Source organism: Elephas maximus, chromosome 16, assembly GCF_024166365.1.
Source record: "Elephas maximus indicus isolate mEleMax1 chromosome 16, mEleMax1 primary haplotype, whole genome shotgun sequence".
Taxonomy (NCBI): domain Eukaryota; kingdom Metazoa; phylum Chordata; class Mammalia; order Proboscidea; family Elephantidae; genus Elephas; species Elephas maximus.
Window position 1 is genome coordinate 69252052 of NC_064834.1, and position 72089 is coordinate 69324140.

Consider the following 72089-nt stretch of genomic DNA (forward strand, 5'->3'; position numbering starts at 1 on the left):
GGCTACCAGAAGCTGAGAGAGGAGAAAGCATCTTCCCCTAGAGACTGGAGGGAGCGTGGCCCCTGACATGTTGGTTTGGACTTCTAGCCTCTGGAGCTGAGACAATAAATTTCTGTTGTTTAAAGCCACCACTTTGTGGTACTTCGTTACAGTGGCCCTAGGAGACGAATACAGGTGGCAAAAAAACCTTCCTCCACGTTTTGCCTCTTCTCTCCCCTCCTCCTCCTCTTTCTTTTTAGTCACCAATAACACTTGCTCTCATTATTGAGGAAACACTGGTGGCATAGTGGTTAAGAGCTATGGCTGCTAACCAAAAAGTCTGCAGTTCAAATCCACCAGGCGCTCCTTGGAAACCCTGTGGAGCAGTTGTACTCTGTCCTATAGGGTCACTATGAGTCAGAATCAACTTGATGACAATGAGTTTTTTTTCTTGTTATTGAGGAGATGGTTCTAGTTATACTTTTATTGCACCTTCTTGATCTATTATTTTTTCCTTTTTCTTAACCCCCAGAAACCAGTTCTAATTATTTTCAGTAACTGGTACCTCACAAGTGAGACCCAACAGCCCCACAGTGCTCCATGAGCTAATAAAAATAAAAAATTCCAATGCAAGATTTTAAATGTCATCAGCAGTGGGGCCATTCAGTGTCAAGGCAAAGAGATCTTAAATGCCTCAAAAATCTCTGAATATGTTACTGTAACACTATTTACTCAAGTGGAGTCCCTGAGTGGTACAAACCGTTAAAGCACTTGGCTGCTAACCACAAGTTTGGAGATGCAAGTCCACCCAGAGGTACCTCAGAAGAAGGGCCTGGTGATCTGCTTCTGAAAAATCAGCAGCTGAAAACTCCGTGGCGCACAGTTCTACTCTCACACACATGAGGCCACCATGTGTCAGAATCGATTTGAAGGGTACTGGGTTTTTTTTTTACTTGTTTTTTGTTTTTTTATTATTTACTATTATTAACTCCTACTACTATTAATGCTTGCTTTACATACAAAAAAAGGTAACATGATGTTCATCACTTTTTGTATTCTCTAGAATGGTTTGAATAAAAGAAAGTGAGTGATGACATATTCCTATCCAAAAAAAAAGTTAGAATGATCAACATCTTTGCCCTTCAAGAACCAAGATTGAGTTGTTCAGAAGATTTACACACATCAGACTGTCCATTCCCAGTGACTATTAGACAACAGAAGTGTCACTGTACTGATTTTAACTAACAGGATGCAAAAGTGTTACTATTTCCCTGGGGTCATTACAGGTTCTTGTTATTAGCGCCTTTCAGAAAATTAAAAAATTTATGAAACTCAGTAATACATAATGAATATTTTAAGACATTTCCCCATTCTGCTAAGCTTCTCCTTTGCCAAGAGTGAAACTGAGTCAGTCAGGTTACAAAAAAGATGGCAGTGTATCTTTTTACTCTTGACATTGGGAGAATGTTTCGTAGGGGCCTATTTATTCAAAACAAACAAAGTTGAGACTGCTAGGCTGCACAATAATTGCCTCCAAGGGTTAGAGCAGATTACTTGGTGGCATACACTGTAAACCTAAGGATGGAAAACAAAGGAATCCGTTTGATTTTTAACTATTTAAAGTAGAAGGGCTTTTGAAACACCCATCACAAAACATTTTCTTTTTATTTCAAACACTTGTACAGTCCTTACCATATGCCAGTCATTAATCTAAGCTAAAGATTTCAGCCTAGGAAACCCTATGGGGCAGTTCTACTCTGTCGTAGAGGCTCGCTATGAATCAAAACAGATTCCACGGCATCTAACAACAACACGGTACATGGAGCCCCTGAGTGGTACATGCTCGGCTGCTAACCGAAAGGTCAAAGGTTTGAGTCCACCCAGGGGTAACTTGGAAGAAAGCCCTGACATCAACTTCTAAAAAATCAGCCATTGAAAACCCTATGGGGCACAGTTCTACTATGACACACACAAGGTCTCTATGAATCACAATCAACTTAACATAAAAAAAAAAAATTGTGTGTGTACAACCAAAACCTGTTGCCGTTGAGTCAATTCTGACTCGTAAGAACCCTACAGGACGGAGTAGAACTGCCCCATAGAGTTTCCAAGGAGCAGCTGGTGGATTTGAACTGCTGAGCTTTTGGTTAGCAGCCATAGCTCTTAACCACTGTACCACCAGGGCTCCGTATATATAAAAAACACATATATGTTACACATATCACCTATTTAATCCTCGTGACAACCCTTTGATGCTAGTTTTATTATCCTCATTTTATAAATGAGAAAATGAAGGCACAGAAAGGTTAAGAAATTTGCCTCAAATTCACATAACGGGCAAGTGGCAGAGCCAGGATTCAAACCCAGGCAGTCTGGCCACAGAGTTTGTGTTCCCACTGCCTCACACGTGATGGATGCCTGGCACAGTATGTGACTCGTATCTGGGATTTACCAAAAGCTAGGGGCCTTTTCCTCCTAGGTCCCACTGACTGTCCTAGATGAAAAGTGAGGAACGCGAGGTCAACACTGAGACCCAGGAGAAAAGACCCATATCCTTGCTTTACAGCAATTTGGGAACCCAGATAGAATACGAAATATGTACAGTTCATCCTTTCTACTGAAATCCTATCCAAAGGAAAAAGAGATGACAGAAAAGAACAGTTGATGAGTGAAAAGACATTTCACAGATCTTGTGATGTCCTCATCGGGTGGCATGTGAACATCAGTCCTCATGGGTCAATGACTCTCAAATACCTTAATTGGAGAACTTTAGATAAGCATTGTTTACTATTTAAAATGTGTGAACCTGTTGCATTGTGTTTATCAGTCTATTGTAAGTATTTTAAGAGAAACAGCTGCTATAAATGTATGTGCTTGCCCAAACAGGGTCCTATTTGGGGTAGCTCAGTGGTTAATTAACCATCTGTCCCCCAAAGTGCCGTGCATACAAAATTTCTCCTCATTGTCCAGTTGCAGAGAAAAGTCTAATCACAAGCATTTGTGATTAATTAACCAAGAGATATCTATTGAGTACCTGCTATACCTAAGGAATTTAGTCTAAGGCAGAAGCAGCCAAAAAAAAAAGAAAGACCCAAGGAATTTAAAGAGACTTGAATCTTAGAGAGATGATGAAAAAAAGGTATATTCAAAGATCACCAATGAAATTAGGAGGGAAGTTTATTACCAAGGGCAGAATATATCCTGTGACTACTTAGAGAGTGCAGAGAGGGGCAAGACCACAGTGGGCTGGGCAGGACTGGACAGGAGGAATTGGGACCGTGGCTGGGCTCCCGGGACTTATGCAGATCACACAGGAGGCAAAGGATTCCGCTCCTGAGGAAGCGAGAGGGCAGTCCAGGCTGGTCTGCTCATTATCACTCCGATGCACATTGCTATGAGCGCTCGGTGTGATTCATGTTGCTTCTGTTTAAGCAGAATAATCCAGATGTAATTTTTCTGCCTGTAATCCTCTGCTCTTTTGCTGTGTTTCGTGGCTGAGTTTCTCTTTGTGTGCTCCATCCATCTTGTAAGTGGCTTGTTTACTTTGCTCTCTTACAGCCTTTATGTCTCATGAATGACAAAATTATGGAAACAGATCGAACATCCTAGAAATAATTCATGTCATGGTGGACCTTTTGGGTTGACTGTCTCACAGGCATTATCCCTTTATCTTTCTCCTTTCTCCTTTTCCCACTGAGCCTCTAAACGTCAACGGTTAATAGGCAGTTACAAACTAGCTTTTCCTCTCCAAAGAAATGCCACAAGAAAGAGCTCAAAAGAAAGCTTTAATATATGTTTCATTGTACCATCTGGGTGTTGGGGTGTTTAAAAAAAGATCTGTGTTTTTTTTAGTATTCTGTCTCATCTGGGCATATCAGAAATACATAGTTGGGTTAATTCTCCCAACTCTGGATGGGGGTAGGGAGGAGAGTGGGCAGGGGGATGACCTCACCAACTCGAAAAGGCTGAGGCCAGTAGATAACGTGAACTGATCCACCTGTAGGGCTGCCTCTCGTGAGCCCAAAAGTCCAGTATATGGGATTATAAGGGCCTGTCAGTAATCCGGTGGGAAGGGGGCATTCAGACAGGATAGTCAACAAGAGGCTCCAGGCAATGGTGTTCTCATAGGCAGGTCACACTGACATGATTCCGGAAGGTCTGATACCCCATGACTGGAAGTGTGGGAATTGGGGTTCAGGCACCTGGGCAAAAGGTGCTGGCAAAAGAAAGGCATGGTTTCGGTGTCCCCAGCAGCAGACTTGGGTTTGAGGCAAAGCTCAGGCCCACCGGGAATCTGCTCACAGAAAAATATGAGCTGAAGAAGCCATGGGCATCAAGGTGCCAAGAATGAGCTGCAGGCACCCCAGATACTGTATCCCTAGCTGTGTGACTCATTCCATACATTCCTGATAGATCAAGACCACCCACTGGGCCTGACCTGACTCAGAATTATGTAGTGGGGAGGTTCTGCAAGGGACAACCTGAGAGACCTTGAGTCAATTGGCAAGGGCCAACATCAATTCCAAACAACTCCCTGCCATTGAGTGGATTTTATTTATTTGGAAGTATGACATGCAGTAAAGTGTACAAATCTGAGGTGATACATGTTTGCATGTCTGTATGCACTTGTAGCCACCACACAGATCAAAATACAGAACATTCCCAACACCCAGCATACCCACCAATCAATGCCCACCATTTTGACTTCTATCACCATGCATTAGTTTGATCTGGTTTTGAACTCTATGTAAGTGGCATCATGCAGTATGTACTCTTTAGTGTCTACTTTTATTCAACATTATGTCTGTGAGACACTTCCATGCTGGTGCATGTAGCATTTTTCACTATTGCATAGTATTCCATTGTATGACCCTCACATAGTTTGTTCTTATCAATAGACATTTGGGTTGTTTCCAGATTTTGGCTCTTATCCTCTGAACATTCTTGTACATGTCTTGTGGTGGACATAAGCACTTACTTCTGTTGGGCATATTCAGGAGTGAGTTGCTGAGTCATAGGGTATATGTCTGTTAGCTTTAGTCCCTCGAGTACTTTTTTTTTTTTAATTAAAAGACTTTATTTTTAGAACACCGTTGGAAAGAGTTCCCGTATACTCCCTCTCTCTCCCACATACAGCTTCCCCTATTGTTAACATCTTGCATTGGTGTGGTGCATTTGTTACCACTGACGAACCAATGTTGATATGTTATTATTAACTAAAGTCCATAATTTACATTAGGGTTCACTCTGTGCTATACTGCTAACCAAAAGTTTGGAAACCACCAGTGGCTCCACTGGAGAAAGATGTGGCAGTCTGCTTCTGTAAAGATTTATAGCCTTGGGAACCCTATAGGGCCACTACGAGTCAGAACCAACTTGACAAAAGTGGATATGGTTTTGGTTTTTAGTGTGTCCACTATTACAGTATCATATGGAATAGTTTCACTGTTCATCCCTCCTCCACTTTCCCCCTTGGCAACCACTGATCTTTTTACTGTCACTATAGTTTTGCCTTTTCCAGAATGTCATATAGTCAGAATCATACAGCAAGCAGCCTTTCAGACTAGCTTGTTTCACTTAGAAAAATACACTGAAAATTCCTTCATTTTTTTTCATGGCTTAATAGCTCATTTCTTTTTATCATCAAATAATACTCCATTGTAGAGATGTACCACAGTTTGTTTATCCATTCACTTATTGAAAGACACCTTGGTTGCTTTCAACTTGGGCCATTGTGAATAAAGATGCTATAAGCTTTGTGTTCAGGTTATTGTGTAGACATAAGTTTTCAACTCACTTGGGTAAATACCTAGGAGCGTGATTGCGGTCTGTGTAAGAAACCGCCAAAACGTCCTCCAAAATGGCGACACCATCTTGCATTCCCACCAGCCAAGAATGACGGTGCCTGTCGTTCCACACCCTCACCAGTATTTCCTGTTGTCAGTGTTTTGGATTTTAGCCATTCTTAACTAACAATGACAACAGGTACGGAGTGGTACCTCGTTGTTTTAATTTGCAATCCCCTAATGGCATACACTGTTGGGCACACCTTTTCATATGCTTATCTGCCATCAGTATATCTGCTTTAGTGAGGTGTCTGTTCAGATCTTTCGCCCACTTTTTAATTGGGTTGTTTTCCTATTATTGAGTTTTAAGAGTTCTTATGCAAGAAGTCCCTTATCAGATATGTGTTTTGCAAATATTTTTGCCCAGTCTGTTAATTGTCTTTTCGTTCTCTTAACAGTGACTTTCACAGAGCAGAATTTTTTAATTTTAATAAGCCCAACTTATCCTTTTTTTTTTTTCTCTTTCTTTCACAGAAAGTGCTTTTGGAATAGTGTTTTTGAAAATAATTTCCCCACCAGCCAGTTGAGGAAAGAGATAAGAACCCAATAAAGCTAACCCACAAAGTTTGCCTTTCTGCTTGCAATATACTATGTTGTTGTTGTTTACGCCATCAAGTAAATTTTTGACTCATAGTGACCCAATGTGACAAAGTAGAACTGCTCCATAGGGTTTTCTAGGCTGTAATCTACAGAAACAGGTTGCCTGGTCTTTTCTCCCACAGAGCCGCTGGGTGGATTCAAACCACCAACCTTTCAGTTAGCAGCTGAGTGCTCAACCACTGACCACTAGGGCTCCTTCCAAAGTACTGCAGAGGTTAGGAATTGGACTAGGAGTCAGAACTGGGTCCCCATCCTGGCTCTACCTATTCTCACTTGACCTTTCCAAGCCCATCTGTAAAATGAGGATATTTATTGCTATCTTGCTTGGATATTGTGAGGATCAAATAAGATAATATCTACAAAGTATTAGCCACAGTTCTTGGCACATAATAAGCCCTTAAACAGTAATATTAATATCAATAATATTTTTATAAATCATTTATTAATAAAATAAAATAGTGATAATTTTGTGAGCCTCAATAATGGTGATTTTTATAACAAATAAAAAATTGACTCAGACTCCTGGCACCTTTGAACTAAAGGGTACATAGAGATCATCTTGTCTACCTCACATGTTGTACAAGTGAGGAAACCAAGACACAAAGAGGTTAAATGACATTGTCTGGGTCACAAGTGAATTCCTGCAGGGTCAGCACTGTCCCCTCTGCACAGCCCATATCACTGTGCAGTTCTAGTCACCAGCAAGGCCTGTGGTTGGCTTTGTTAGTTCCAGGTTAAAATCCTCTTTCTTTGAGAGGTAGAACCCACTCTGTGGCCATCTGAGCCAGGTGGGTATTGGGTCACCAGCCAGGTGCCTGATCAAGCCAAACTGCTAGGAAGTTCCTGAGAGATGCTCTGTGTAATCCGAAAAGTCCTCTAAAAATGATCACGGGTATTAAGCTCTTAATCACAGGCAAGGTCCTTTCATAATTGTTTAAAGTTGTCTTGCGAAAACATAACTCGAGGCTCCGTTCAGCCCGGTTCTCTTACCCATGAACTGGTGGGTGAACTCCTCAGTGACCGTGTAGAGCCACCTGCCCCACTCACCTGGAGAGCTCACTCCCCTCCTCCCACAGCCTGTCCAGCAGGACAACTGCCTATCCGCCCCTGAGCCAGATGTAGGGTGTGTTTTCATATATTCTCGGGTCCACTGTCAAATGGTCCCCTGTGTGCAGGGCCCAAGAGTCACAAGGCTGAACTGAGATGAGTTTGTCTTTCAACATTGTCAATTTTCAACCTCACTGGCATATCTGTACTGGGGATTTTTTTATGTTAAAATGTCATTCCCTGTTTTTAGACTTTAGGATAGAAAGGAAATTTAGAAAATTTTAATCCATGTTTATTCTTTAATGAATGGGAAACTGAGGACTTGTTCACATCTTGCAGCTATTTAGTTGCAGATAAAAGACTAGAACCCTGGCGTCCTGACTCCCCAAGCAATGCCCTGGTCACAGCAAACTGTCCACCATTCCCCCAGCTTCCTCTTTGTTACCCACCCATTGCCGTCGAGTCGATTCCAACTCATAGCGACCCTATAGGACAGAACGGCCCCATAGGGTTTCCAGTGAGCACCTGGTGGATTTGAACTGCTGACCATTTGGTTAGCAGCCGTAGCTCTTAACCACTACGTCATCAGGGTTTCCATTTTAAAAGTCTTTGGTCACAATAAAAGTAACAGCTAATGTTCACTGAGAACCTACCGGGTGGTCCATTCTTTGCCTGTTGTTGTTGTTAGCTACCATTGAGTCAACCGTAACTTATGGCAACCCCACACACAGAGGAAGGAAACACTGCTCATGATCGGACCATTGTGACCGATAAGGTTTCCACAGGCTGATTTTTGGAAGTTGGTCACCAGGCCTTTCTTCCTAGCCCATCTTCATCTGGAAGCTCCACTGAAATGTGTTCAGCATCATGGTCACACGCAGGCCTTCACTGACAAATGGGTGGTGACTGTACATGAGGTACACTGGCCAGAAATTGAACCTGAGTGTCCTGCATGGAAGGTGAGAATTCTACCACTAACTTCATGACAATCCTATGTAATAGATACTATCATTACACTCATTTTGCAAAAGTGGAAAACTACATCTTCACAAGATGGAAAAACTGGCCCAAGGTCGCCTATATAGAGTGGCAGAGTCAGGAATAACTCTAGACCATTCTATATAATACTGCACTTAATAGAAGAAATACATTATCATGAAGACAATGAAATATAACCACCTTTCTAAATAAGTCTGTGGATTTCACCATGCCATGAGATGGGAATGTGTCAAGACAGAACTCAAATACGTCATTTCCATCGTTCGTGCCTGCTTTGGCTAAAATGTTTAGAAGGAAGAGAAGACTCAAACTTTCTTCTCTGGGTACTCTTGAATTGTAGCTCTGAACCTGTTGTGACACATGAGATAGAAGGAACGATTCTGAACGGATATGACGAAAGACCCATCACCTTGGGCTGACACCGAATCTAAAAGCTTGACTAAACCCCTTCGAAAGAAGTGTTTGAGGATGGGAAGAACGGGGAATCCTGGTGAAGACTTGTGGTCAGTTCTGGGCTCGGTCCAGTCTCGTTAGCTCCAGATGTTCCAACATGGGTGTCTTGCCAGAGTCAACCCCCCTCAGGATGCCAGTCTCACCACAGGGACCCCACTTGAGCAATACCTGAGGTCCCATCAGGAATTCAGAGTGGGGGAAGTGCCCATCAAAGCGATGTTGCCACTGCCTTCAAGTTAGCATGTGACTAATGGTGACCCCATGCACATCGGGATCAGACCGTTGTGAGCCGTTGGGTTTCCATCAGCTGATTTCCAGAAGTAGATCACCAGGCCCTTGGTCCTAGTCTGTCTTAAGTCTGGAGGCTCCACTGAAACCTGTTCAGCATCATAGTAACACACAAGCCTCAGTGACAGATGGGGGAACCTGAAGGAAGAGAACTTCAAAATGGCTTTTCAAATGTTCTCGAGCGTCCAACTGCTCCTGTGTCTAATTTCCTACAAATGAATTACACCCACAAGAATTAACTTTCCCTCAGGGAGAAAAACAAATTATAGAAGACTTTATATATAGGGTTTTGCTAAGGTAAAAAGAGAAGGGAAGACAAGGACGAGAAGGAGAAAAGGAACAATGCTGGCAGAATGTTCATTAGCCTCGGCAGGGCCTTTGTGTGGCTCTGAAACAGGTGCCCCAGGCCAGGACATGCATTTGGGCAAGCGGAACGTGGATTTCAGCTGCAGCACCCCCCCGCCCCCAACACACACATTGTAAAGTGCACAGTCTGTACAGCTGTCCACGGCAGCCCTAGATGCTGGCTTTCCTTCCTTCCTTTCTTGTTTTCTGAGCTCAAGCATTAGAAAAAGCTTACCTGAAAAAAACATAACAGCATTTGTCATGGTCAATTCTGGCCAGAGAGAGGAGGGTAGAAGGAAAGACACAGCCTTTCAAAGGGCATTCTTCCTGCAGCCGCCATGAAAGATTAAACATGCTTCTCCAGACAGGGCGCTTGACTGGTTCTTTACTAATTCATGACTTTGAGTGGATCAAGGGATGTGATTTAGCTAGGGAAATACAGGGCAAAGGGAGGGTCTGGGTCTGGATGAAGCTAATAGAGAATGACCAGTCTACCCTGCAAATGTCATGTGCAGTCTGAGCTCTCTGAAAGGAGTGAATGTCAGTAAACTCCAGCAGGTCTACACTGCCTGCCTCCATATTGTTTTTTTTTTTTTTTTTTCCCCAATCAAATGCATTCATATCATCAATGACACTGCCTTTGGCTCTCAGAAAGTGTTTATGCCATTTGAACATAATCTAGTAATTCCAGGTGGCCTGGTCTATAAATTGACCCACTTGGAAGAATTTTAATGGATCCATTTTATATGGGTTGCCCTGTGCCATAAAGCTTTATTTGTAGAAAAATGCGGCAGGAGAAAGTTAAAGGGGAACTCAGACTCTTCCCCTAGGAAAGGAGAAGGTGGCTGTAAAGTAACAAGGCAGGTTTTTTTCAGACATTGTCTTCAATCAATGTTATTTCTAGCCACATCTTTTAGTATGACTTCCCTTGAAAAGAAGCTAGTGGACATTTCTTACAGGAAGCTTAAAAGGAACATACTGTTTTGAAGCCATAGTATTTCCAAGGTGGCTCACTCACATGGCTTTTGGCAGGAGGCCTCTGTTCCTCATCACATGGACCTGTCCATAGGACAGCTTGAATGTCTTCATGATGTGGCAGCTTCTTCCCCCAGGGTGAATCATCAAAGAGAGAGCATGGTTGAAGCCGCATGTCTTCTATGACCTAATTTCAAAAGTCACACTCTGTCATTCCCACAATATCCTATTGGTTACTCAGGCCATTCCCACTGATGTGAGAGGGGATCACACAAGGGCATGGATACCAGGAGATAAGATCAATGGGGCCACCTTGGAGGCTCCTGGCACACCTTCTTATTGCCAGAACCAATGGATGTTTGTCAATCCTTGTCTTCCCAGGAGCTACACTCTGCTAATTCCCCTCCTTCTTTAGACTCTTCCTTCTCCTGCTTCCATGGTTCCTCCTCTTCTGCCCACTGACTCTATAATGGGAGTTCCCAAGGCATGAGCCTGTCCCATGAATATACACGTATACCCATATGCAAGAATGACTCTCCATATTTATCTAGATTTCTCTCTAGCTCCAAGCCTCTGTTAACATCTCCTTCCTGGGTTAGAAAGGCCAGTGGAGTGTATTTCACCCAGCCTGAGAAGAGAAAGGCTAAGCTCATGACCTTTGTCATCTCTATATGACACAACTTTAGCTGTGAGGGAAAGCATGGAAAATAAAGATCACAGCTGTGCCTTATGTCTTGGGGTACCATATATCCCAGTTTGCTGGGAACACTCCAGGTTTATGTCCCTTGCCCCAGTGTAATTATTAATATCTCTTCCTTCTTTTCTCTAAAGTGATAAATTATATGGTCACTCTATAGCTCTTTTGCAACGATGGACCATTAATCGTTGTTTTATAACATGTAAATGTTAAAAAGCCATCTACAGGCTGGATCTAGACTGGAGTAGGGTGTCAGCCAGCGACACCAATCATTATAAGCAATTAGAGGAAGTGTTATGGAATGTTATTCTCCAAATGTTTCCATGGTACTTAACATTCTCTGGCATTTCAATGACCTTTTATGAGGCATAGCACAAGTTGAAGGACTCATTGATTCCATGATCATCATATTGCATCCAAGAGAAAATGAGAGACTCAAAGCAGGTGTCCTGAGCTGAGTCGCAGATCGCATTTCAGAACCTACTGACTGCATGCTAATTTCTGCCGTTTGCATGGAGGCCCCGTGCTATCATTCCTATCACAGTATCCATGTCGGCTCAATTTTCAGAGCAGTTGTAGCTGAAATATTGACCCGCCAGCATTACGGTGGTGTAATGAAATGCGACGGGCTGGTAATTATGCTACATTACCCTGATCGAGTAACATACGGCCCTGTGTTACCACAATGAGATCCCAGTGCTTGGTCAGAATGAAAAAAAAAAAAAAAACAGAGAAAGAAAATAAAGGCCATGAAAGCTGGTTTAAAGGGTGTCATCAGAATGAGTTGGCAAGGCCCCAGTCCTAAGATGCTATCTGGCACGCCTATCTCATAAAACGCCTCCCAGTTTGTGCATGCAGGCCTCTTCTCATAAACTCGTTTGGAGTAACTTAATGAAAAGTTATATTTAAAAAGAAAAAAAAAAAGCCACCTGTAAATTAAGAATGGTATTTTGGTAGAGAAGAGGTCTAGGGAGAGGATGGAGGGAGGGGAGGAAACTCTATTAATGAAATTTCAAGAACTTGACATTCAAAACATTTTAGCCCAGTTGCCTCAGGGAATTGTATTATTGCCCTGATGGGTGCCCCCAAACTAAGGAAACCAGAGGGATGGCCTTAAGGTCCTCCTATGTGTGAGTGCCAGACAGAGCACAGCTGAGGTCCAAACTTGCTTTTAGGTGGATGTGATAATCCGCAAACAATAAAGCAAACTCCAGTAATTGGTCCAGACTTGTCTCAGGAAAGCTGCCTGGGTTGACGATTTAACAATTGCCACCTCGTTACAGAAAGGCATTCCACAATTTGGTTGCCCTTAAAGCATAGGGTTGGTACAGGAGATGGCTGCAATTTGGTTTTGCAGCCTGTTAAAAAAATGTGGACCAACAAAATTGCAAAAATAAATTGCAAAGAAAGGAAGAGCTACCCTACCTCATGCATTTCAACCACAAACATAGCCATTTGCCCACACACTTAAAGGCCACACATGCAGGTAGGGGTATACACGTGCCTGCATGTGTGTGACGGTATATACACACATACACACAAAGCTCACACCCTCACAGGCGCATAAGAAGCAACTTGGGTCCTGCATATCACACTGGGTCAGCTTCATGATCCATGTCGTCCATCACTCTGTGGCCAACATTCTGCCTCTTGGCTGCCCCCCTTCCCATGCCCTCACTCTCTCCTCCTTCCTCTTCACCCACTTGTCTTCCTTCTCCCCTTCCTCCCACTGCCCCAAAGGGCTGTGTCCTGTGGAGGTACATCACAGCCTGTCTTTGTAGGGAAGAGAGAGACTACATAACAGCTGAAATCATGAGCTCTGGTCAGACTTTTATAAAGCTTTAAAACAAAAATTCCATTGCCATCAAGTCAATTCCAACTCACAGCAACCCCATGAGTTATAAGGCTTTAAAAAAAAAAAAAAAAAGGCTTTAGACATGCTTAATTGTAGAGGGTCCACCCCACACTATGTCAACCATTTTTAATTGCACCCACATCCTATACTAAATATTTGTGCTATGTTTAGGAAGGTTCTTCTAATGTCACTGGTGAAACTATTTGATGAAATGTAACTCACTTGATTTAGAATTGCCTATAATTTCACAACAATCACTGCACACATCCAGGAATTCTTGCAGAATGAGAAATTTCAATTGTTTTAAAATAATAACATATTTAGGAATCCTAAGCTTTGAAGGATGTTTACCTGTGTTTTATTAACTATGCAAAGGCATTCGACTGTGTGGATCATAACAAATTATGGATAACACTGCGAAGAATGGGAATCCCAGGACACTTAATTATGCTCATGAGGAATCTTTACACAGATCGAGAGGCAGTTGTTCAGACAGAACAAGGGAATACTGACTGGTTTAAAGTCAGGAAAGGTGTGCATCAGGGTTGTCTTCTTTTACCATACGTTTTTTATTCAATAAGCATGCTGAGCAAATAATCTGAGAAGCTGGACTACATGAAGAAGAGAGGGGCATCAGGATTGGAGGAAGACTCATTAACAACCTGCGTTATGCAGATGACACAACCTTGCTTGCTGAAAGTGAAGAGGACTTGAAGCACTTACTGATGAAGATCAAAGACCACAGCCTTCAGTATGGATTACACCTCAACATAAAGAAAACAAAAATCCTCACAACTGGACCAATGAGCAACATCATGTTAAACAGAGAAAAGATTGAAGTTGCCAAGGATTTCATTTTACTTGGATCCACAATCAACAGCCATGGAAGCAGCAGTCAAGAAATCAAAAGATGCATTCATTGCATTGGGTAAATCTGCTGCAAAGGACCTCTTCAAAGTGTTGAAGAGCAAAGATGTCACCTTGAAGACTAAGGTGTGCCTGACCCAAGCCATGGTATTTTCAATCGCATCATATGCATGTGAAAGATGGACAATGAATAAGGAAGACCGAAGAAGAATTGACACCTTTGAATTGTGGTGCTGGACTAAGAATATTGAATATACCCTGGACTGCCAAAAGAATGAACAGATCTGTCTTGGAAGAAGTACAACCAGAATGCTCCTTAGAAGCAAGGACGGCGAGACTGCGTATAACATACTTTGGATATGTTGTCAGGAGGAATCAGTCCCTCGAGAAGGACATCATGCTTGGCAGAGTACAGGGTCAGCGGAAAAAAGGAAGACCCTCAACAAGGTGGATCAACACAGTGGCTGTGACAATGAGCTCAAGCATGACGATTTTAAGGATGGCGTAGGACCGGGCAGTGTTTCGTTTTGTTGTGCGTAGGATCGCCATGAGTCAGAACCGACTCAATGGCACCTAACAACAACAAGCTTTGTTGCCTTCGATTCCAACTCATGGCGACCCCATGTGTTACAGAGTAGAGTTACTCAGTAGGGTTTTCTTGGCTGGTGGTACAGTAGGTAAGAGCTCAGTTGCTAACCAGGAGGTTGGTGGTTCAAACCCACCAGTCACTCTGCAGGAGAAAGATGTGGTAGTCTGCTTCCATAAAGATTACAGCCTTGGAAACCCTATGAGGCAGTTCTACTGTATCCTATAGGGTTGTTATGAGTCGGAATTGACTTGATGGCAACAGGTAATCTCAACAGAAGCAGATTGCCAGGTGTTTTCTTCTGAGGTGCCACTTGGTGGGTTTGAACTGCCAACCTTTTGGTTAGCAGTCAATCACAAATTGTTTGCACCATCTAGGAATCTTAAACTTAATTAATTTAATATAATGTCATATTCTATGGCCATCTCATTCTATATTTACCAAGTCTGTGTTTGTATTTTGGACTGAAGAAGATGAGGTTTTTTTCAAGGTTTTAAATTTTTCACAAGCCTTTGAAGAACTTATAGGTTCCACGTACTCTGCCCCCAGTGCAAGTAGACTAAAACAGCCCCAGGTCTAGAATCAGGCATCCTGGGTTCAAACCCTTCATTTGATGGAGCAAGCTATTTAACCTCTCAGAGCCTCAGTTTCTTTGTCTGCAAATTAAAGCTGATGGCAGAGACCACCCTGTTCAAAGGCACAGAAAGCATTTAGCTGGGGCGGGGGCGAGGGGGGGAGTTAGTGAGCATTCAAATAACATCAGTTATTCTTCATCATTTATTTTTAACTTTACTTTTTTTGCATAATAAACATTATAATAACAATACAGGCGTTTAAAGAAAAAATTTGCCCTTACTCCAATAATCATTTTCCGTGTTCCATTCCACGCGTATATAATTTTACAAAGTTTTACCCCATCATATTAATTTTTGGTATTCCGTTGGTCTTTCCTCCCACCCCTGCCTTACTACTTTGGACCAAAAACACTTTCCTACCTTGCTTTAATCTTCATATGATCACTCTTTAAAGCTGTGTAACATTCAGTGATGTTAATTTGCCATAATTCGTTTAACTATTCCCATATTGTTAATCATTGGGATTACTTTCATAGACATAATTTACGACTGTGTCATTTATACTTTTTAATCCATTTATATTCCTAGCTCTCATTGCTTTCAGAGTGGAGCATTCTGTGAGGTTACTTTCTACTCTGCAAAGTAGCATTTCCTTTAATTTGTCTAACATGTAACTGGATCCGATTTCAAAGCATGCCTTCCCTCTAGCTCTCCTCTTCTCTCTGGGCCTCAGATAAAGACTGTGAGCAAGGCAGGGAGAAGAAAGAAAATCTCTTTGCCTCTTCTAGGCTTTGGCAGAATGTCCTATGCCTTCTATGTGCATCCGGCATGACCCGGCCACAGGCCGATGTTGCTGGGCCTGGCCCCATTTGACTTTGTGTAAAAAGGAGCCAGTCTTTGTCTGAGCCAGTCATGTTGCACTATGTAGGTCCATCTCTGGACAAGGCTGGTTGACCCAGAGAAGTGGCTGAGCTGGATGATGTAGCCAGGTACACAGGAATAAGCTGAGCCAGTTATTTCTTCTTTCTGAAAACTGAATAAATACTAAGAAAATGAGTCAATGGCAATGGGAGTCTAGGCTGAAAATGTTGGTGTGGAAGATCGACTCTAGGGTGGCCCATGACCTTGCCTTCTGGTGTTCATGCCTTTGAGTATAGGTGGGATCTGTGACTTCTTCTAATCAATAGAACACAGCAAAGGTGACAGGATGTATGTGATTATGTGGGCACGGTTGCATGATGACACTACATAAGACTGAACTGCCTATTTTGGGAAGAGACTCTCTCCCTTGCTGGCTTGGAAGAAGCATACAGCCATGTGGGAAGTTGATGAAGATGGCTTTCAGCCAACAGCCAGCAAGAAACTGAGGCTCGCAGTCCAGCAGTGGCCAGCAAAGAACTGAACTTTGCCAACAACCACATGAGTTTAGGAGTGGATCTTTCCCCAGTCAAGCTCCAGATGAGCCTGCACCCATAGCCAACAACCTGATTGTAGCTTTGTGAGACCCTGAAGCAAAGGACCTAGCTGTGCCTGCCCGGTGGACTCCTGACACATGGAAACTGAGATCATGAATGTGTGCTGTTTTAAGCTGCTAAATTTTGGGTGATATTGTTGCACAGCCATAGAAAACCAATACTGTTGATGTACAGAGAAAACGGAGAGGTTGTAATGGTCCACATACAAGTCAGAATCACAAAGATACGTGTTATGGGTTGAACTGTGTTCCCCCAAAAAATATGTGTTGAATTTCTAGCCCTTATACCCGTGGATGTGATCCTGTTTGGAAATAGGATTTTCCTTTGTTGTTAATGAGGCCGTGGCAGTGTTGGGTGGATCCTAAACCTAATCACCTCTAAGTTATAAAAAAAAAGACCAGAATAGACACACACACACACACACACACACACACACACGGAGGGAGACAGATGCCATGTGAGGATCACCAAAGACACCCGGGGCTAACAACAAAGAAGGAATCAATACAACCAAGATCCTGATTTAAACTTTTAGCCTCCAGAACACTGAGAAAATAAACTTCTGTCCTTTAAAGCCACCCGTTTGTGGGATTTGTCTTAGGTAACTAAGACTGTGCAGAAAATAGGAGTAGGCAGAAACTAAGGAAGAAAAGAATCAGAGTAGAGGGTGAAGAAGCCAGCTGTCAGAGAGAAAAGAAAGAAATCTGTAGAGCTGAGTTCCATTAGTGGTAGAGCACTTGAGTCAAGATCAAAGAGCTTCTTCTCAGGTACCCAGCTTTCAGAGCTATGTTGCTTAATTTGGTAACCACTAGACATATGTGGCTTTTAAACTTAAATTTTTTAAATAAAATAAAAAATTCTGTTCATCAACCACACTAGTTGCATTCCAAGTACTCAATAACCACATGTGGCTAGTGGCTACTAGACTAGTTTAGAATAGATTTCCATCATTCCAGAAAGTTCTACTGGACAGCACTTCTCTAGAGGTTCCTGGGGCTGCTTGGGTCAGTTAGGGCTTCTGAGAGACTCTGCTCTGCCACCATTTCTGCTTCCCCATGCCTGCCTGGCACTTCCTAATTCTGGTCCCCAAGTACCTAAATACAATACTTTAATAGCTCTTCTTCTAACTATCTGTATGGGATCAAATTGACAACAGCAATTCAAAAGATCAGATGGGAAGCTTAGGGGACAGTGAGTTTATGTTAATAGTAGAGGAAGAATTCAGAAAAGGAACACGAGAATGGTTGCACCACTTGAAGAATGTAACGCATTCCACTGGATTGTACATGTAGAAATTGTTCGAATTGGTGTATAGTTTGCCGTGTGTATTTTCAACAACAAAAATAAATTATATATTTTTAAATAGCTCTTCTTTTGCCCAGATGACTAAGATGACCTCCCACATCACACTTCGTCAGTGACAAAAATCACCATTCCTTGTCATCTAACACACCCCTACTGGTGAGATGCCCTTTCTTGCCATCTTGTCACCCAGGTTACTCTTACCTTTCCCCACCTGCCCTCTGTGTTTTGGGGCAAATCAAGAGACATTCTAGACGTAAACTAGTTTTTTTCTTTGCTAGTTTTTTGGGAATGAACTTGAATAAAACCGTTGCATTGTCTGATGGGCAGCATTTCTCCCTCCACGTGGCTCCGTGGCTTCGCTTGAGTTACTGGGTTTGCCTCCCCCATTGACATTTGCCCTACCAAGCATGGTTAGCTCGTTAACCATTTTGCTATTACTATACCTTTAAATCAGTCACCAGAAAGCATATTCCCTTGCCCATTGTAGGTGTCTGGTGTAAAACTTTATCTCTCCCTCAGCTCAGGTAACAGGATATTAAAATATTTGTATCAAGTACGCTGAAAAGTTCAACTGTCAAAAATAGTCATTTTGGGTCAAGTTCAAAATGAAATAGGCAGTCCCACAAGGACCATTTTGAAGAATCCGCTTTTGTCAAACCTGGGAGGGAGGGGAAGGGGGAAGGCAATGAATAAGAGCAGTGGAGTGAAAGCGGTGAGGGGAAGTGACCAGGGGAAGGTCTGCTTCTGAGAGGGCTGGATTCTCACATCCAGCTCGTATGTAATTCACACGTAGTAACTCACAGAAAGCAAAACAGCAGGTGACGGATCGAGTGACACGGAAGCCAAGGGGATTTACTGTCTAACTGTCCACTGCTAAGGGTTCCATTTCCAGCTTAGCTCCAGTCAGGAAGAGAAATAAGATGTAAGAAATGAGAAATAAGGGGTGATGAAGAGGAGGGTGAAATGGGCTGGAAGGGTGAAGAAGGAGCCATGACTGCACGTGTGGGTTGCACGTGAGTCCGATTGTTTGTGTTAGCTCCAGATGGTGAGGAGTCAGGCCCTGGGCAGGGCTTGGGTCTTGTACACCTTTGTATTTCAGTGGCAGACATGTGCCAGGAGCCCATTAGTGTTTTGTGTTAACAAAAGTGTCTTGGTTATCTAGTGCTGCTATAACAGAAATACCACAAGTGGGTGGCTTTAAAAAAACAGAAATGTATTTTCTCACAGTTTAGGAGGCTAGAAGTCTGAATTCAGGGCACCAGCTCTAGGTGAAGACTGTCTCTTTCTGTCAGCTCTGGGGAAGGTCCTCGTTCCTCGGTTCCTTGGTGATCTTCATGTGCTAAGGCATCTATCTTCCCCAATTCTGCTTCCTTCTCTGTCCTCATCTGCTCTTTTTATATCTCAAAGTTAATTGGCTTAAAACACTCCCTACACTGATATGACCTCTTAACATAACAAAGAAAACCCATTCCCAAATGAGGTTATAACCATAGGTATTTTTTTATAAGGGTTAGGACTTACAACACATGTTTAGGGGGGACACAATTCAATCCATAGTAAGATGCATACTACGATATTAGTGTTGGAGTAAGCCCCACTGCATTCCCAGATTTCCCTTTTAACTTCTCTGGTGGAAAATTTCTGGATTGTACCCCCCATCTGAAATACGACTCCTCTCTTTGCTGGCAACACACTGTGGAAACTAAAGCACATGGGCTTTGGAGCCAGGTTTTGGTTCAAGCCTGACTGTGCAATTTACCAGCGAGGACCCTTGGGCAAGTTGCTTCATTGTGCCTGTCCTCTTTTCCTCATTTGTAAACCACAGGTAGAATAATTCCTATCTCACAGGATTTGTGGAAATTAAATGAGATAGTTTAAGATTCATTGACACTGAGTCAATAAATATAGCTGTTGTAGTCGTTGAGGCCGTGGTTGTCTTGGTCGTCAAGATCAGTATCATTATTATTATTCCCATAATTCAAAATCCAACATAAGTGACACCTCCTGTGATAAACCATTCTTGTCCTTCCTGGACCACACTTAAATAATTTCCCTCTCCTCATGCTTGCAAAAGCTGGACAATGAATAAGGAAGGCTGAAGAAGAATTGATGCCTCTGAATTGTGGTGTTGACAGAGAATATTGAATATACCATGGACTGCCAGAAGACTGAGCAAATCTCTCCTGGAAGAAGTACAGCCAGAATGCTCCTTAGAATGTTCACTTACTTTGGACAGGTCATCAGGAGAAGGACATCATACTTGGTAGAGGGTCAGCAAAAAAGAGGGAGACTCTCAATGAGATGGATTAACACGGTGGCTACAACAATGGACTCAAACATGGCAATGACTGTGAAGATAGCAGAGGACTGGGCACCATGAGTCAGAGCTGACTCAACAGCACCTAACAAGAACCACCACCTCATCATAGCACTTTGGTCTGAATCATACCTTTGTCCCTGTGTTTACCTTCATAATACATGTCACAGTTGCCAGCCTTTTGGTTAGCAGCCAAGTGCTTAGCCACAGAGCCACCAGGGTGGTCTCTCTCTCTCTATATATATGAAATTTATATTTTCTTTTAGTGGTTTATTGTCTAGCTCACCTCTCTTCGCTAGATCATGAGCTCCATAAGAGCAGGAGCCCTGTCTGTCTTGTTTATCTCTTGAATTACTCAAATTGCATTAAATTTTAGAAAAGGGCCTATATTATCTCAGATGACCAGGAAGTCCAAGGTGGCATTACTGGATCCAGAGCAGGGTTTTGAATCAGTTCATCCTGGTTTGAACCTCTGCTGAGAATCTGCATTTCCACTGCAGATGTACTGAATCAGAATCTACGTTTTAACAAGATCCCCAGATGATTCTTACGTATAATAAATTTTGAGAACCAGTGTCTACGAATGGTTCTCAGAATTGGTTCCTAACCAGCAGCATCTGCATCTCCTGGGAACTTGTTAGAAATGCAGGTTCTCAGCAGGGATGCCAACTGAGGGAACCAGTTTTAAGCCCTGATCCAGAGATCCAGTGAAGCCGTCTGGGCTCTTGCACTCTTTATCTCTCAGCTGTACTTCTTTATCTTGCCTCTCCTGTTAGAGGTTTTCGCCCCAAGGAAAGAAGTAAATATTTTTGCTGGTTTAAAAAAAAAAAAAAAAGGCTAGAGCAGGCTCTGATTGGCCCATATAAAGTCACATGCTGATGCCTGAACCAGTCACAAGTGGCTATGGGTGTGTGGCATATTCTAAGTGGCTAGTCAGGGACAGACTCCACCCCTAGTAGCAGGAGGGTAGGTTAGTCCTGCCCAGATCCTTAGAGGGAACAGAAATATCACATAATGGGAGAGGGACTGTTTCCCAAAAATATTCACTAGGTAAAATAAATAATAATTAGTACTACTGTACATGATGCCTAGGACAGAGCAATCACAACACAGGTGTTCAATGTTTTTAGAATGAATGACTATGTGATGTTTGTGTTCATTTCTTGTCTCCCTGATATCTAAAGAGACAACGGCATGAAAATTGAGGCCAGGTCTTTCCCAAGATTCAAGGGCTTGCTCCAAGTCACTTTCTTTCCTCGAAACATCTGTTGTTTCCTATAAAACAAAGTATGAAATACTCCCTCCGTCTATATCTCTCAGGATTGCATGAGGATTAAATCAGATAGCACATATATACCAAAAAACTAAACCAGTTGCCATTGAGTCCATTCTGATACATGGCGACCCCATGTGTTTCAGAGTAGAACTGCTCCATAGGATTTTCAAAGGTGGTGATCTTTCAGAAAGATTGCCAGGCCTTTCTTCCTTAACCATTTGCAACACCCATGGACTTCTTAACACATGTAAAACCAAAACCAAACTCACTGCTGTCAAGTCAATTCCGATTCATAGCAACCCCATAGAGTTTCCAAGGCCATAAATCTCTGTGGAACCAGACTGCCACATCTTCGTCCCACAGAGCCACTGGTAGTTTCGAACTGCCGACATTTTGGTTAGCAGTCGATCGCTTTAACCACTGTGCCATCAGGCTCCTATAACATATATAAAAGACCTCTTAAATATAAAATAGCACACAAATGGATGATGGTAATAATAATGAGATGGCAGACAACTGAGGATTAAAGCCATCGTCCTCTATGTCTAGAAAGTTCCTTTGATACCTGGCACACGACTAGGCACAAACAATGTGTGGCAACAGAACCCACTCACTGTTCTATTTCCCTTAATATCTGTGTAGTGCTTATATGCACACTCGGCAAAAGAAAACGAATAAGGTGTGAACGCATGCATGGTGTGTGCGTATGTGTGTGTGTTTTCAACCAAGATTTAACTAAACCTCAGGAGTTTTCAATCTGTTTTCCTAATAAAGTTTACTCAGAAACATTGGATCGGCAGGGGCTGTGGAGAGACCCCAGGGCTCTTTGTGTAAATTGAAAAGATTCCCGTGCTTGCTCCTGTTTTTATTATGGGAATCACACTAAATGTGATAATTTTTGTGAAGCATGTTTGCTGTCAACTTCTAATTGTGCTTGTTCATAAGCAGCTGAATGGGAGTGAGTCGTCTCAACCCATCTGTGATTACAGTCACCAAACACTGAAATCTTCCCATCAGACCTAAAATAGAAAAACCTTCCCTTTAATACTTTCACGTCGAGCAAGTGCAGGGTTCGCAGGCTCTCAGAGGACAAGGGGTGTCTGAACTCCCCGCAGCTTCCCCTCACAATGCGAAGCTCTGTGTGATTTAAAGTTTGATCGGGTGCTACATTTTCTCCAGCCAGAATCTGAAAATTCTTTCCCCATGCCAGTGACGCAGGTGTATTTTGTGACCAGAATTGCAACTCAGAATTAAGGTGATTATTAGCGCTACACACATACTTGGTTATATTTTGTTTTGTATAATTTTTCTCATAGTGTAAGTAAGGAGTCCTGGTGGCACAGTGGCTTAAAAGCTAGACTGAAAACCAAAAGGTCAGTAGTTCAAATCCACCAGTCACTCCTTGGAAACCCTGTAGGGCAGTTCTACTCTGTCCTATAGGGTCACTATGAGCTGGAATTGACATGACAGCAACAGTTTTGTTTTGTTTAGTGTAAGTAAAAATTTTCCTCCCAGCAAAACTCTTAGCTCCTTGAGGACTTTGTAATTTTAGACCTAGAAAAAAACTTCAGGCTACCTAAACCAGTTGCCCTCAAGTCGATTTTGACGCATGGCGACCCCATGTGTGTCAGAGTAGAACTGTGCCTCATAAGGTTTTCCATGGCTAATTTTCTGAAAGTGGATTGCCAGGCCTTTCTTACCAGGTGCTTCTGGGTGGACTCAAACCAACCTTTCAGCTAGCAGCCAGGCACTTAACTGTTCCACCCAGGGACTCTAAAGCCATTTAGTTCAAGCTTAATTTATTAGATGAGTAAACTGAGGCATGGATGAATTAAGTGTGTCCATCAGTCTAAGGCACGGTACTAAGCACAGAAACCCCCTGCCATTGAGTGGATTCCAACTCATAGTGACCATACGGGACAGAGTAGAACTGCCCCCATAGGGTTTCCAAGTCTGTAAATCTTTATGGAAACAGACTGCCACATCTTTCTCCCATGGAGCAGCTACTGGGTTTGAACCCCAACCTGTTGGTTAGCAGCTGAGCCCTTAACCTCTGCATCATCAGGGCTCCTTGTACTAGGTGCTTAACAAGCTCTTACTGGTGTGAACTGAGCTGAATTTTATCCTGTTATTACTTTTTAGCAGTCGGTGATTTGCCGTGAAAAGAACACAGGCATCAAACTTGGCATGGTATCTGTCAACATCTCCGTAAAGAGAAAGTGGCTGGCAACAGTGTGCCCCTGCATGAAACGTACAAGGCTGGAATGAGATAGCCCACCATCTAGTCTAGCCCTCAGTGTCTCAGTATTCCAACTGGGCCTGGACTTACCCAGGAGCTGTGCAGCGGCTGGAGAGTAATGGATGGCTTCTGACCCCAGACCTCTCCTTGTGATCTAGAAAATTCCCAAAAGGGATCTTCTACAGAGAGTTCTCCCAACCCCTTCATATTTACCCATGGCTTTACTTTGCTGTTCCCTCAGTCAGATGGTCCTTATTCCCTTTTCCTCCTGCCCCCGCCCATTTTCCCACCTCATCCTCTCAGCATGTTCAGACCTGAGGGAAACCCTCCTTTCCTCTGAAGTCCTGTCATAGTCACAGCTCCCTGTTCCAAGAGCCTCCCGGGTACCAGACCTCAGGAATTATCTCATATAATTATCCATAAAACCCCATAAATACTTGTTATTTTATTCCTTTTACAGATGAGAAATCCAAGGCAGAAATTAGTGAAGTAAATTACTCAAGGTCACACAACTAGTAAATGGCCAAAGGAAGGTCAACCAGGTTGGTCTGAAGCCAAACCTGTGATTGTAATCACTCTCAAAACCCAGCTTGGCTTGGGCAGACCATTAAGACTCTTCCTGAATGGAGTCTTGGCTTACCGGAGTTTGGGAATTAGGTTCATGTGCAGTTTCATAGGGTATTTGTTCCAAGTTAACGGGAGTATTTGGTCCTCCTGGGAGTGGCTGTGATGCTGTTACCTAGCGGGAGGAAGGCCCAAGCATAAATGAAAAGCCTACAAAAATGAGTCCGTTGGCTGGGGCACACGGCGATGTGCGAAGAGCACGAGTCACTGATATTTCACCACCACTGTGCTCTGCAGATTCCCCCACCATCTCAAGTTATTATTTTTGGATTGTTTAGGGCCCCTTTGTGGCAGTCGTCCCATTTTGACAGCCTAAACCAGGTTCTCTGTAGGATTCTGACATGTTCAGGCATTCGGGAACGGCTGTGAGATAGGCCTGCCAAGGGTCTATTTGCTGGAGGGACCAGGAGCCTGCTGAGAAAGGATTCATCCTTCATCTGTTGGGAAAGAGTCCAGGCACATAAGCTGGGTTGGAGGGAAGGGGGGACATCCAAGCATAGTCATAAGTGACATATGCTCCTCCACAACCCAAGCCACCAGCCACTCATTCCTGAGTTCAAGGGAGAGGGCACTTCAGTAAAAGAACAAATGCAGGTAAAAATGTTCCTTAAAATGTCCATGGGTGGTTGAGAGCCCAAAATGGCACCCGCTCCCCTCTCCCCACCCAGGGTGGCACTGCTAGTTCCCTGCTACAGAACATGACAGCCAGCTTGGTGAGCAGGGAACCAGAAGTCTGATTCAATCATGAGCAGAATGTGCCCAACAGTACATGCTTGCGTCTGAAAATTTGCCCCGACTGACTGCCAAATTACCACCCCACTCCCACCCCTTTCTCACACACCTGTGTGTCAAATGCATTTTTTACATTGAGTATATTTTCCTCAAACCATATATTATGGGTTGAATTATGTCTCCCCAAAACATGTGCTGGAATCCTAACCCCTGTAATACCTAGGGATGCAATCCCATTTGGAAATAGAGTTTTCATTGTTATGTTAATGAGTCCATATCAGCGTAGGGCTGGTCCTAAACCTAATCACTCCTGAGTTGTAAAAAGAGCAGATGAGTCACAGAAGGAAACACAAATGGGGGAAGACAGATGCCACATGGAGATTGCCAAGGAACCAAGGAACACCAGGCTACAGATGCTGAAAGAGACAAGATCTTACCCCAGAGCTGACAGAAAGAGAGCCTTCCCATAGAGCTTTCCCCCTAATTCAGACCTCTAGCCTTCTGAACTGTGAGAAAACAAATTTCTGTTCTTTAAAGCTACCCACTTGTGGTATTTCTGTTATAGTCTCACTAAGAAATGAAAACATATTTTTGCAAAATTCTTGCTGGTTTTTACATGTGTAGCTTGCCTACCACCCATCAGTCTCTTGGAGAGTGGTCAGGACAGTGTGGCGGGTATTTGCCACTCAGCAGGGAACCCAGAGATGCCTGGTCTTAGGGGCCACTTGGCCTGCAGCTCCTCGGTGCCCCTAGGTGCCAGGCCCAGGCCCACTGCTCCTCCAAACCCCTGTTCTTCAAGCGATGGCAACACAGTTTCCCACTTCTAAGAGGTCTTCCCCCTTGTGAAAGGTCTCACAACCTCACTCAGATTAAATAAAAATCCTACTCTCTTGTTTTCTAAGCAAATTTCTGGTAAATTCCATCATCAAATGCAGTCAGCTTTAATGTCATTTTAAGACTTTAAAGATCTATAACGTCATTTTTTTTTGTTCACATTTTCTGGGCCTTCTCTAGTTACATGGACTTATAAGCAATTGCTGGAAGTTTACGTACTGGGAAAACACAAAACTGCTGCACTGTGTCCTGCCTCTGAGTCTTCGTTTATGTCTTTCCCTGTGCCAGCTCATGGGAACTGACATTAGCTGAGCACATGCTAGACACTGTGCTAACTGTATCACACCACCCTTATGAAACAGATTCTGTTATTACCCTAACTACAGGTTGGGGAAACTGAGGCAAAGAGTACCAAATGACTTGCCCAAGTTCACATAACTAGTAAGCAGGTAGAACTAAAACTCAAAGCTTGACACCAAAATCTGAGCTCGTGAACATTCTAACAAACAGCTTGCTGGCCAACAGCTTCCCATCCCCCTTATTCAACTTTTGAACTTCTATTCAACCTTCAGAACTCTGCTCCAGAACCATATCCTTTATGAAGCCCTTCCTGACTCCCATAAATGGAGGTAACCTCCGTCTCTGGGCCACTTTGACACTGTACATATACTTTTTATTTTTTCTGGGAGCGTTGTGATTGCAGTTATTCGATATTGTATCTGGCTTTCACATTGGACTCTTAAGTTCCTGGGGGAAGGAGCATATCTTATGCCTCTTTGTAGCCCTTACACATAATAGGTGCTCAGCGCATGTTGATCGACCACTTACTAGAAGAAAGCGATCATAAACATTGTACTGTTATTTGGGGGAACATGGTGCTCTTACAATTCCTTACCCTTTTGAAATTTTCTGCAAACATGAAACATACAATAAAAAAAAAAAAATCCCAAAAACAATCTTCAAGGCTTTGCCATTCATCTCTGAAAGCAGGGTTTACATAGCCTTCTTCTTGGAGCTACCATTTAGAAAGGAAGAAACCCACCGCTGTCCAATTGATTCCAACTCATAGTGACCCTATAGGACAGAATAGAACTGCCCCTTAGGGTTTTCAAAGCTGTAAATATTTATGGAAGCTGATGGGTTCATATCACAAATCTTTTGGTTAATAGCCAAGCGCTTTAACCACAGCACCACCAGGGCTCCTTAGAAAGGAAGAAGAGTTCAGGAATTTGGTGACCATGCTCAAACAGACCGTTGTCTATCTGTCCTGAGCTCTTTTCCCCCTCACTTGTTCTCTTTCCTTCTTGCGGCTCTCAGCAAGCAGTTTAAAGCGAAAAATCTGAGCATGCCACAAAGGTAACAGACTCTAATTGCTGTTTTTCATTCAAGCTTAATAATTCTCTCCTTACAACTAACCCATAATTACTGTTCAGAGTTCAGTGCATTCCTTCAACAATAATGAACAATGCATTATTTCCCCCGCATATCTAATTTAAATGGTCTTTTCTAAATGGTAGTTACGACATGGTGACAAGACAGTCCATAAGCTCAGATTTCTGTTGTTGTTAAGTACAAATATTTTGATAAGTACAGCTAATATGAGATATTTCCTCTTAGCTGGATATGATACACATTGAAATATGACATTGGTACCATCTGTTCTTCATCATAAATATAAATGAAGTGATAATGAGCAAAACGTGTTAAGGAACTATCAGGATGATTGCACTCCAATGGTTTAATTTGGATCTTCATTAATCTAAAAATAAAACAATCTACAAACGACAAATGAACACATTTTTACTAACGCGGTGCAAGTATCTTTTAGGCTGTGGACTATGTTCTTGCCACTTAAAATGCTAAGTGAATAAAGGCAAAGCATTTTTTTTTTCCTCAAGCTCACATTGAGTCCTCTGTTTAAATCATTAGAGCACTGTTCCCGTGGGTCTGTATCTAATCTCCTTATGGATACCTGGCCTGATTATGTAGGTGGTGAAATGGAAGTAAAAAAGACCTCTGATCAGGCACACCCTCGCTATCTGACCTTGGCCAAGTTACCTCACTTCTCTGAACCTCCATTTCTTCACCACACAAGGTTGCAATGAGCTAGCCCAAGACCTGTCCCCAGCACAACGGTCGGCCCTGCGTAGCATTCAGAACTGACATCTAGTTGGTACTTTTTGAGTGTTCAGATGCATCTTACATAAAATACCATTTATTCATCACCGTTTATCTCCATTTTACACACGAAGAAACAGGCATGGAGAGATAAGCGACCCACTGAAGATCACATGACTTCAAGCATCAGAAAAAGGATTTCAACATAGGCAATTTTGTCCCTGAACTTATGCTCCTGAGCCCTATATTATGGTGGTTTTTATTACATTATTATTATTATGTCCTGGTAATTAAATAAATAAAAAGAATACATTATTCTCTAGCCAAAGCCTACAGAGCCAAACAAAGGGAAGGGTTGCTGTGGCTACACAGGAAATTGTTTATTGTGGAAGCCTTTCCAGTTTTACAGATTTCACCCAGGGCCCTGGAGTTCCACAGTAAATCACCTCTCCCAAGGGCACTAGCTCACCTCACGATGTTGTTGTCATTGTTGGTTGCCATCGAGTCAATTCCAATCATATGGAGTAGAACTGCTGTGACCTTTCAGAAGCAGATCACCACGCCTGTCTTCTCAGGCATCCTTTGGTGGGTTCAGAGTGCCAACCTTTTGTAGTCCAGCACTTAGCTGTCTGTGCCACCTGGGACTCCTACTCTTTGAGACCGCTCCAGTTTTGCCGGACGATGCACCTTGAAGCCCAAACAGCACTGACGGCAACACTCCCCAGGATCTGATTCATCCCTTCGCTTATGGCCTCTCTGTCAACAGTCCAGGTGCCCCCCACCTCTCTTTCTGCTACTTCCTGCAGTATTGAGCCCTGAGATGGCCAAACTGGCCTTACACCTGTTTGCTTAATCCTCTCTCTGTCCAGTGATCAGGGCTGTCATTTCCTGAGGTCCTACCAAGGCCAGATGCTGTTCCAGGCAATTGACACACATTGCCCTGTTTGATTCTCATGGCAACCCTGGGACTGTCACCCCCATTTTACCAAGAAGAAGCTGAGGCTCAGAATATTGGAATAACTTCTTCACTCTGCATCTCATGGAGGAAAGAAATATAAGAACCCACCACCACTTCTCAGTTGGCCTGCCCAGCATGGTCCTTGGGGTGGCCAAGGAATGAAAAACCACAGAGCTACAGAAAGGGTGCAAACCTGAGTGGAACCTGCCCACTCTGACCCTGTCGTCTCCATCACAGAATCATTCTTCTTGCCTAAGGCCAGGTTACCCAAAGGGGGGTGAGAAGAGAGCCCAGGCTGAGCCAGTTGGGAAACTTGTGCTCTGGGCAGGGCCCTCAGGAAGCCCCCAACCATTGCTGGCCATTGTCATGGATTGAATTGTGTCCCTCCAAAATATATGTCAACTTGGTTAGGCCATGATTCCCAGTATTGTGTGGTTGTCCACCATTTTGTGATTGATATAATATAGGGTCACTATGAGTCAGAATCGACTTGACAGCAGTGGGTTTTAAAATTTTCCTATGTGTTGTAAATCCTAATCTCTGCCTATGGTTAATGAGGCAAGATTAGATTATGTTAAGGAGGACTAGGGTGGGATGTAACACCTGTACCCAGGTCACATCCCTGATCCAATGTAAAGGGAGTTTCCTTGGGGTATGGCCTGCACCACCTTTTATCTCTCAAGAGATAAAAGGAAAGGGAAGTGAGCTTGGGGGGGGGACCTCATACCATCAAGAAAGCACTAGGAGCAGAGTGCATCCTTTGGACTGGAGATTCTTGTGCTGAGAAGCTCCCAGACCAAAGGAAGATTGATGAAAAGGACCTTCCTCCAGGCCAACAGAGAGAGAAAGCCTTCCCCTGGAGCTAACGCCCTGAATTTGGACTTCTAGCCTACTAGACTGTGAGAACATAAATTTCTCTTTGTTAAAGCCATCCACTTGTGGTATTTCTGTTAAAGCAGCACTAGATAACTAAGACAAGCATCCTTTGGGAATGCCATTAGTCATGGCAGACAGGCCAAATCCACCACTGCTGTTTGAAAACCAATCTCAAAGACATGGCATCCAACCGTCTTCAAGACTAACATTCTTATCTCTGAGAAAGACTGACCCCTTCTCTATAGCTCAAGCTGGTGTCCTGTTCCCAGGCATTCCTTGCAGATACCTCCTCTGAGACTTTGCTCATGCCTGTACCCTACCTCAGAGGCCCTTCTCTCTTCTCTCCACCTTCATAAAGTTTTTCCATTTTCCAAAGCTCAGTTCAAGTCACGGCTAAGCTTTTCACAGGCATTTCACCCAATCTCTGGCTTCTATGAAATCACTAGCAGTGACTTCCTTACATGGCACCTCTTACATCTGGCCAACATGGCCATGTAACTTTGCACTGCCGTTACCTGCATCCCCAACAGATCATGAACTGCCCCAGCACGATTCCTATTAGTTATTCTTCTTTGGGTCTCCCACAGCAACCAACCCTAATAGAAATATTGCAGGCCTTAAGAAATACGTGTAGACTAAAAGATTAGATTCAGTGGGTGATGAAACAACCCAGTGATGCTCAAAAAAAAGTTGAGGCTAAAATAAAGTTCACGTGATGCCGAGTGTTTGGAAAACGGTTTTCCGTGTTTCTAGTGGAAATGGCTTATGGCAGGCTTTTATCACTTAGAGTCTGTGTTGTTTTTTTCCCAGAGCATTTTACCTCTGCTCACCATGTGTGAATGAGTAACTCTGTGGTCTGCGGGAGGGTTGTAAGCCAAAGTCCAAAATGATGAAGTCAAGCGCAAGAAGCTATTTTGAGCTCTAATGAGTAAAATACATGAACTGTTTGGGGAAAAGGCATGCATAACTCACCATTGTTCCACATGGCTATGTCTTCTGCTCAGAGCCCTTCTTACTTGGATGAAAAACACAGATAATACACCGGCACATGCCACGTTTGAGTAGATTCAAAGATGTTATCCGATTTCCTGATGAAAAAAATACCAAGTCAATAGCGAGTGGAATAGATAGATTACCAACTTTTAATCACTGTGTTTTAAAGGTTCTTCACCTTGCAGGTTCTAAATTCATTCATTCAAAAAAAAAAAAGAGATCTGAAAATACTGTGAACAAATTTAAAGAAGGAGAATATGTGTTTAATGATCTCTAAAGCTCAGTGCTTCAGCTGTACCTGACTTCCAAGTACACTTAACTCATTATCAGTCTTGTTAGGATAACACTTCTTTATAAATGCTCAAAACACTTAGATATTGAAAAGGGTGTCTTAATGAGGGTGGAGCGTGGTAACGGCAGTTAAATCCATCTATTTAGTAGACACCATTTACATTTTGGTAATAAACTGAATTAAGTCACCTTGAAAGAATGATAAAATATTTTTACTGAAGTTGTCTCTATCCTCCCAGGATCCTTATCTTGCTCTCTTATACAGAGTCTTAGAGATCTTGATGCACCGTGGTTAAACCAACCCCACCCAGTGCCGTCACTGTGGTTAGAAGTTGTTAAAAATAAATAAAAGAAAGCCTTGCTATTCCAACTCCAGGTTGTAATTATTCCTTCTACCTTAAGAATAAGTGTAAAGAGAACATCAAAAGTCAGAGGAGTGTCGGCTGATCACACACACACTGCAGGTTTCCTGTGAAACCAAGTCAGAGAGGTAGATTAAGAGCAGCTCTTCTGATCTGATTATTTAGTTTCTAAAGGTGACATCCCTGTTTTCTGCAATTAACTATTTTCTTGAAGAGCGACAGGCATAGAAGTATCACACATCTATGGTGATTTTTTTTTCAAAGAAAACAATTAGTACCCATATCAAAAAAGCTAATTCGGATTAATTAAAGAACACCCACATCACTTAAATATAATACTTCCTCTTCCACTTACTCACTGTATACAATGTGTTGCTAAAAGTGTCGGGCTTCAAGATAATAAAGAATGACAGTTGAAGGGTCTGGAGCCGGGAAGGAAACTTTAGGTCTGCAACCATTTTAATTGCACATAATTACGGATAAGGAAGTGGAACGATTTAATTTCTGGGCCTTCATGCTATTAGAAGACTAATAGAACAGTATCAACTTTGGTTATTTAAGTAAAATTGCAAGAAGCTGTTTTTCATTTTGCACTATAAATGGAAACTAAATGAATGTGGAATAACTTCTGTTCTATCTTTGCAGTTGTGTAATATGACAGTAATTCAAGATCTAGTGAGAATTATTTATGGAGATTTAGAACAAGTAAAGCGAAGCATACTTTGGACATATTTGTTTTATTTTTTAATTTGGAAAATATAGAAAAGTGTAATGAAGAAAATAAAAATCCACTCTAGTCTGCACTGAATTCTCTGTAAGGAAACACAAGAAAGTGGTTGATGGTTGGTTGCCTCTGGAGAGAGGAACTGGCAACATAGGGAACAGGCGTGGGAGAAAGTCTTAACTTTTACTAAATACCTTTTGTTGCGTTAGAGTATTATTTTTAAAAAAATTGAATTGATTCAGAAATTACTCCTAATTGCACCAATCAAAGATCAGACTCTTAACACTGACTGGGGTATGTTTCCAGAATTCATTGATATACTTACCTAACCTTCGTTTTTCACAAACTCAAGATCATTGTATATTATATAATCTATTACATGTTGAGTTTTTCCTGTATAATTAAACATTGTTCTGAGGCATGACTTTTACCAGGCTAATTGTGTTCACTTGTGGCTATATCATTTACTTAGCTAAATCCTCTGTCATGGGGCACTTAGCTTGTCTCCCATTTTCCACTAGTATAAATAGCTCTGCAGAGAACATCCTTGCATTTAGCTTTTTGGGCACTCTCCTGGTTATTTTCATAAGAAGTGTTTTGTAGGAGTTGAATTACAGAGTCAAAACAAATAAACATTTTAAGGTTTTTGGTACCTGTGGCCAAAGTCTCCTTTTGCTGGCAGTATATAGGAATGCTTTTTTCATGGCCCCCTTCCCAACCCTGGGGAGACACATTTGGGGAACAGTCACTTGTAGACTGGGTCTGCTCAGATTTGCAAATCAAAATATGGATTTCCAAATAGCTAGGAGTTCTGCAATTTTTTATTCCAAAATTTGGAAGTTATATAGATGCCACCAGAGTTAATCCTACAAAATACATTTCTCCCTTCAGGACCTTGAATGAAGTGGCATGGTGTCTTAGTTATCTAGTGTAGCTGTAATAAGAATATTGTAAATGGGTGGCTTTAAAGAACAGAAATTTCTTGTCTCAAAATTTTGGAAGCTAGAAATCCAAATCAAGGAGGGCATTGGCGTAAGGATGGGGTCTCTCCTCCTTATCAGTAGCCCTGGGCATTCCTTTGCTTGTAGATGGCTCCTTACATGGTCTCTTCTTCCCTGTGTGTGTCTGTGTTTATCCTGCTCTTTTGTAAGACATTGGCTCAGAAGGGATTAAGTTTAGGACCCACCCTACTCTGGTAATGGTCTCATTAACATAACAAAAGTCCTCTCTAAATAGGATCATATTTACAGTTATAGGGGTTAAGACTTCAGCTTAACTTTTGAGGGGACACAATTCAACCCATAACAGATGGATTCTAAACTTCCTTCTCAGAAGGCAAAGACTTCTCAAACCAAGAACTGGTTCTCTTCCTTCAGAGCTGAAAATGCTTTGAGAACCAGGAGTGTTCCAGGATAGTAGTTCTTATAAATCCATCAACCTCATCATCTGTTTTTGACACCAAGAAAGAATGTGTGGATGAGGGTTATAGAAACCCTCTAGGAATTCAGTTTCCAAAGGTTCAACCTGTTCAGTAACAGGGTTCACTTCCCTTAATGGGTCTATCACCTCCTCAGGCCATCATTTACGGGAGGTGCAACAGACCAGTGGAGTACTTGGACATAGTGTCCTTGGGACACTCGCTATGAATCACTCTGATCTACTTTTTAGCTCAGAACTGAAATGTACACTTTTATGACACTACAGAAGTCATGCTTATTCAATAGAGGCAAATCTGAAAACACAGAAAAGCACAAAGAAAATAAACATTGCACCTTATTCCACAATTCAGAGATCATCCCTGTTAATATTTCAGTGTTTTTGGCGTCTATATCCAATTTTCTATGCATCTGCATATTTTTATATTGTAAACATGGGATAACATTATGCTTGCTGTTTTATAGCTTGTGGTGGTACAACAGTTAAGCGCTCAACTGCTAAACAAAAGGTTGGCTGTTCAAACCCACCTAGCAGCTCCACAGGAAAAAGACCTTGTGATCTGTTCCCATAAAGATTACAGCCTAGAAAGCCCTATGGGACAGTTCTCCTCTGCCACATGGGGTCACTAAGAGTTGGAATCGACTCAATGGCACCTCACAACGAAAACAACAACTAATTTCACTTAACATATCATGAACTGTTTTCCAGGTCATTAAATGTTTCACAAAAATGACTTTGATGCCTTTATAGTATTCTATCACACAGATGTGCCTTTTTTTAAAATCAACCCCCAATATTAAAGTTATTTCCGAATGTAGTTGTTAAAGTAGAAGGTCTCTTATCCATCTGTAAAACAAACAGCAGACATCCAGGCACACGGAATGGCTCATGAGCTAATCCTAGTATGCTTTTAAAGGACCAGGTAAGGGAGAAGTATTTAAAAACATGTTCAGTTAGTTGTTGGAGAGAAATTTTTTTTTTTTAAATGGCAAAAAATTAAATCTAGAATGATTTTGCTCTCAAATTACATCACAAATATTTTTCAATCCTTGTTTTAGTTTAAGGAGATTAACAATTAACTCTGGAAATGATAGATGGTGTATGCAAGAAAGACAATGTGGAATCTAATCAACAAGTCCACATTCACAGAAAGGAAGGTGGCCTCATGAAAGTATTGGTAGGCCCTGGTGGCACAGTGGTTAAGAGCTTGTCTGCTAACCAGAAGTTTGGCAGTTTGAATCCACCTGCCACTCCTTGAAAACCCTTTGGGGCAGTTCTACCATGCCTATAGGGTTGCTATGAGTCAGAATCAACTTGACAGCAATGGGTTGGTATATGTTGTAAGTAAAAATAATGTGTCCCAATTACAGAAATCTTGTGTCATCTTTTATAATCCCCTAGTTTAACCAACTTTTTCAATTACTGACTAATAACTACTCTTAACTGCAATGAATAGCCTTGTGCAAAATTTTTAAAAATATGCACAGGATGGATGACTTCTTTAATTTCATGCTGAAACAATGAAAAGATATGTTGGCTCAAATGTAACATGAAAACAAATTGAATATGAATACTCTTAAGTGGTTCATGGAATATATGGGCATTTTCTACTTAACCTTCTATACATATTATCAATCGTCATTTTCCTCTTTTTCTGAAATCCTATTCTTGAGCAAGCCCTGTTCTGGCAAGCGTGCTTCATTATCTGTAGTCAGGAAAGCTTCCTCTCATTTTTGGAGACCTGCCTAATGAATTAGTGCTCAAAGACATCTTCTCTATGGGTTAATAAAAAAATTTAAATTAGCAGCATGGAAATGTAAGCAGTACAGTGACATACTTTCTGATGTTAGCATCAGCCAATCAAGAAAACAAACAAAAAACCAAACCCATTGCTGTTCAGACGATTCCGAAAACAAAAGATGGGAGTATTTCCCATCTACCAACCCAAAAACAAACCCATTGCTGATTCTGACTCATAGAGACCCTATAGGACAGAGTAGAACTGCCTCATAGGGTTTCGAAAACTGTAAATCTTTACGGAAGTAGACTGCCACATCTTTCTCCTGCAAAGTGCCTGGTAGGTTCAAATAACTGGCCCCTCAGTTAGCAGCCGAGTGCTTAACCACTTTGCCACTAGGGCTCCTTCACATCTACCAATCCCTCTAAATGATATGGCAGCCCCAGCTCATTAAAGATGACATATTTTGCCAATAGAAGTTTATATGAAACTTAGTACATATAGATGGAAACACCATTGATTTAGAAGGTTACCAAGCAATTCTGTGATATGAGAGACATTATCATTATTACAGTTTTTCATGTGGTAACAACAGAGTGCACTTTATTAATGCTGTTTAGGAACACTGGCTATTGTTCCATCTTGAGCTTTTAGAAACAAATCGCTGTTACCAATTTGTTAATATTATTAGAACAAAAATTTTCCTATTTATCATCAAGTTTAATTTTCTCTTTTTCTCTTGGTGGGCCTTCTAATTATTTTCCATCTCCGTGGTCAAACATCTGTTCCAATTCTCATCCCACCCTACATCTCCTTTCGTTCTTTCTCTTTCAGCTCAAATTAGAAGTTTGCTAATGGTAGGATCTCCACTCAAACCTTGGACCTTTGCAATTAATTTTAATCAGGCTTGTTAACACTTTTTTAATATGTAAGAAATAAGCAAATATGTAACTAAAAAGGCATTTATGTCTTTTATGAAGGTAACAAATATGCAATTAAAAACTCTTTCTCTCAGTGACTTTGCAATAAATTAACTTGTTTTGTCACTATTGTGCCTGTATAATGTCATTTTCTCTGGAGTTTTGACAGTCTGATTTTTTTTTATCCTTGGCAAAATTAGCAAGTAATATTAAGATCTAAGAAATGACAATTAGTTTGTGAATTAGGTGGGATATACAATGTGTTAATTATTGAGGGACCAGGCTGGATGCAATTAAAACTTAGCATCCAGTTAATGATAATGTAGTAGGCTTCTGAGTATCTAATGAAGTCGAAAATGTTCATTACCAATAAATTAATTCTCAGTCCCTTAACCAGTCTTTAAAACCCTATACAGAGGGATAGATCATCATAATCATCGTAGTTCACAAACAGAATAATAACAGGAAATCTTGAAAATCTATTAAGACTATCATTTTATTGTAACAGGGAATCTTCCCAAAGACAAAGAAATATGGTAGCCAAAGAGGTCTTTGCTTCTCTTGAAACACTCTTTCAAGTCATGTAAAGGTCAAAGAATAGGAGGGCAAGAGGAAAGGGCACTGAGAGGAGAGATGGGTCAGGATAGTTATGTTTGCTCCAATAAAAACTCATTGCCATTGAGTCGATTCCAACTCATAGCAACCCTATAGACTCTTAATATTTTAATAGTGATTCAAAAAAGCCTTCCTAACATGACCTAAACATACACCTCTTCATAATTTGGAAACTCAGTTCCACGTGAATTTCCTACTGGAATATGCGTACCTAGTGTTTTAGGTGCTAGAGAGTCAGTGACAAGTCAAGTCTAAAGGAGATCCCAAACTTGTAAGGGTACTAACGTGAAAACAAATCATTATATTACATGACATAGAGACAAAAGTTTGATTTACATCCCACAAAGTCCCTCTGGCTGCTGAATGGAAAGTAGACTGTAAGAGATAGGAGTAGAAGCAGGGAGATCAGTCTATCAGTTTGTGGTGGCTTGCATGTTGGTATGATGCTGGAAGCTATGCACCCAGTATTACAAATATCAATAAGGTCACCCATGGTGAATAGGTTTCAGCAGATTCCAGACTAAAATGACTAGGAAGAAAGGTCTGATGATCTACTTCCAAAAATTAGGCAGAGAAAACCCTATAGATCACAGCAGAATATTGTCCGATATAGTGCTAGAAGGTAAGCCCCCTGGGTTGGAAGGCACTCAGAATACATAGTGGCACAATTGACTCGAGCATGCTAACAATTGTGAAGATGGTACAGGACTGAGCAATGTTTCATTCTGTTGCACATGGGGGTCGCCATAAGTCAGAGCCAATTTGACAGCAACTAACAACAACATATGAAAGACGATGGTGGTCTGCATGATAGTGGCAGCCCTAAAGAAAGGAAAGAGATGGACAGGTTCTAGACATATTTTAGAGGCAGAATTGTATCCATGATTTGTCTTGAGAAACCGGAGAGAAAGTGAACCCTGATTTGGGAAAGACTTGGGGGAAGAACCAGTTTGGAGTGAAACCTCAAGAGTCCACTTTGGGGTATGTTAAGATTGCAGTGAGGGTATCATGAAAGTTCAGAGGTTAGGTTTGGTTGAAGATAGAATTTTACCACATAGATGGCTTTGAAGCCCTGGAATGGATGAGAATACCTAGAGTATGGAGAGATGAGAAGAGAAATTCTAGGACCAAGCCTTAAGTAACTCTCTGACATTCAGAAGACAAGATGGAGGAAGAGTAGTTGGCAAAGGAAACTAAGAAGGTACAACCAGAGAAGTAGTCGGACATTCAGGAGAGCATGGTATCATGGAAACCAAGAGAGGAGAGAGTTTCAAGGGGAAAGGGAACAGGTAGTTTCATTCCTGTGTTAGTTATTTGTTGAATATTTTTAAAACAGCAACTTATTAGAAACAAGCTAAAGACCCATAATAAACGATGAAGAAAAGACTTATGGACTATCAACACCAAGGAATACTCTGCAGCTGTAGAAAAGAAGGACATGAAATGATTTCCAAAATGTACTGTTAGGTGAAAAAAGCAAAGTTCTTTGGTATGACATTTGTGTTAAAAAAAAAAAGGGGGGGGGACTGGGGATTGCTGTAATATGTATTGAATATTTCTGAAAAATAAACTGGTAAGGTGACTGCCTCTGGGAAAGAGAACAATATGACTTGGGAACTCAGGTAGAAATTGTAAGACTGCTTTTAATCTTAATGGTCCAGTTTTAGGTTTAAAATTTATATTTCATTCTACGTACTCTGACTAATCAACACCAAGAAACAATAATTATTGTTTATTATTATGTTGTTTTACCTTGTCTTTTATTTTGAAAAGTTATAATATTTACCGTGCTTTAAAATTTTATTTGCCACAGTCATTTGGATAATTTTGTGCTTGATTGATTTCTGTGCTTATTGCTGGTTTTGTTTTAATTTCACCACTCATTTCCTCATACACAAGGTCTTGTTGTTGTTGTAGGTCACCTCTCATTTAACTGCAGTATATGTTCAGGTACTGTTATTAAAATGAGTACACAGATGTACATTTATGAGTCCTTGAATATCTGAGAAAGTCTTTCCATTGCCTTCATCTAAAAATAACAGTTTGGCAGGAGTCTTACTTTAGGTTCTGTTCAAAACAGAGCCTGAGACAGGACTTGGATACAGGTGGTTTATTCTGGAGCTGTTCCCAGAAAGAGCAGCGAGGAAGCAAGGGAATTGAGACAGGGAAGATGGAGAAACCAATAATGGGTGTATGATTGACCTAGTTACTACTGTGGGAAACTAAGACTCACTGCCATTGGGGACATCTAAGGAAGAACATTGTCCCACTGAAGGATGGGAAACTGGGGCATCCGTCCACCAACTTTGTCTCCCATTGGCCAAGAGTTGACCCCAGGAACATTATCTCCTTTCATTTCTGGCTTCCACAGCCTTGAAAGAAGCCCTAAGGCAGAAACGCCCCAAAACTGGCTTGAGGTGGGAAGCAAACAGCATGCCTGGGAACTGCCATCACAACTGCCATACAGTTGAAATCACAGGTGGCCTGAGGGAACATGGATAAGGGCACAGAAAGCATGTGCTATAGCATTTTTACATCACAGCCCTTTTTACTCTCAAACCTCTTTGAATGTCTTTCCATTGTCTTACGGACTCTAACATTCCAGAAAAGCCTGAGTGAGCTTGATTTTTTTTTTTTCCATTCCAGGTAACCAGGATACTTTTAAGATTCAAGACATGGCTATTTATCTAGGAATTGATCATTTTTAACAGCACAGTAGTGGAGAGCTCGGCTGCTAACCAAAAGATCAGCAGTTCAAATCCACCAGCCACCCCTTGGAAGCCCTATGGGGCAGTTCTGCTCTGTCCTATAGAGTCAGTACGAGTTGGAATAGACTTGATAGCAATGAGTTTGGTGTTGTTGTTGTTTTTTGTTTTTTTTTTTTTGGTTATACTTTTCAATCCATAAATTCAGGTCTCTTTTCAGTTCAGGAAAGTTGTTTTCTTCTGGTATATTTTTGAATATTTTTCTCTTCTTCAGTAACTCCACTTAGACATAAATTATAGGTATGTTAATCTCTTCTCCCTATCAGATATTATCACTCTGATTGATTTCCTTTCTTAGACCTTTTCTTTAAATTCTGGGATTGTTTTCTCAAGCCTCTGTTCCACATCTGAGACAACTTTTTAGCAGTACCAATGACAGCTCTTAAATGATTATAACATTACTTTTAACTATGTCTTGGCATTATCTGTTTCCATAATTTTTTTTCTTACTATGCTAACATCTCTTCTATTTCACTCTAATGATATAATTATCACTTCTTGCTTCATATAAATACTTTTCCTTTCATATTCTTATGCACCTTTAATATCTAAACTTTATTCAAATATATGCTCTTCATCATTTGCCTCCATGTATACAACCAATTATAGGAGCCCTGGTGGCATAGTGGTTAAGTGCTTAGCTGCTAACCAAAAGGTCAATGGTTTGAACCCACCATCCCCTTCATGGGAGAAAGATGTGGCGGTCTGCTTCCATAAAGATTCCAGCCTTGGAAACCCTATGGGGCAGTTATACTCTGTTCTATACGGTTGCCATGAGCATGAATCGACTCAACGGCAACAGGTCTTTTGGGTTTTTTTATAACACCATTTATGGCATATAAGCTTTTCACGAGTCCCTTATTGTTGGTTTCCTATTTTGAGATGAGGTCTCCCCAGACCTGTGATTTGTCTTCAAGAAGTAGGGATGGAGGTGATTATATTCCTCTGATCACCTCTCTGGTTTCCTAAGAATACTGTTAGAATGATCTTAGTATTTAAGCTAGAAGGCGGAATGAAGTAGGCTTATATTACCATTTCTGCATTCATCAGCCTGTGGGGGTAGGGCAGGGATAAAGGAGCAGGCATGAGTCTAAGTGCTAGAACAGTCCCAGCAGGGAAACTTTGTCCCTGAGCAGCTTGTTGTAACCATGCACATGCATCTGGCTTTCTCCAGGAGTCTAATGAGCATTCACTTTCTGGAGTATCTTTCCCTAAGGGTCATGTCCCTTCCTATTTGGGGGAAGGTAAGACAGATAAATTGCATCTCCAATTCTGAGAAGAGTCCCCCTTTAGTTTCTCAGGAAATCAATATTGGGACTGTGGTGACTTCCTTCATCCTAATTCCATGTTCACTACCCCCAGAGGCAAAGTCAGTTTCAGGGACGCGCACCCTGTGCAGTCAGACAGGGCTCCATGCTCAGAAGAGCCTGTGCTTGGTTAATGCTCTGCTGTTGCTGTCTTGAAATTCTTAATCCATGTTTTCATTTTGCTGTAGTCAGTACTGCCCAGGAGTTATTCCCTGAGGTTAATGGTGACCCTCTGCATCCCTGACCACAGGCTCTTCAATCCGGATCATGCACTATCAACTCCCTTAAGTGGACAGGGTAGATGAGAAAGGATAAGTAGAACAAACACTGCCACGAAGGGTGAGAAGGTATGTGCCTTGGCCTTGTGAAACCACGAAGATATGGTGGAGCAAAAGTGTAGCCACTAGAAGCAGAACAAGAATACAGTTCAGTATATAACTCTCCAGATCAAGCGCTGGACTGTTCTCATGCTAACTCACCCAAACAGTCCTCCAAAACCCCTAGCAAAGAGACATAACCTGAACCTTGTTGTTAGCTGCCCTTGAGTTGATCCTGACGCATGGCAATCCCATGTACAATGGTAGAACAAAACGCTGCCCAGTTCTGCATCATCCCATGATCAGTTGTGGATCAGACTGCTGTGATCCATAGGATCTTCATGGGCTGATTTTCAGAAGTAGATCACCAGACCCTTCTTCCTTGCCAATCTTAGTCTGGAAGCTCCCCTGAAACCTGTTCGGCATCATAGGAACACGCAAGCCTCTGCTGACAGATGCGTGGTGGTTGCACATGAAGTGCACTGGCTGGGAAATGAACCTGGGTATCCCACATGGAAGGCAAGAATTCTACCACTGAACCACTTCCTCTCAACCTGAGCTTTGCCAGGATAAAAACTTCCAGTTTAACGGGAGAACTGTCAACAGCTATTCGGGGGATGTTTTTACAGTCATCACCTGGATTCAAGCCCATCACTCAAGTGCTCTATTCAGTGTTTTATTACCACCCTTGGGTATCATCCTACCAAAGCTTTGCATACTAAAGCAGCCAGAGATATGTGGTAAACTTTGCATATCAGATCGGCAAGGCTATGGCCTTACTGTATTCCAATAGGCTATCACAGGGCTCGTGCCTGCTGTGAAAAATTGGAACCCACCTTTTCAATAAGAGCCTAGCAAACAGAGGTCATGACAGCTTGCTGGCCTAATAAGCCAATTTATATTTATTTGCTAACATGAATCATTTGGTCTAATAAGAGTAATGTCTGACAAACCGGTTGCTGTGATGGGAAGATGGCCTCCCACTTTGAAAATAAATGCCAAGTTTTTACCTCAACATTTATTTTTGGTAATCGCAGAGTCTCTGCCTTGGCATTTAAACAGCAGCAGGAGACCTTAATCAGCCTAGCAGAGGACTCCAGGCCCGGCTGGAAAGAACAATCGACTTTTGTTGACAAAGAAGTTCAAAGTGTACTGCTGACTATTGTATGTTCCCTGGGGTGGCGGCTGGGGGAAGAGGAGGGAGAAATGATTATCCAGCCGTTTGGATTTGTTTGTGCATAGGAGCCAAAAGAAATGACCTCCTGGTATACCTCCCTTTGTAGGAAAGGGAGCACTGTTAGGTCATCTAACTCACCCTCTTTGTGTGCTCAGAGCCCGCAAACGCCACAGGCACGCTTCAGGACCAAATACACTGGCATAACCCACGGAGCCAGAAATGGAAATCAGACACATGGAGCATACTGTCTGCCTGGATCAACTCAGAAAGGAATGTGCTTTTTATTCATTTTGGAGCCTTCTTCACACTGTGCTATTTAAAAAAAAAAAAAAAAACACAGCATCCCCTAATTATTTTTACCATGTTTCTAATCAACACATTTCTTAGGTTGTTTAAAACACTCTCTGTTCCAATCGCAATGCGAGGCAGAGGTTGTGCTCACATTGCCAAGTTCAGCGTTCAGCACGTGATTAAACTGTTTGCATGCTGGTGTCCAGCAGCCAAGACTGGTGATAGCTGCCTGTGCCACGTGCTGCATCACTTACCTGGATGGGGGAAGTGTGGCAGCCTGCAGAAAGCCACTTAAGAATAATGAAAGAAGGTGTTCCTTAACTAGGGCACAAAGCCACTACTTTCATTAAAAGCAAAAGCAAAGCAAAACCCTCGCGCGGCACCGCTGGGATGGACTCACTCCGGGAGGGCAAAGCCTCCGCGCAGGCCCCTGACGACCTGCATCGCCCCAGGCCCGCCTGCCCAGCGGCTTCCCCAGACCAGGAGCCCACGCTTACCTCCAGGGGACAGCGGGCATGGCTTCCTGGCAAGCAGGTGTTGCTTGCTGACACTGCAAACTCCAAATTACTACCTGACAGATGCACATTACACAAATCTCATGTGAGATGCTCCCAGAGCAGCCTGGAGCACCTGCCACCTTCCGGGGAGCATGGCTGTTTGCTCTCAATCTGCCACAGGATCAGGGGCCCCACCTCAGAAGGGGATCACAATTTCTTGAAACTAACACCAAATACATGCAAGACTAGGGCTCTTTGGGAGGTGAATTTTTATTTTCAACTCATCTCTTCTGGAAAATTGAAAGGCAGGGGGCGGAGGGGCATTTGGAAAGGAGAACGATACTATTTTCTCTTTCTATTTGGCACCCGGCCCCCACTGCTAGAGCCCTGGCCCATCCTGGAGGAGGTGACGGTCCCCATGGGCCTTTGAAAGTGACTGAGAATCAAATACTGGTCCAGCGCTACCCTAGAAGCTGTTGTGTTCTCTGTGGGCTTCCAGACAGACACAATATACAGTAAAACCTGCGAAAGCTGGAACATGTGTAAGGCAGAAACCTGTCAGAGAAGGAAAATACAGTATTTTCCTCTAACAGAGTGACAGAAAAGTGGTAAGCTGCACCCTGTCAGAGGCATAAAACTTGCAACGCCCAGAAAAACAAGGCAGTCCTGTCAAGTTCCGGTTCTCACAGGTTGCACTAAAGGAATTATGTTAGCCGAGAAAAGATAAATCTATAAGAGTGTCTTAGACATCTAGTGCTGCTATAACAGAAATACCGCAAGTGGATGGCTTTAACAAAAAGAAATTTATTTTCTCACAGTCTAGTAGGCTAGAAGTCTGAATTCAAAACATCAGCTGTAGGGAAGGCTTTCTCTCTCTGTTGGCTCTGGAGAAAGGTCCTTGTGATGTATCAGCCTTCCGTTGGTCTGGGAATATCTCAGCACAGGAACCTCAGGTCCAAAGGACACGCTCTGCTCCCGCACTGCTTTCTTGGTGATATGAGGATCCCAACTCTCTGCTTGCTTTGCTTTCCTTTTATCTCTTGAGAAATAAAAGGTGGTGCAGGCCACCAAAAAAAACCAAACCAAACCCACTGCCGTCGAGTCGATTCCAACTCATAGCGACCCTATAGGACAGAGTAGAACTGCCCCATAGAGTTTCCAAGGAGTGCCTAGCAGATTTGAACTGCTGACCTCTTGGTTAGCAGCCGTAGCACTTAACCACTACACTACCAGGGTTTCCAACATCCCAGGGAAATTCCCTTTACATTGGATCAGGTAAGTGACCTGAGTAAGGGTGTTACAATCCCACCCTAATCCTCTTAACATAAAATTACAATCACAAAAAGGAGGACAACCACACAATACTGGTAATCATGGTCTAACCAAGTTGATACACACATTTTTGGGGGGACACAATTCAATTCACAACAAAGAAGAAAGAGAACAGTCATTTATTAAGGGCTACTAAGTGCTATACACTGAGTTTAACAGGATTTCGCCAGGCCCTTCCTACTTTACAGAGGTCAGCCAAGCCCAGAACATGCGATTCACTAGCCAGATACCCGGCAGCCAGCAGTGTCCAAACAAGAGCCCAAATCTCACAACTCAGAGCTCTCATTCCTGTTACCCTCCCAAGGGCTGCCTTGAGGATGGTGGGACCTCATTCTGGCGACTTGAAGCCAGGCAGGCATCACCGGTGTACGACTTGAGCATCAAACTGAGTCCTGTGCTCAGAGGGGCCCAAAATCCCAAAAAACTAAACCAGTTGCCATTGAGTCAGTTCTGACTCATGGCTACCCCGTGTGTTGCAGAGTAGAACTGTGCTCTATACAGTTTTCAATGGCTGTGATCTTTCAAAAGTAGATTTCCAGGCTTTTCTTCCGAGGTACCTCTGGGTGGATTCAAACCACCAACCTTTCAGTTAGTAGCCAAGAGCTTAACCATTTGTGCCACGCAGGGACTCCTTTAGAAGGGTCCCAGGCTTGGTTCAAAGCTCTGCTGTCACAGTCTTGAAATTCTTAGTAATTTTTAGGAAGGGCCCCCACATTTTCCTTGTGCACTGGGCCCCGCCAATCACACAGCTGGTCCTGCTCACAAGTACAGTCCATCCTCACCTCCTTGCTTCTGTGGCGTATCATTGGCTCCCCTCACGTCAGCCACCTCTCTGAGACCCACAAGTGTCTTTGCTTACACCATCACGGATATCTGACTGGGGAAGGGTGGAGAGCAGGAAATGTTTGCCCACTATCTGTCTGTGGAGCACCAGGCTACCTCATTTAATTATCATAATAACCCACAGATAGAGCTATCATTACCCCCATTTTACAGATGAGGGCGCTGAGGCTCTGAGAAGTTAACTTACAGTTGGTGAGGGCTGAACCAATGCTTGGACACAGCACCATCTGATTTTGAGACTTGCTCTTCCCGCTACGTTAAGTTTGCTCTTTTGTCCCTTCCACCTAACCAACTTCTTCACCAGGGGTTGGCAAACTTTTTCTCTAAAGGGCCAAATAGTAAATATGTTTAAGTTTTGCTGGTCATAAGGTCTCTGTTGCGACTATTCAACTCTGTTGTTATAGCACAAAAGTAGCCACAAAGAACATGGAAATAAATGAAGACTGTGCTCCAATACAACTTTGTTTATAAAATAGGCAGCAGGTCTGCAGGCCCCTGGTCTGTGGTTCCATGCTGACTGTTATCTGCTAGGCCTTCGTGACTACTCTAGCTCCACACGGGCTTTCCCTTTTCTGAATTCCACACTTTGAGTTGAAAATCAGGTAGGAAATTAATTCTACTCGTGTGGTTCAACCAAAGAGATCAATGAAGAATGAAGACACTGCTTATTACACAGAGATATAGTCACAGCTAGGGAGCAGGGGTGGATCGGTGGTAGAATTCTTGCCTTCCATGCAGGAGACCTGGGTTTGATTCCTGGCTAATGCACCTCACGCACAGCTACCACCCGTTTGTCAGTAGAGGCTTGCGTGTTGCTATGATGCTAAACAGGCTTTGGTGGAGCTTCCAGACTCAAATGGACTGGTAAGAAAGGCATGGTGATCTACTTCCAAAAAATCAGCTAATAAAAACCTTATGGGTGACAGTGGTCCAATCCCATTGTACATGGGATCACCATGAGTTGGGCAACAGCAGCTAACACCAACAACAAGCAGGGTTAAGGGAACCAGTAAGGATGTTGAGATACCCAGACACCAAAAAAAGTGGGAAGCTGTTATCACTTCTAAGCCTGAAAGGCCAGGGAGAGGAAGCAGTGTTAGTGAAGCACACTGAGACCTGGCACCATGAAGAAGGGGCCCCAGAAGACTGTAGTCTTGGTGCAGTGCAGCCATGTCTAGAGATACGGTACCAAAGCAGAGGAGGTAGTGGAGAATTACCCCAACCTCTCCCTCCTCTGACCCTCTGATTTCCTGCCAAAGCATCCCATTAGCCAAACCCTAGTGGATGCCAGCCAAGAAGGGTGCCCTGGTTATGCAGCCAGTAAAGGTCAACTGTCTGGAGCAGGGGATGAATTTTGGTGGGGGCAAGCAGAGAATGGGGAGCACTCTTATATTGACCTTCTGTCTCTCATATCCCAATGGTCAACTGGACTCTATTGGATTTCCATATACAGTTTTCATTTGTAACTCCTGACTTTCCAGTTGGTTTGCAAGACGTGGTCAGAGTCATTGACAGAGTGCTGGGCACACAGTAGGTGTTTTTAATGCAACAGCCTTTCTCCTGAGACACTTTAACTCCTAGAAACCTCCTTTGCCTGACCATCAGGTTAGTTTACTCTTTCAGATATCCCTCATTTAATCTGAACCCCTTCAGAACACTCAACCCTCCTGTCCTGGTGTGAACCCCACTAGATCTCTGGCAAAGACCTTCTTCAAAAGAGAATTACCCTTTTGTGACTCACATGGCCTTGTAATTAAACCAGTTCTGAAGTAAATTTACCCTTGGTCTCCATGTTCATAACACCCAGGAGAATTCCTAGGGAGCTTAGGTCATAATGAACATCTGTAAGTCCTTTCCCTAATTCCAGGAAGAATCTAGCTCTAAAGATAGATCCTGGGATGATGATCTTCTAAAACCATCTATGATTAGAAATAATGAATAAACGGGGTAGTGAATGCAAAGCACTTAGAACAGGACCTGATAAATACTGAGGTTCCAATAAATTTGATTATTTTATTACAATTAATATTTCATTACAGAATACATTCAGCTAAAACAGAAAATACACTCACTATAACTAATACCCCCCAATATCCACACATCCCATCTTCCTTTTAATAAAGGAACCCCTTTTCTCTCCCTCCACATACTCACCCAGCTAGAGGCTATGTTTACTAGCTTCTCTTGCAGCTAGGCAAGGTCAAGTGACTAAGGTCTGACCAATGGGATGAGAGTAGTAATGACTTATGTAACTTCTGGGTTGTGTCCCTTTACAAAGCAGATTGCTTGGCCCTCAGTCTTTTTTCTCCTTCCCGGGGACTGGAATGCAAACATGGTTCTGTTGAGTCAACCTTGAACATGTCATGGACAGCAACAACTGGGACCGTGGGTGAGTTCACGGAACAAGATGACCTGCCTGTCCTTGACCTCTCACCTCTGAACTGTTACATAAGAGAGAATGAATTACCTGATTTGAGCTACTGAATTCTAGGGTTTCTTTGTTAAAGCAGCTTAGCCTCTGTGGTAACTAATTCATGGCCTAGGCACTTAAAAACAAAACAAAAAAACCAAACCTGTTGCTGTCAAGTCAATTCCAAATCATAGCAACCCAACAGGACAGAGTAGAACTGCCCCATAGGGTTTCCAAGGAAAGGGGTGGATTTGAATTGCTGACCTTTTGGTTAGCAGCCATAGCTCTTAACCACTGCACCACCAGGGCTCTTGGGCACTTGGAGGTGTTCATTTCTTTTCTCACACAACAAGAAGCCCAAGAGTAGACTGTTGCTAGTGTTGGCTCAACAGGTTCTAGAATGTCAGAACCAAAATCTTTGTGATTCTCTTGACCATTCCTTCATGGCCCCAAAATTGCTATTATAGCTCCAGCTATCATGTCAGCATTTCCGAGACAAAGGAGAAGGGAGAGGGAAAAAAAAGGAAGAAAATTAAAATCTTTGCAGGAACCCCTAATGCATGTCCATTTCCATTTGATTGTCACATAGCCATTCCTAGATGAGAGCCAGGAAGTGAAGAGTTGGAAAATGAATTTTTAGTTTCCCCACCTTTCTAGTAGAGGAAGGCAAGGGGTAGGGGGTGGAATAGGCATAGAATAAGCCATAATTATTAATATAGCTATTATTACAGTAGTTCTTAGAACTTGCTGGGCTATCCCATGGAAACTCCTGACTTTCCCAACCCTGTTGCCTCTTCCACAGAAGGCTTTTTGGATTTAGCTGGAGGTGGGCAATGTTCTAAGCACCCTACGTGGAAAGTGCAAGCAGAGCATCCCTTTGTGACTGCCCCCCTGCAACTTGCTCTCTGCAAACAGTTTTCCTTTGGGGTTCAGGCTGAAATCAGACCTGTCTATGAAATAAGTTGTGTCATCTAACTAAGGAAGCCAACAGGAAAATGGCTGATGTTTAGTGTCCTTGAGTGTATATGACTTTGTGCCATATCTGAAAGGTTCACGCTTAGGCCCAAGGGAGCTTTATGGGTGGTGGTTGGGACCACACTGGACTGTGGACTGGATGAAGGCTTATTATGATCCAGGCATTGTGCTGAGTGCTTGACAGATATTATTGCAGGAGTCCCTGGGTGGTACAAACAGTTAATTCACTCAGCCACTAACAGAAAGGTCGAAGGTTGAAGTCTACCTAGAGGCCCCTCAGAAGAAAGGAATGGCAATCTACATCTAAAAAATCATCCACTGAAAACTCAGTGGAGCACAGTTCTCTTCTGAAACACATGGAGTGGCCATGAGTTAGAATCAACTCAACAGCAACTGGTTGGTTGGTTGGTTGGTCGGTCGGTCAGTCGGTAGGTCGGTCAGTTGGTTGGTTATCACAGTTAGTGCTCCCCAAAGTCCTACGAAGTGGACAAAATTATTTTCTAGATTTTTCAGAAGAGTACACGGTGGCTTAGAGAGGTTTGGAAGAGTGAAGAGATATTTGGGGACATAGTGCTATGAATTGTACAATATGCCTCTGTTTTGCTTGAGTGACTTTGGTAAAGATTTAGATGAATTTTTGATGCCTTGTGGATGTCACACTGATTTGTCTTCTGGGCTTGACCCTGAGCATGGCCACCAGACAGTTCTTTACACAGCTCACAAGTGTCGTCTCCTTTCTGGAGGAGACACACAGATGATGTGTGAGGCAGACTGAAGTTTGTGCTGGGAGTTTCCTTCCAGTTATGCCTTCCAGAAGCGCGTGGGTCAACAATGACTTTCGGAGTAGAACCTGGAGCTCCCTTTCCCAGGAGAACTCCCAGAAGTTTTGTATTCACTCTTTTATTGACTTCTCCACCAAAGACCTATTGCCAGCTCAAAAGCATTATCATATGTGTATTCAGTTCCAGTAAAATGCAAATTTGCCTAACAAAATATTTACTCAGTCTTTGACCCTGTGAGTGTAAACTCTTATAATGACAAAAAATCCTAGAACTGAAAATCAGAAGCACAGAAAGAAAACACATTGCTCTAAGCAAGCTGCTCCACCAAGTGAGGCATCTTAATCAACCAGGAATGGCAGTGTTTCTTTTCCTTCTCCCGTTTATTCCCCACCTGGCTCCACTGCCCTCTGTGAAGCACCGTCAGGGTCGTAGGGCCAGTCACACTGGCTACATCTTTCTACGTGCCTCAAAATGCATACCTTTTGGTTAGCAGCCGTAGCTCTTAACCACCACACCACCAGGGTTTCCAAGTCTCTCTCTCCTCCCACCCAAAGAATGGTCTGACTCTCTCCCACCCCCGAAAAAGTGAATCCAATGAGTTGAGTGGAGAGAAAAGCAAGAAGTTTCTACCCACCTGCTCTTCTGGACTACAGCCCTGACAATTCATGTGAGTGGTCCTAGAAGTGATCTGAGGCAAGATATGGTCAATTCTTTCTAGAACTCAGTTAGCAGAGTCTCCAAGAAATTGGAGTAACATCACTTCCCTGGGTTTTGAATGTTTGTTTTCTTCGCTTCCTTGTTCCCTGTGATTTACTCCTAAATATTCTCCTCAGATTTCCAGCTTTTAAGTCTAACCACTATCCTGTAGACCTGTGCCTCCTATATTTGTCCCAGTCCTACCAGACTGCTGCCAAAGATTTTGACAGTACCCAATGGCCCTTTGTGATGGGGGTGACATCTGTCTGTGTAGTCTACCCAGCATCTGCTCCCCTTTCTTCTGGTAGTGACTCACTGATTTTCCTTGAGGTTGCAATACTCCCCCATGGTCAGGGCATGTGGTCTGGATGGGGGTGACGCTATTCCCCACTCTAGGAGTCTGGCTAATCAGAGGATCCTGTCCTCCTGGCTATAGTGATAGATTTAGGGACGACCATATAACCCAAGCCAGGCCAAAAGGATCAACTCAAGCCCAAGATATCTATCTGTACAACCCTAGAAAAGACCTCGTAGACCATGACTGACAATTTCATTTCAAGTGCAAAGAGGAAGAGGGAGGAATCATAGACAGTTTTAAACAAGAAAGTGACATGATTTGACTGAGGCTTTAAGCAGATCAATCTGGCTGGTGTGTGAAGAACTGGGTGGAGCTGGGCTATAGATAGAGATGGTAGTGCTCGAGCTGGTGGAACAGAGAAGAGCATAGATTCAAGAGGTAGCTTGTAGTTTGGACCAACAATCTCGCTGTCCTCTCCAAGACAGATTCATGCAGAAAAAGCCCTTAGAATCATCTTTGCACACTTTTCTCTGGATGAAAACAACTGCAGAATTTTCCTCAGCCTCATCCAGAAGGTAGCAGCCAGTGTGTTGACCCAAACAGGATTTTGAAAAAGTGTCCATAGCTTAGTAGCTACAAATGTTCACAGCACTCGCCATCTGCCCCCATGTGGCAAAGAACACTGTTTGCATTCCTCAGTCCCAGCTCGCTCTTCTTAAGGCCCATTTGGAAGATGTTGGGGAGAGTGGTTTTAAACACCCCCAAAATGTGATTATCACAACACACCTGGAAGTGTAGGGAAGGAAAAAAAAAAAAAAAACCCATAGGGAAGCATGCCAGGTTGCTTTTGTGTAGCTGGGTTATTTTGAAACAATAAAATATTAAGTAATTCCATTCATACAACTTAAAATGCCCCCTAGGGAAAAACTGCATATTCTTAACCAGGCTTTTAAAAATTGAGACAGGTTTTGAGTTCTCCCCACAACTCAAATTTTGGGTGTGGGGGTGTAATGTTTAAGACTTTTAAAAGCACACTTTTCATTATTGTCAAACCATGTGCATTTGTAACTTTTCTTTCTTAGAATGGTCTCCAGGATTTATCTGGGCAGATATACTTCAAGCCTAGACTTTGCTGCATTTAAAAAATATATATGTATTTTAAAAAAGCACATTTGTAAACTTGTATATAAACACATTAAAAATAAATTTAAAAGTTGCTGTCAAGTCGACTCTGGCTTATGGTGGGCAACCCCATGCCTGTCAAGAGTAGAACTGCACTCCGTAGGGTTTTTAATGGCTGATTTTTCAGAAGTAGATTGCCAGGCCTTTCTTCTAAGGCACCTCAGATGGACTTGAACTTCCAACCTTTGTTAGCAGCCTACTGTGTTAAACATTTGCACCACCCAGGGACCCCATATAAACACATACACACGTACACACACACACACATTAAAACATACATCTGCTTACTCAAAAACTAGTTGTGTATAACTCCTTTTCTCATACTTCTCAGGGTCTTCAGCTGAGAAGGCACTCAAATGTAGTTGAACAAATGAAAATAAATATTAGTAGCCTTGTCAACAGAGTCATGGCAAAATGATCTTTATAGGAAAAAGTTACTCATCTAAGGAATGCTTAATTAAAGAGTCAAATCATAAATCAAAGAGCTGGAAGGAAAACAAGGCCCGTGCCTAAAAAAAAAAAAAAATTTTTTTTTTTTTTTACAGAGAATTCACAGTTGCCCTTGTCGAGAACCAGCAAGGAAGCTGGGATGGCAGCATTTTACACAGCATAGCGTTGAGAAGAAGAGCCACACATTGGGCCATAAAATAAACTCAGCCAATCTCATCTCCAACAATGACAGGAGGCTTGAGTTTCAATGTTACAGAATCTCACCTTCCTTATTCCCCTGTTTTTTCAAAGTGTTTGCAGTAATTCCAATACCTCCCTCTTGCTCATTTGGCCTTTTCGTCCCTTGCCCTAGGCAGCTTCCTGTTTCAATTAGCCCCACAGGATGGATGAAGATGAACCTGTTGCTGGACTCATGGTGACCCCAGGTGTTGCACAGTAGAACTGTCCTCCAGAGGGCTTTCCAGGCTGTGACCTTTCGGAAGCAGATCTCCAGGCCTTTCCTCTGAGGCACCTCTGTTTGGGTTTGAACCGCCAACCTCTGCGTTAGTAGTCAAGTTCTTAACTGCGCCACCTGAGGAGTTCAGATGGAGACTAGAGCCAGGTAAACCCTCAGGTCTCCCTGCTTTTCCCTCTTTTCCCCCCACCCCTTCCCCTTCTTTCTCTTAGCTGCTCAGTGAAGCTCTTGCCCCTTGGGTGTGGTCTGCAGCAGAACAAGAGAAGAGGAAGCAGCCACTCCCACCGCCTCTGGACAGCAGGGCCTTTGTAGGGACAGGTTCACATGTGTAAACTCAGTCCTTCATCTTCTGCCTATTTCTTGTTTTTGATGAGCACCATATGCAATTCATTGATTTTTGTTTAACACTGTTCTTTTCCTTCCTGCTCCTTTACAAACTATTCACTCCAGGGTGGGGCACAAGCACAGCTGGGCGGCACACCCCACCATAAGAACCTGGCTCCTGTGAAGGTTTCTCTTTGGACCCACTGTAGAGAGGGGAGGAAGGTCCTGGAGGGAGGGGCGGGCAGGGGAAGTGAGTTGTGCCCTGGCCTGGGATGAGGGAGTGACGTTATTCTAACTTATCAAAAGGGAGCCAAGGCTATGATACATTTATGGGAAACCACTGTCACTCCCAACTGAGTACATGCTATCTCTTTTATTTCATGATTAGTGCCATTTCATTGTTGGAAAGACTAGGCTTGTTCCTGTTCAATGGCATCAAGCTAATACAAAATCAAGCGTGTGGTTCCTGGAAATATTCACACAATGTTTTTAAAAATTTGACATAGTTCAATAGTTGAGCAATATATTTCCTTCCTAATGAGACACTTAGAAGAAAGCCAGCATTTGATGTGGCGCCAAAGACGGTCAGTTATTGAAGATTTATAGGCAATCTGCAAACATTGTCCTTTCCTTCCAAGGAGTTTTTAATTTGAGTTTGATTGTCTCCAGGTATCTCTATTTGCCTGTGATATTTGATGCATATTGCTGTAGTAATAGACATGTATTTTCTTTTTCCTTCTTGTACGGTACCTCTCCCCTGGGTATCCATAGCAGAGTCTTATAGTGACCTCAGTCACTTGTCAGCTGGGCTTACATATACCTACATACATGACATTAAATAAAGGCAGACTTCTGTCCACCCATACCAGCAGATGGTGTGGAAAAAAAAAACAAAAATGCTCCTTTCGACAAGTTTTCCCCAGAGAAAAATGTCCTTCCAAACAAGGAATGCAGATCTTCTCTGCTGAGCCTGTGGTGTTTCTTCATTTGGTATGTTCAGAAACCCCAGGGCAGGGACAGCCCATAGGAATATCTTGGGTCTTTCGTACCTGGAACAACAACAAGGGGCCTTGGCATTTATTTTCAACTCATGTTCAGATAAACTCTTCCTTGTATGGGATCCTTTTGGAGGCCTGGCTGCACCAGGGTTTTTATGTTGTCCTGGCAGAAGCTATAAACCTGTTGCCCGATAAAGATCAACGATGAATCTGCGAAGCATCGCACAACATGGATGAATCTGGAGGGCATTATGCTGAGTGAGATAAGTCAATCAAAAAGGACAAATATTGTGTAAGACCACTACTGTAAAAACTCACGAAAAGATTTACACACAAAAAGAAACAATCTTTGATGGTTATGAGGGAGGGGAGGGGTGGGGATGGAAAAACACTAACTAGACAATAGATAAGTGGTAACTTTGGTGAAGGGTAAGACAGTACACAATTCTGTACAAGGCAAGGTCATGCAAGCTCCACAGACACATCCAAACTCCCTGAGGGACCAAATTACTGGGCTCAGGGCTGAGAGGACCATGGTCTCAGGGAACATCTAGCTCAATTGTCATAACATAGTTTATAAAGAAAATGTTCTGCATTCTCTTTTGGCAAGTAGCATCTGGGTCTTAAAAAGCTTACGAAGGGCCCTCTAAGATACTCCACTGGTCTCACCCCAGCTGGAGCAAAGGCGAATGAAGAAAACCAAAGACATAAGGGCAAGATTAGCCCAAAGGACTAATGGACCACAACTACCACAGCCTCCACCAGACTGAGTCCAGCACAGCTAGATGGTACCCAGCTACCACTACTGACTGCTCTGACAGGGATCACAACAGAGGGTCCCAGACCAAGCTGGAGAAAAATATAGAACACAATTCTAATTAAAAAAAAAAAAAACACCAGAATTAATGGCCTGACAGAGACTGGAGAAACCCCAAGAGTATGATCCCTGGACACCCTTTTATCTCAGAAACGAAGTCACTCCTGAGGTTCACCCTTCGGTCAAAGATTAGACAGGCCCATAAAACAAAATGAGACTAAAGGGGCACACCAGTCCAGGGGCAAGGACTAGAAGGCAGGAGGGGACAGAAAAACTGGTAATAGGAAACCCAAGGTCGAGAAGGGAGATTGTTGACATGTCATGGGGTTGGTAAACAATGTCACGAAACAGTATGTGTATTAATTGTTTGATGAGAAGTTAGTTTGTTCTGTAAACCTTCATCTAAACTACAATAAAATAAACTCGTTGCCATCAAGTCAATTCCCGACTCGTAGCAACCCTATCTATTGGACAGAGTAGAACTGGTCCATAGGGTTTCTAAGGGTGTCACCTTTACAGAAGCAGACTGACACTTCTTTCTCCGACACTTCTTTCTCCCACAGAGCTGCTGGTGGGTTCAAACCACCAACCTCTCAGTGAGCAGCAGAGTGCTTAACCAGGTGCCACCATGGCTCCTTGAGAGAAGCGGTAGTGACCAGGGCTCCTTGGGAGAAGCTATAGTGACCCCTTCAGTGTCTTTGTCATCAGCATGAATGATTTAAGTGGCATTACTTGTTGAGGCCTTTGTGTAGCCCCCTCATCATACCCTAAATATCAAATGGAAAGACTAGAGAGCAAACCTGTTAAAACCAAAGAAACCAAACCTGTTGCCATTGAGTCAATGCCGACTCATAGTGGCCCTATAGGACAGGGTGGAACTTCCCCCAGAGTTTCCAAGGAGTGGCTGGTAGATTCGAACTTCCAGCCTTTTGGTTGGCAGCCAAGCTCTTAACCACTGCGCCAACAGGGCTCCAAACTTGTTGAAGGTCTTGTTAATGGTCAATGTGGTCAGCCGAATAATGCCCTGCCTCCAAACGATAGCCACGTCCTAATCCCTGGAGCCTGTGAATGTTACCTCATACGGCAAAAGGGGCTTTGGCGGTGTGGTAGAGTTTCTTGAGATGGGAATATTATCCTGGTGGGCCTGATGGAATCCCACTAGTGCTTTTAGAGGGATGCCGGAGAAGGAGTCAGAGGAGCAGGGCATGTGACAATGGATGGAGTTATGTGACAAAGGAACCACAAGCCAAGGAATGTGGGTGGTCCCTAGAAGCTGGAAGAGATAAGGGTGGATTTGCCTTAGAGCCACCAGAAGGAACCAGCCGTGATGACGTTTTAATTTTAGTGCCATAAAACTCATTTCAGACTTCTAACCTTCAAAACTGTAAGATGATAAATTTATGTTTTTAAAGCCACTAAGCTTGTGGCAATTTGTTACAGCAGCAGTAGAAAACTAATACAGTCATAGATAAAATACCCAGGAGGAGCAAAGCCATTCATTCTCAAGCTCAAGTCACCTGTTGGAGTCCATGTGGAGCCCTCCATGGGTGGAAGAGCAGATGTGAACTCTAATATCCTATTTATCATGTGAGGATGACTACCCTTGCTTATTTATTCTTTCAAATAAGCTTCATAATCAATTTTCCTAGCTCCACCAAAAGACAAAAGGCAAAAACCCTGATGGTACGGTTGCAGTAATAGCCTGAAGTTATCTTCCCCTCTCTGCATGGCTGGTTTCTTCCTTTGCATCTCTGCTTAAATCTCACCTTCTGAAACCAAAACTTATTTAAAGAGCATATAGGGGAACACTGTTTCCCAAATTACTCGGCACTGCATGGTATTCTCCCAACTTCAGCCTTCTCCTAGTGCAATGCCATAACCACTCATATCATTGGATTGTGGGAGTGGAAATACTATCAGGAGAGACAGCTCAGCCTCTAATTAGCCAAGCAACCTTGAACAACTGCTGAGCCTCAGACTCCTCATCCATACAATGAAGAGTTTGGACTTGACTTGGGGGGTTTCAAACTCCATTCTTCAGAACTGTTGGAGTCCTTGGAAGCTGCCAAGGTCACCCCACGCTGTTCTACCTAGAGGATATCTGCTTCCATCTGGTTTAGGAAATAGAGTTCCAAATAAAATTTCATGTGAATGGTTCGACTACTGTAATAGATTCCAAAATGGCCACAAATGCTCCCCCTGTGACACTGAGTCTGAATTGTCCATGTGGTTGGCTTTGGGCAATGGGAAATTAGGAAAGATGACAGAAACAGACTTTAAAAGTGCTTACACATTGGGGCTTGTTCTCTTGCTGCTCATGAAAGCCAGATGCCATGTGAAGAAGCCCAGGCTAACCTACTGGAAGAAGATGAAAGACCACAGCAATGATTATCCTCTCTAGCCATTCCAGCTGAGGTCCTATACATGTGGATGCCCCAGCTGGCACTAGCCAATCCCCAAAAGCAGATGAGTAGCTAACCTCAAATGCATGAGTAAGCCCAACCCAAGAAAGAACAGCCCAACCAACCGGCAAACTAAAGAGCTACGTAAAGGTTTCCTGTTTAAGCCAAGTTACCGAGTTGTTTTGTTCTTTATGTAGAAATGGCTGACGCAACTGCTAAAAAAAATTTAACATCACTGGCTTACATAACCTCTAATTACCTTTTCAGGTGACGGTCCAAAACCTCCGAGCTTGTTTTCCTGAGGAAGTTAAGCTTCAGGTCCCTGCAGCTGTGGTCAGACTGAAGTTTGGAGCATCTTTACCACCTCCTTTGTCATTCCCCAGGGCATCCCTCCCTGGTTCAGCACCCAAATGCTGCCCAGAGTACCCATTTGGGGCACCCCCATACAGGCACAGAGCCAGTCTTCCACTGTCTCAGGGGAAAATGTTTCTGTCTCTGGTCATTTGCTGCCCTTCTAATCAGCTGGGACCCACTGTTAACTTTGAAGAGCCGTTGTCCAAGGCAGGTGTCCAGCCACCCCGCTGGAGAACAGGGTACTATGTGGTAGGCATGTACTTGTCTTCCCATTATCCCTTCCTGTAGGAAACCTCCCTTCTCCTACTCAGTGTGGTCCCAATCAGTCATGGTGCTTTGTTCACACTTGCCACAGGAGGTGACATATGTCCCAGGCTGGCCAGTCAGAGTCCCCCATTGCCCTGGCCATAGAGCTTAGTTCAGAGATGAGCACATGACCCAAGCATAACCAGTCAGAGCCTTTCACTAGTGGAGAAGGCTGTTGGCTGCCTTTCAGGTCAAGGACAGACAAAGAAACGAGGGAAACCTTCAATGAGATGGTGTAAGAAAATGGCTGCAACAACAGGCTCGGACATACCACTGATCACGACGATGGCGCAGGACCGGGCAACACTCCGTTCCGTTATACGTGGGGTCTCCAGGAGTCTGAGCCAACTCAATGGCAGCTAACAACAACTGCTGTACCACTGTGTCAGGCTTGCTGATGACATCTTTTCTGGCCACCTGGAGGAAGCCCCTTGCCACTGGAACAAAGGAGAACAACATATAGAGGGAGGTAGAGCCAAGAATGGAAAATGAGAAAAAAGAATCCTAACTGAAACATTTGAGCTCCTATATCCAGCTATACCTGAAGTCAGCAGCTCTCAATTTCAGGAGATATAAAAGCCAGTGGAGTTCCTATTTTGCTTAAGCTCATTTGAGCTGGATTTCTACTACTTGGAAGTGGAAGAGTCCTGACCAACCACTATGGTCAGGACCCTGATGAGGTGGAAGGAGCTTGGGACCTCTCGTACCAGCCCTGCTGTTGGTATGCTTCTCCCAGGAGCCAGGCGGGGTCTTACTTTCTCCAAGTCCCTTCCCCTCCTTTGTACAGAATAGGTGACCAGCAAACATTTATAGACAGGAAGCTGACCAGTGCTCTCTGTGCATAGTTTTCCTCATTTTTAAGATGATGCTAACACATGTTCTGCTTAGCTCACAAGACCATCTTAAAGGATCACACAAGCAAAGGTAAGTAGAAGTGTTTCGTATTCTACGAAGTGCTGGGCAAATGTAGGAAAGAAGAAATGTTTGTTTTATGCTTTGCAATGCATAACACATAATGCTTTATAACATAATATGTAATATACATGATCTCTTCCAGGTCTATCATTTAATTTTTTTTTTATTTCAGTATGTTATTAAATCCTGAATTTTGCATATCTCTGTATATAATTTGTTCATTTGTTCTATTGATACTTATTAACCACAGATGCCATGGTTGATACACTACCTATATAATATAGGGCTGCCTGTAGATATCTTGTCTACCCCAAGGTCACATACTGGGTTCTGTGTACAGGGTGGGGAATAGGACTAGCAGTTAGTGAGCATCATGCCAGGCATGCGCTAAGCGTGCTTCCCGTGATCTCTCATTTCATTCCCTTAATCCCATTTTACAGACAGGGACATTGAGATGGCCCAAAGCTGCAGCACTGGAAGGTGGCAGAATCAGAGCTCAGCCTCCGGCCGCCCCTTGCCTTTGTGGTCAGGATTCAGGTCCAGGTCTGACTCTGAAGCCATCTCTCTTTCCATCTCACCAAGCTTCCTCCCTTGGGGAATGCCAAACAGTGTCCACAGGCATTTTCCTGCCCAAACTGGGCCATGTCTGAGTTGGGGGGTGAGGGGTCAGGACTGGGAACACCTCAGTTTCTAAAATGCAATTTAAAAAGTACCTCCCCAGTATGCCAACCATGGTGAGGCTCACCCAGGCCCAGGAGGTACAGGTTTATGTGCACAGGATTGCTTCCACTGCCTGACACTAAGCCGCCTTCTCTTCCTTCCCTGGAGCCTCTCCCAGATGAAGGGGATCCTAGGATTTTGCTGGAGGTGTGAATGGGCCAGCACCCAGCCTCCTCCCCAAACAGGCAGAAATCCCTGAGGAAAGGCCCAACCGGGCTTTCTTCAGGCCTACTTTCTTCACTTCCTGAAGGCTAGAATGGGCAGCCCAGGAAACCAGGACTGCCTGGAAGAGGATACAAGTCATGGAGGTAGCCTGATGGAGAGGGACTTTTCCCAGACTGCTGGGAAAAACGTGTTCACCTGCTACCTCACCAACCCCAAGCCTAATGCATGAACCTGGAAGGCAGTTCTTGCAGAAGCCTTGGCGTCATCTCCTGGCATTTCTACAATGGTACCTGGGAGCTTAAGCTGCCCTGTGAGAGGGCGACTGGGCGCACACACCTGGACGGGGCATCAGCTCAGTGCATGGTGCTGTATGGACTCTGGGGCAGAGAGCAGGGCAAGAGGAGGCTTCTGCTCACAGACTATCTGGTGATACAGCTCCAGCTACATGCTGTCTTGGTCAAGGGGTTGGGACTAAATGGAAGAGTGGCTCAAAGCACCAGAAGGGCCTGGAAGCCTGGTCCTGCAGGACTTGAATGATTTCAAGGATTGGCCAACAGCAAGAGTCAATCCAGGAAACCTGGGCTGTGCCCACCTTGATCCTTAAGCAACAAAGAGCCCATCCATCCAATCGTGGGGTGGCGGGGCAGGGCGGGGAGGAGTTGGAAATGTGGATCAAGGTCTCTTGAGAAGGGCCTCGAATGACAGACCAACAATATGGAGCACCAGCCTGCCTGGGTACCTCAGACAGGATCCCATGGTCAGCCGGGGTATGCAAAGCCACAGGAAAAAACATGGCATATTTTTCTGAAGAAGCTGTTCTACTCATAGATTTGGGAGAAAAAGTATAGAGATTTAGGACAGTTTAAATTAAAACAAACCCATCTGTATTATCCAGTAGAATGCAAAATTTTTATGGGTTTTAAAGGCAGAACAGCAGGCTTCAAAGACATCTTCTGCCTGCAGCTGGCTTCTGTGGGTGCCTGTTCATGGTCCTCTGGGGTTCAGGGTTTCTAAGTGAAAGAGGGTGAGGCACACTGCACAGAAATGGGCCTTTGGAGGGACTTTATATGGGTGATTTCAGGGAGGAAAGCCACCCTCCTGGCCCTTCGGCACCCCTGAAAAGGGGCCAGGCAGGAAGTAGAAGTGATTTTCAGCACTCTGTCAGATGTATTATGATGTCACTGACATCCACAAGCATTCCTGCTTTAATATGCTGACATCAGAGGCTAGAAGACTGCTGCAGCAAAGCTCAAGGTAAAAGGCACCTGCCCACCAGACAGCAGGTGGCCTCCATGTCACCACACACAAGCACCATGACGCAGGGGCAAGGTGGAAACAGCAGACTTTGTTGGCACTGGGTTATTGCAAACAGATGCCACCTCCAGGAAATAGTGGCAGATGCCTGGTGCTTCCACCCAGGCCCTCTCCGGGCAGTCCCCGCTTCCCTCTTGATGTTAATGTGGACAGAGAGGCATCCTCCACGACAATTCCAAGCAAAGGAAGAAAGGAAACATCTTTCTATGCCTCCAATGGTAGGGAGCCTCCTCCCTCCCGCCAGTAGAGAGCATAGGTTGGTAGGAGATGATTTGTGGTCATGTGACCTCTTTTCTCCTCTAATAGCCCCTGGTTGGTACAGTTGGTGCTGCTAACTGAAAGGTTGGAGGTTTGGGTCCACCCAAAGGCACCCCAGAAGAAAGGCCTGGCAATTTACTTCTGAAAAATTAGCCATTGAAAACCCTAGGGAGCACAGTTCTACTCTGACACACATGGGGTCGCCATGGGTCAGGATCTACTCAACAGCAACTGGTTGGTTGTTCTCCTCCAAAAGTCATGATTTAAAGCCTTTTTACTGAGCACACACACCCTGCAATGATCATTGGCCCTCATCCCTGGGTTCCCAGGCACTGGCTCCACTCACTCCACATCTTTTGGAAATATGCATGCCCATATTCTCCTCCAAAGAAATCCTGCCCTGACTTGTCAGTTTTAGGGGTGGGGCTTGCGTAGTTGATGTAAATATTATTTTCTTAGGACGAACAGGCAGGTAGCTATTTGCAAGACTGCATTAAGCCTGTGACCTTAATAGGATATGAAGTCCAACCAAAAGCCAAATCAGCTACCATCGAGTCAATTCCAGCTCATGGCAACCCCACGCATCTCAGAGAACTGTGCTCCATTGGGTTTTCAATGGCAGTGACCTTTCAGAAGTAAATCACCAGGCCTTTCTTCTGAGGTGCCTCTGGGTGGATTGAAACTGCCAACCTTTTGGTTAGGAGGTGAGCACTTAATCCTTTGCACTACCCAGGGACTCCTGGGATATGAAGTCCATGGGGTGTTTATTAAATGTGGAAGGAAGAATTATTGTGCACAGATACCAACCACCCTCCCTCACTCACTGAACAGACTTGAGAAACACTGGCTCCCTTTGGTTCATGCTAGGTGTTTGTTTTCTGAGTGAATGACCTAAGCCAAGGGGGTGCGAAGAAGAGTGTGGTGGGACAGAAGGCTGCAGCCCAGTAGCTGGAGAAGCAGAAAAGAGCTTGTGGAGAAAGAAAGAGAAGACTGAGTGAAAGAGCTATCTGAGAGAAAGCTGGGAAAAGCACTGAAACGCTGTAGAGGAATCTAAAGAAGTTTGACGGTGTGTCCCCCAAACCTGCACTAAAACCCACACCATTTGTGAATGGCTTTGGAGCTGGACTTGTGTTGGGTTGGGTATGGGGTGATGTGCAGAGGCTGGGACAAGTCTAGGGGTGGGCGGGGGGTAAAGGCAGAAGCTGCCAGGAGGCTCATACCCCTACCTGTTACATATGCTTACCAGGTACTTAGTACTCAGGTAACATTTACTCATTTGCAATTGAAGATGCCCACGTGGGTCTGAAACCATTAACAAAACTGTGGTAGGGGATCAAGGAAAAAAAAGAGAGGGCTTTCGGGGGTTCAAGTCTCAGGGCTTCTCTTACTCTCTGTGTGACATTGGTTGAGTCTTGAACTTGCCCCAGGACATATATTCCGGGAAGCCCTACTGCCAGAGACAAGCCACAGCCTGTGCTCAGGAATAGTCCTTCCTTGATGTCCACAACAGGACAGTGCTCGTGCAACCTCACCGACCTGCAATCTGGATAAGAGGGATGACATGGCAGCAAAATGATGGCCCTCAGCTGTTCAAGGCCTGAACCTATTGTCTGACTCATGTTCCATGAAAGGCCACCTAAGGAAAACAATTATAATGAGGGAATTAGGCATCTGGGCAAGTGGCTTTTGATGCACATCACAGAGCCTCCGCCAAAGCTCTGAGTACTCCCAGACGCTGCAGTTGGCATACACACTGTCCTCTCTGCATTGGAAGGTGGCTGGGTGGTGGCGGTTGGAGGCTGGTATCTTCCTTTCAATCTAAACTTGTGTCTTTTCAACTGGCAGACAGAGTCTGGATGCCAGCCTCCATCTTCCTCGGTCCTTTCCAGTCACTAAAACCCCATTGCCATCTAGATGATTTCGACTCGTAGCAATGCTATAGGACAGAGTAGAACTGCCCCATAGGGTTTCCAAGGCTGTAATCTTTACAGAAGCAGACTGTCACATCTTTCTCCCATGAACCAGCTGGTAGGTTCAAACAGCCTACCTTTCAGTTAGCAGCTGAGTGCTTAACCACTGCACCACCAGGGCTCCTACCTCGGTCACAGTCCCTTCAGTTTCCTGAAAACCTAAATCCCTGCAACCTGCTTACAACAGAAGCAAAGGGAAATGAGGGGTCTGTGCCTGGCTCTGGACAAGCTGGATGGCTCAGAGTATCCACGGAGTGAGGGGCACATGGAAGGTGCTCACTGTATTGTTTATTGATTGAGTGATATGTTGATCAAAGGTTCAAAGAAGACCACCCATAAGACAATTCACTCAGTTTAGCAATTACCAGGTGTCTAATATGTGCCAAGGAGTCCCTGGGTGGTACAAACAGTTAAGCACTTGGTTACTAACCAAAAGATTGTGGTTTGAATCCACCCAGAGGAGCCTCAGAAGAAAGGCCTGGCAACCTACTTCTGAAAGATCACAGCCACTGAAAACCCTATGAAGCATAGTTCTACTCTGACACACATGAGGTTGCCATGAGTTGCAATCAGCTTGATGGCAGCTGGTTAAAATATGCCACACGCCAGGCCAAGCCCAAAGGAGCAAGACAAAGACCTTTCCCTCAAGGGGCTGATGGTTAGGAGGGAAGCCGAGGTGAAGAGGCTGGTGATGAGGACAAAGCAGCTCTGGTGGGGGCCACGGGACAGTCCGGGGTTTCCCCTCTGGGCCACTGCAGCTGTGGCGCTTCATGGTCACATTCCAGATATTTGCCCCAGAAAGGGATTTGAGACCAGCCAAAAGGGAACATGGAGTACATCCAGGTTTTCCTCTATTCTGTTCATTTTTATTTATCTTTTCCCCTGCTTACAAAGAAATATTTGCGTACTATAAAATGTTCAAAACACTCCATAAATGCATGCTCTAAAAAAGCAAAACTTCTTCATAATCCTACCTCTCAGAATAAAATATCAATAATGGTACATATTCCTCCTGATATATATATATATATGTATTATATTTTATCCATGTGCATATTGTAATATTTTTTAATAGAATCATACTTTATGTGAACTCTTTTCAAACAACAGATCTTGGGCCTGTTGAAACGAAGTGGTCCACTCACCTCATCCTTTCTAAGGGTTGTGCAATCTTTCATTGCACACACTGCGATTTCTTTAGCCTGTCCCCTATCAGTTGACATTTTATTGACCCAATTTTATAAGTGAGAAAATTGAATCCCAGAGGGGCTAACCAGCTTGTGCCAGACAACACAAATATTTAGAGGAAGACCCCAGACTTAAGCCTCCTCACGCCCAATCCAATCTTTCTCCTACTCTGTACTGCCCTTAGAATTCCAATTTCTTATTCCAGTTCCCAAGGGCAGGAGCAGATCTTGGGACAGGAGTAAAACTCTCAGTCCAGCTTTTGTTCTAGGGATCCCAGAGAACTGAGCCCGGCTGGCAGACATAGCTAATGGTGTGCCAGCCAGGTCCTTTCATTAAAGAATGAGTTAGACACATGCCATCCCACTGAATTAGTAAGAACCTAGAGACAAAGAACATAAAAGAACATGAAAAAAAAGAAAACAAACTGGTGCCTGGTCCTTAAATCAATTTCTGATAATGAGCGTCGTATATTTAAATGTTCACACATAATCATCACATTAGCATTAACTATACCATCAAAGACAATCTGATTACATAATATGCTTCTTCACGTATCACCGCCATGAACTTGTTAATACTTTTAATTATAAATGGAGAAGTAGATTGGGGATATATCCAGCGGAAGCCACTGGAAGTCTGAGTGTGATTTCCTGCTGTTTTCCATCAACTTGAATGAAACAAAGCTAAATGACATTCCTGGCACCATTACGCCCAGGACACACTGCTTGGCCATTGCTTCTGGGGTCTCACGGCAGTCCTGCTTTAGCTGCTTTTCAGACTATGTGCATATTTGCAGCCTCTGAGTGTCATCCAAGACTCCTTTAATGGCAAGAGGCTCATCCCTAGGCCCAGTTGACTTCAGTAGTTAATGGTGGGGAGAAGCTATTGGAAAGTTGCTGGGGTGGTGCCTGGAGTCAAAGAGGGACTAAACAATCAAGAATTGGAGAAAGCAGGAGTAAAGGTGGTTCTGGGAACTTCAGGAACTGGAACCAGCTCATACCATGCCCCACCAGGTAAACTCTTCTTCACTCCACCGGGGCTCTGACATGCCGTGAGCTTGCACAGTGCCTGGTGTAGAGTGGACAAAATTGTGAACCTCACGGGCAGGGATGTTTTCTCAACCTCTCCAGTCCACTCAGCTCCTATCTCGATGTTGAATACTTGCTTTTCCTCCCTTAAACATATTTTCATGTAAAAGCAGACCTCTACACCTCGAAATCCTGAGCTATCACTATTCTGAAACAGTACCATGGGATATAAGATCATATTTAGAAGTATTAAGCTGAACAGCGCTTTTAATTGCAAGTGGAAGATAAATGAAGATGGGCTCCTATATATGTGTGCACATGAAAATTGGGAGTTCAGATGGTGATAGGATATTGAAACTGCTTTCTGCAATGCTTGATGTGAATTAGAAATGGATCTTCTATAATAGCCCAAATATCTCTAAAGATGTTTAATGTAACCACTTACTAGCAGGTCCTTTCTAAAAAATAAATTTGCTTTACTAAATGTATAAATGGATTAATTGAGGGAGGATCATGGAAGCCTTTGCCACTGTGTGTTGATAATCTTGTTAATAAAACATCATTAAATTTTTCTAGAAAAAAAAAAGACGGGTTTTCTGACTTCTTTCTCAACAAAGAGAAAAATGTTCCTTTGTAAACCTGCAGCAAAGCAAACTTGGGGGAAGTGGGAGAGAAGCATTAATAAATATAAAAAAGAGATATTAATTAATCAGAAACAGGAGAGAAGAACACAGGAAAATAAACAAATCTTCAGTATAATTAAGACAAAAAAGAAAATATTGAGAATTAGAAATACATAAAGACATATAAATAAAGAGCTGGAAAATGTTTTTAATCATGGAGAAATAATATGCATAATTGTGTGTGATGAAGCTTGAAAAGCTTGATGAAATGGATGGTTTTCTAAGAATATGTAAATTACCAAAACTGTGTTAAGAATAAATAGAAAACCTGAACCAACTAATAAAGAAAAAAGTAAGCTAAGAATGGAAAAACTTGTTTAGAAGGACCCTGGGCCTAAATGGTTTTACAGGCTATTTCTTTTCTTTCAACTTTCAGGAAACTACTATCTTAGTTATCTAGTGCTGCTACAACAGAAATACCACAAGTTGATGGCCTTAACAAACAAAAATTTATTCTCTCACAGTTTAGGAGGCTAAAAGTCTGAATTCAGGGCTCCAGCTCCAGAGGAAGCCTTTCTGTCAGTTGTGGGGGAAGGTCCTTTCTTATCAATCTTCCCCTGGTCTAGGAGCTTCTCAGTGCAGGAACCCTGGGTCCAAAGGGTGCACTGTGTTCCTGGAGCTTCTTTCTTGGTGGTATAAGGTCCCTGTCTTTCTGCTCAATTCTCTCTTTCGTATCTCAAAAAAGATTGACTCAAAATACAACCTAATCCTGTAGATTGAGTCATGCCTCATTAACATAACCGCTTCTAATCTAATCCTGCCTCATTATCATCAAGGAGATTAGGATTTACAATACACAGAATAATTACATCAGATCAAAGATGGTGGACAACCACACAACACTGAGAATCATGGCCTAGCCAAGTTGACACACATTTTGGGGGGACACAATTCAATCCATAACAAACTATTATTTCCATTTTACATAAATAGTTCCCTAAGTAAAAAAAAAATGGTAAATTTCTCAATCCAATTCATTAAGCTTAGCCTAACCTTGATACAAAAAAAAAAAAGTAAAACACACACACACACAAAATCCAGTTGCTCTCAAGTCAATTTCTTATGGCAACCCCATGTGCTTCAGAGTAGACCTGGGCTCCACAGGGTTTTCATGGCTCTGACCTTTTGGATGAAGATTGCCAGGCTTTTCTTCCAAAGCACCTCTGGTCAGGTGTGAACTGCAAACCTTTCAGTTAGTTGCCGAGTGTTTAACCATTTGAGCCACTTGATACAGTACCATGAAAAGAAAAAGTACTATATGAAACTTTCTAATGAATATAGATACAAAATTAAATTATAAATCAAATCAAGCCAAAATGTCAAGTAGTAATAACACCATAACCAAATATGATTTGGAATATAAAGATGGTTCAATACCAGGAAAGGTATTAATGTAACTGAGACCAGCAAAGACCTAACACAGTACTGAGAGAGCAAGCTTGGGGGCCAAGAGTCCAACTCTGAAGCCAAACCACCTGGGTTTGAACCTGACTTTTCCTCTTGCACTATGACCATGGCCAAGCAATCTAAGTTGTCTGTGCCTCAGTTTTCTTATTATAAAATGGGGATACTGATATTACCTAGTTTAAGGGGTTATTGTGATTAGTAAATTAACATGTATAAAGCTGTTTACAACAGTGGCTGATGCGTAATAAGCCCTATATAAGTATTAGCTAATAAAACAAAACCTAAATTGCCATCTCTATAAATGCAAATGATGGTCTGTCATCATTCTCTGTTAGAAATTTTTATAAACTAAGGTTAGAAGAATATTTCCCTAACATCATAAAGATAACATTTCCCTAACAGCATAAAGAATACCTATCCTCCTTGTTAGACTAACAACCATCATCATTCCGGTACTAACACAAGTCGCCTCTAACACATGGCAGCCTCATGTATGTCAGAGCAGAACTGTGCTCCATAAGGTTTTCAATGACTGATTTTTTAGTAGATTGCCAGGCCTTTCTTCTAACATTCCTCTGGGTGGACTCAAACTTCCAACCAGAGGACACGAGGATCTTGCTCCTGACTTTAATGGGTGTCCAAGTGTGTTAGCCATTTGCACCACCCAGGACATGAGGGACGTAAGGTGGCCTCTATCACCTCTTCGGCCTCCCCTTTACAAGTCCCCAAGGCAGCCTGACCACAGGGAGAAAGAAATGATTCTCAAAGTATACAATCCTATTTGATGTGCAATCAAATTTGCCTTCTTCATTTTCCTCATCCTAAGCTAACATTAAAATGAACCAAGTTTTTAATTCTTTCCTCTCCCAGGTGTCAAACTAGAATCATTGTCACATAGAATGCTCTCAGGTCCCTGTACAAAGCATTCCAGTGAGAAAGAAATTGCAAATCGTTCCAGGGGATGGTGTCAACAGCGACCAGCAGCTCCATGGTGGGATGCTGGACAGCTCTGTGGAGGAGGCAAGCTCCCATTAGACAATTTCACACTGGAAGGAAATTTCTTGGCTTGGTCCAAGTCACTCTTCTTCTTTTGACCTTGGTTTCCTTTTATATAAGAACAATATGGTGCCCCAAGCAAATTTGGAAGACAAGATTTAGACAATATGCTCTCAGGTTGAAGATAAAAAGAACTCCAGACAAACACTAAACTCTAGTTACTAAGCTTCCCCTGCCCCCTTCCCACAGAACCATGGGTTAGCAATTCTGAAACTGCTTTCTGTATTTTCTAGGACTGAGTGAACAAATAATACATTGGAGATAATGGTAGCCAGGTTACTTAGTGTTGGGAAAAGCAATTGCAAATATGGAAAGGGGGAAAGGTTGGAATATGCCTTGTGGTGTTGGAATAAAATTGGAAGTTTCAGTGTGAACTAATGGGTTTTAAAAGATACAGATTGCTTGATGTGTGTGTGTGCGTGCACACATCTATTTTTTAGTTTTGCCCACTCTGAAGATCTAGAAGCAATGATGTCCCAGTAGCAGCAAGCACATATAGCACCCTAAATTGGTTTCTAAATAGCACCCAAATATTTGTTTCTCAATACTATTATCCACTAAAAGGAGCCAGGGTTCCTTGAAGAAATTACTGGTTCAGGGCTGGGACACAAAACAAGGGTCCAACTTTGAAGCCAAACCACCTTATGAGCCTAGAACAGAACATCTTGTGCTCTGAAGTAAGGGAGTGCTCAAAATGATAAGGGCATATAAAAAGGACTCAAAGGTAGCTTGGCAAAATCTGGGACAACTTTAACATCAAAAGATAGAATGATAGCAACAGATTACAACCTATACCTCCTCCTCACTTACCAATATCTCATGATAGAATATTTCACATTTACAACAGTAGTAAAGAATCCACTACCCAATTATTTTGCACGTTAACAATGTACGTCTGGCAGTAACAAACACCGGGGTACATGGTGAGAGTAACTGGCGGTGATAGTTAAGGTTATGTGTCAGCTTGGCTGGACTGTGATTCTCAGTATTTTGGCAGTTATGTAAGGATGTCATTTGGCAGTTATGCAATGATGTCATTTAGTAGTTATGTAATGATGTCACTTGGCAGCTATGTAATGATGTACTCATCCTCCATTTTGTGATCTGACATGGTCATCCTCCATTTTTGCATAATGCTGATTTTCACATAACGATCTGGTCTTTGGAACCTAACCATGCCAATAAGTGAGGAGTGGGTGTATGGAATAAAATAGGAATCCATGTGTCCGCACTGACATAAATAAGCAAATACATATATACATACAAACAGACATGAATAAATGAATTAATAAAAAATTAAAGGAGAAGGAAAAGCTCTTTGTTAAAGTGGGAAGCCAACTAACAAATGCAGAAAAATGATAGAAAATCACCAGCATGATAACTGATTAAGGCAAGAATCATCAATGGATGCTACAGCTAGAGAAATTTTGAGGAAAAAAAGATATTTTCATAGTCACAAAGCATCTCTCAAAAACATATTTATTAGTTGCAAGTAGCAAAAGTTTGCAGTAGAGAAACCTAGCAGGCAGCACTTTAATCAAGTGATCAAAGTTTAGTTCCTCACTAATAGGTCAAATCAATAGCAGGTGCTTCTTGATAGGAGCCACTTGGAAGAACACAGCATCACTTCCAAAGTATTCCTGCCAGAAGGGCATAATCTGAATTTAATTATAGAGAAACATCAGACAAACCCAAAGTGGGGGCATTCTACCAAATATCTGGTCTGTATCCTTCAAAAATGTCTTTTCATGAACTACAAAGCAAGTCTCAGGAACTGTGTTAATTTAAAGGAAACTAAAGAGACATGACGACTGCATGCAACATGTAATTCTGGATTTTCTTTTGCTACAGACATTATAAGGACACTTGGTGGAATCTGGGTAAGATCTGATATTAGGTACTAGTAATGTATCAAGGTTAAGGAGCCCAGGTGGTCCAGTGGTTAAACCCACTCAGCTGCTAACCAAAAGGTTGGCCATTTGAACCTGTCAGCCACTCCACAGGAGTAAGATGTAGCAGTCTGCTTCCATGAAGATGATAGCCTTAAAAACCCCGTGGGGCAGTTCTACTCTGTCCTGTAGGGCGGCTATGAGTCGGAATCAACTCAGTGACAACGGGTTTGAATGTATCAAGGTTAACATCTTGATTTTGGAAATTGTACTATGACTATGTAAAAGAACATCCTTGTTTTTAGAAATACGCACAGAAGTTATGTAGGAATTAAGAATCGTTGTGCCTGCAACTTACCCTCAACAATTCAACAAAAATAATGTAGAAGTGCATAGAAAGAGAAAAAGACAAAGCAATTATAAAATGTTAACATTGGAGGTTGGAAGAAGGGTATAGACCAATTCTCTGAACAGCTGAAGTTGTGTCAAAATAAGCTCAAAATAAAAAGAAAAACGTGGCAATTTTAAAACATGGCCACTAAGTCTTTGGTACTCTCTCATGAAGAGGCAGGATTTATAGCCCTCCCTAATATGGGCGGGCTTTGTGTCTGCTGGAGTCCCTGAGTGGTGCAGTTAACATGCTCAGCTGCAAAGGTTGGGGGTTCAAGTCCACCCAGAGATGCCTCAGAAGAAATGCCTGGTGATCTATTTCTGAAAATTTGACCACCGCAAACGCTATGGAACACAATTCTGTGACACACATGGGGTTGCCATGAGTCAGAATCAACAACATGGCAACCGGTTAACTGGCTATGTCCGCTTCCACCTATACAGTGCAGTGGAAGTGATAACATATCAATTTGAGGCCACGTCATAAAATATCATGCAACTTCCACCTTGTGTCACTGGAAAGCTTGCTCTTGGAGCCCTGAGCCACCCTGAGACCACCATGTAAGAAGTTTGACCACCCTGAGTCCATCATGCCGGCGAGGCCACATGTGGACTCTCTTCCAGTCAACAGCCCAGGTCAGGCACCAGACAGTGGAGTGAAGAAGCCATCCTGGAAGGAGATCCTCCAGGTCCAGCTGTCCCAGTCCCTAGCTGGTCACAGCACACCTAGCCATTCAAGTCATTTCCCCTGAGGTCCCAGACATCACAGAGCAGAAAAGAGTGTCTTCTCGGTGCCTTTTCCAAATTCCTGACCGCAAAGTCTGTGAGCATAATAAAATGATTGCTGGGACCTCAGGGTGCCACTAGTTTTGGGGTGTTTTGTTACACTGCAACAGGTAACCAGAACCAAGAGAACTGACCATATGCCAGACAATGTGTTAAGCATGTCACACGGGTGGGCTCAGACACTCCTTTCCACAATCCTATGTGACAAACACCATTACCCTTCCCATCCTACAGATTAGGAAACTGAGGCTCCAAGAATTTTACTAACTTGCCCAAGGTCAAAATGCTAGTTAGGTTTGAAACCAAACAAACACTGACGTCAGAACATCCTGCTATATTTCTTTTCCCCAAATGCCACCAACCCTTCATTTAATCATGTATTCAATTATTCAACCAT